Genomic DNA, 72,089 nt, shown 5'->3' on the forward strand with positions numbered 1-72,089 from the left:
AATCTGGGGCGTTAATTTGGTATTCGAGCCGACCTCTCCTTGTATGGTGTGGTTCGGGGACGAACCAAGCGAAAGCTGGTGGTAAAGTGAGGCCTGGAGTCGAAGAGGGCGGGGAGTGATCGTCGGTGCCATGAGGTTGCACGGACAATGACCGGCTCCTGGCAGAATTCTAGGTGGAGAGAACATGAATGAAACAATCTTACACCAGAAGGAGAGGTATTCCGAAACTGTTCAGGTGTGAGACTGTGCAGTTGAGAAGGGCTTAAAAAGATTTGATATGTACTACTTATATCAAGAAGGTGCGTTTTCTTTCGGTAGCTCATCATATAAGAACTCCATAGTTAAGCGTGCTTGACTTGGGGCAATTCTGAGATGGGTGATCCCCTGAGAAGTTTCCTAGGATGCATGTGAGTGAGGACATAAGCATGCTGGAAAGATTTGTCTTCGTACAGTGGGGACAAACGTCGAATCTAGGAGGTTACAAATTACCTTAACCACTTTCTACTCGATCAATTCCCTCACGTGCTTGCTATTGATCCTAACCTTCGAACAATGGGCATACTTAGCCTAATTTCTCCATGGTCATGTTTCTCACGTTCATCTCCGGCGGGGACTTCTCATTCCTTAGTTGAGGACTTGATGACTCTAAGTTGGTTCTCATACTTATTCTCCTACCTACCATCTCTACGTCTAAACTCAACTTTTCCCACAAGTGACGCCATGTGTTCTTTTTCGATCAAGTCAGAGCCAAAAAATATGAATAGGGTAGCTATGGAGACCCATAAAATGAAAGTAGTAATTCCAAATGAAATGAGCAAACCCGATATTTATCTATACTATTTTATTAAGTTTGAGACACTTAGAGTAACTAACTTTGGTGTCATGGTCTGTTTTAATAATTATATATATTAATAAAATGTTAAAATTTTAATGTAAGTAATATATAGTTCATCAGATAGAGTTATTGTTTCTTGAGGTTTAGGTTAGAGGTTCAATTCTTATTGAGGTCATTTTTTATTCTTTTATTTTTCAATTTATTTTTTAATTTATATATCAAAATTACAAAGTAGTCCTTCATTATTTCTTATAAATATATTTTGATCTTCATTTAAATATAAATCAAATAAATTATAAAAAAATATTATACAAGCACGCAACGCATGCGTCGGTGTACTAATATGAATAAATGTGGAGGACCGCGTGCGTGTAACTCACACGCTTCTCCTCAAATGGCTCTTTTTACTAGGGTAAGCACAAGCGTGCACTCACCCCTAGGGCGAGGCTCAGGCTAAGGGCTTGCTCCTTGAGGCTCGCCCTCTATGGGTGAGCTCCTCACCCATGCTCCTCATCTGCTTCCCACCTCCTCAACTCTCCTCGGTTCTTGAGCAGATACTCGGTTGCCTAACTCCTAAGCTTATCTTTAACTCTTTAGTACATCATTGATTCCCCACCTCCTTTCCCGCCACACCTCATAGCTCGTCTCATTACTTGCCACACATCCTATCTCACTTCCACCCCTGACACACCTCATAGCTTATCTTCACCCTTGTCATCTTCATTGGCTATAATTGGCACAACCAACTTCGACTACTTTTACTCACCCTCCACGCCCTAACTCACGAGGACACATCTTAGACCATCTTCACCTTTGTCACCTCCATTAGCTATAATTGGCACAACTCTAATTCCAACTCCAACCTGCCTCGCCTCCACCACCTACCCTCATGAGCCTATCATACCTCATAGATCTAGACCCAAGCCTTGGTTCTTGGCTCTGGACTCGAAATGAGCCCACATGTGGGGTATCACAGTCAAAATAGTCGGCATTAGTTTCTTTTTAATGTAAAACTCTGTATTTAAACATGTTTTTAGACCATTCTCCATGCATAATACTGACTCCAAATAATGAAAACATTTTGTTGGGTGCAATAATTGTTCCTGTTTGGTAGAGCGATCGAACCGTGGTGCTTGAGCTGTTGTGCGGTTTAAAAGATTTGAGTTGCACATTACTACTAGCTATAGCTTTGGTAAAGCGGAAGCACTCGGTCCTACAATTGGTATCAGAGGCAAGGTCACGGGTTCGATTCCCATTTATTGGAAGGAGTGCAATTATTGGGAGTGAGATTGTTGGGTATAATAATTGTCCCTGCTTGGTAGAGCGATCGAACCATGGTGCTTGAGCTGTTGTGCGGTTTAAAATATTTGAGTTGCACCATTACTACTAGCTATAGCTTTTGGTAAAGCGAAAGCACTCGATCCTACAATTAATGTAAGTGACTGTTCAAATTATTGAACACGTGTCAGTCCAGGAAAATTTGAATTAAAAACGTGTGTACGTGTGATAAAAACGTGTATAGACTATGAATGGATTATGTGGGTCCACGTTTCAAAATACTATTCATTTGAAAGACATTAATTAATGCTTCGACAAACAGTCACATCAATTAATATAGAATATTATTCGATTTATTAGTTAACTTATCGGAGAAGATCAGTTAGATCAGCAACTGAAATGACTAGTTGAGAACTTAGTCAGTTCAGTTGAAGACCAACTGACTATTGTCTTCTCAGTTAACTTTTTGTTCGATATTCCCCCTCAATAAATGCAAATAAATAAGGGTAAGAGAAACTTAGTCTGAATCAGTTAAGGCGAGATGACTCTTTGTCTTCCTCCTGTCTCCTTAACATTATCTATAAATTGAGATCATTGTTATTTGGTAATGACATCTGAACTCCAATGGATTGTGAAAGCAGCACACATGTCCCTCATCCTTCATGGGCGCCTCAACGTATTCAGAGGTTTAAAAGAGATGCTGAGTAATACGTCTTTACAAAGGTTATGTCCGTTTGGACTACTGCTCACTACATCCAATCAATCAATCAACTGCTTTTGCTCAGCAGAGATCATTTGCAAGGAAGCTTAAAAGGCTTGCTCAAGTCGATCATATATCTGATCTAGTCAAGGATGATGTGCTAATCCACATGATGCAGTTGGGAATGGCACTTGCTTCAGAGAATTGAAAATGCCGAAGCCTTCAAGAATATTAGAAGTCATGACTTGAATAATTGGTTGATGTTATGGCAAGATGCCGTAGGAAGTGGACTAAATGATGTTGTATGGTATCGATTTTATTCTTAATAAAATCTTGATTTGTATCATTGTTGTTGTCTCTTTGTCTTTCTGCAAAACTTAACTTTCATCAGTTGATAAATAGTTAACAAACTGAACATTATAACTGATAAATGGCTAACTGACATCAGTTGACAAGCATTCTGAATACAATAACTGACAAATGACTAACTGACATCAGTTGACAAACAGTTAACGAACTGAATATAGTAACTGATAAATGGCTAACTAACATCAATTGACAAGCATTTAAATAACAAATGACAAACTGAATGAACAGTTATAGACAAAGAAACAATAAAATTGATATAATTAAGATAAATCAATTAAACCAAGTATATTGCGAAAATGAGAAAACTTAGTCTCTGGCAATGGTTTGGTGAAGATATCAGCAGCTTGTTGTTCAGTTGACACATAATATGGGAAATTATTTAGCATCAACTCCATAATCTTTCAGTTGTTGCTGAATCCAAAGCAGTTGGGCACAGCAGCTTCCAGCATCAAGGTATTCTGCTTCAGTTGTGGAAGTAGCTATGGATGTTTGCTTCTTGCTGAACCATGAGATCAGTCTGTCTCCTAGAAACTGACAAGATCCACTAGTGCTTTTACGATCTAGCTTATATCCTGCATAATCTGCATCTGAATATCTAACTAAATTGAAAGAAGAGTCTTTAGCGTACCATAATCCCACATTTTGAGTGCCTTTTAGATATTTTAAAATTCTTTTGGCAACTATAAAATGCGATTGCTTAGGATTTGCTTGAAATCTAGCACACATGCAAATAGTAAATACAATATCAGGACGACTAGCAGTTAGGTACAAAAATGAACCTATTAAACCTCTGTAGATTGTCGTCTCAACTGATATTCCCCCTTGATCATTGTCCAGTTTGACTGATGAATTCATGGGAGTGCTTGCAGCTGAACATGTTTCCATGCCAAATTTTTGAGCAATTCCTTCGTGTATTTGGTCTGACTGATAAAGATACCAGTTTCCAGTTGCTTCACTTTTAGTCCAAGAAAGAATGTCAGTTCACCCATCATACTCATCTCAAATTTGTCCTGCATTACCTTGGCAAATTTCTCACATAATTTGGGGTTAGTTGACCAAAATATAATATCATCAACATATATTTGCACAAGTAAAATGTGATCATTCTTAGAAAATTTGAACAAAGTCTTGTCAACTGATCCAACAGTAAAATAATGATCAGTTAAGAATTTTGAAAGTGTCTCATACCAAGCTCTTGGAGCTTGTTTAAGACCATATAAAGCTTTGTTCAAATGATAGACATGATCAGGAAAAGAGTGATTGATAAAACCTGGAGGTTGTTCAACATAAACTTCTTCTTGCAACTGACCATTCAGAAATGCACTTTTTACATCCATTTGATAAACTTTGAAGTTTTTGAATGATTCATAGGCAAGGAACATTCTGATTGCTTCCAGTCTTGCAACTGGTGCATACGTTTCATCATAGTCAATTCCTTCTTCCTGCCTATATCCTTGTGCAACAAGTCTTTCTTTATTGCGTGCAACTGAACCATATTCGTTCAGTTTATTTCTGAATACCCATTTTTTACCTATAATTGTTTTGCAAACTGGTCTTGGAACTAAGTTCCAAACATTGTTATGGGTAAACTTATTTAGCTCTTCTTGCATTGCATTTATCTAGTTAGGATCAGCAAGAGCTTCATCAGTTTTCTTTGGTTTTAGTTGTTAGACAAAAGCAGAATGAATGAACAAATAAAGCATTTGATTTCTTGTTCTTACTGGGTCAGATGGATTACCTATCACCAATTCTGGTGGATGTGATTTCTTGCATCTGAGTTCAGCATTAGTTGTTTCCATATCATCAATTGCTTCTGTTGGCAAATGAATGTTTTCAGTTTCAGTTGGCAACTGAATATCATCTGTTTGCTCTACCAACTGATTATCAGGAACAGGTTCCTGTTCAACTGATTGATCTAGAATTTCTGGTTCAGGTGTTTGAAGGATATTTCTATTGATATGATTTTCTTCTTTACTTTTATCCTCCAAACTGATTTCTATAAATCGATCAACTAGATCAATTGGATCAGTTGGCTTATCAGTTAGTACAGTTTCATCAAAAACAACATGAATAGAATCTTCAACATTTAAAGAACTTTTATTAAAAACTCTATATGATTTGCTAACTGAAGAATATCCAAGAAATATTCCCTCTGCAGATTTAACATCAAATGACTTTTAAATTATTTTTACCATTATCAAGAATAAAACATTTGCAGCCAAATATCTTGAAATAAGAAACCACACTTTTTCTTCCATGCAAGATCTCATATGGTGTTTTCACATTATTCTTATTAATCATTGATCTGTTATGAGTATAACATGCAAGTGTTTACTGCTTCAACCCAAAATCTTTGAGAAATACCAGAATCAGCAAGCATTGTTCTAGCAGCTTCTTTAAGGGTCCTATTTCTTCTCTCAGCTACACCATTTTGCTGAGGTAATCTAGCTAGCTGAGAGCTCATGCTTGATTCCAGTATTTTCTAAAAAAGTTGAAAGATTTTGATTGATGAATTCAGTCCCTCTGTCAGACCTTATTCGATCAATTTCAACTGATTTTTCATTTAAAAGTCTTTTGAAGAGCTTAATCATTTGTGCAGCAGTTTGATATTTGGATTTGAGAAAAATAACCCAAGTAAATCTTGAAAAGCCATCCACAACTACTAGGGTATATTTCATTCCCCCTAAACTCATGATTGATATTGGACCAAAAAGATCCATATGTAACAGTTCTAAGCATCGGGAAGATGATTTACAACCTCTGTTTTTGAATGAAGATCTTACTTGTTTACCAAACTGACATGCTGAACAAACTTTATCTTTTGAAAAATCTATTTTGGGCAAACCAGTTACAAGATCATGGTTACTCAGATAGGCAATAGATTTAAAGTTTAAGTGGTTCAACCTCTTATGCCACAACCAATTTTTAGAAGATTTGGAAGCAATGAAAGTGGTGCATAAGTTTGTTTAGTCCAACTGACTTTGTAAGTATTTATAGAACGATTTTCAGTTAGAATGACCTCATCAGTTGAGTCTCTAACTGAACAAAAGTGTCTGTCAAACTGAACTGAGAAATTATTATCGCATAACTGACTGATGCTTATCAAGTTATACTTCAAATTCTCAACTAGCAAAACATCTTTAATTGTAAAGTTACCATGAATAAGCTTACCCTTACCCACAGTTTTACCTTTGGAGTTGTCTCCAAAACTGATGTTTGGTCTAGTATATTTGATCAGTTCAGATAGCAAATTTGCATCTTCTGTCATATGTTGCGAACAACCACTGTCTAGATACCAAGTTGATTCTTTGTTTGTACCTGTTACCTGCAATCACATAGTATATATAATTTAGGTACTCATATTCATTTGGGTCCTAAACTGATTAGTCCTTTAGGAAACCAGACTTGGATTAGTCTAACTGACTTCCCAGTCACTGTGTTCCAAATGGTTTTTCTCGAATTCTTGGCAATATGTGTGTGATGTGAGGATGGAACAGTATGATCTGTATCCTTTTTCAACCGACTATTATTTTGATATCGTTTCTGAAATGGCTTACAGTTGTAGTAATTGTAATAGCAATTCCTTGAGTACTGATTTTTGTGACTGAATCGTTTAGGTGACCAGTTTCTTGTATTAGTTGAACTCTCAGAGCTATATCCAATTCCATAATGTTTGCCTTTGTTCTTACTTTCAGTCAATTGAATAGTTGGTTTACTAGGTTCTGAGAATTCATTTACCAGTGGTTGATTTTACAAAGGTAATGTACTTTCCTTTATTTTCATTCAATCTTGGTTGTGTAACACTTGCATAATTTTCAACATGATTGTAAAAGCCTAAACCAGTTTTATCATCAACTAATTTTTGTTAATTCTGCATTTCAGTCAGTGCAACTGAAGACTTGTTCCAAGCTTGAATCAGTTCAATATGTTTTGAAAATTCTGTTTTTAATTGACATATCAAAGCTTGATTTTCAATCATTTCAGCTTTTTGCTGTGCAATCTCCCTTTTTAGACTCAACAGTTCAACTGACTCATCAGTTTCTGTTTTGTTGTCATTGGGATCAGTTTGCTCAGTTCTAACCTTCTGAAATGATCGAGCAAGTTTGTGATACTCATCTACCATGTCATGCAATGTGGTAATGAGTTCCTCACGAGTGAAATCAGAAGAGCTGAAGTCAAATACCTGATCACTTGCTGACTCCAGTTCAGCATCATCTGCCATTAAGCACTTGACTTCCTTTTCATCTTCACTTGAACTTATTGGGCTTTCTGATTCTGACTCATCACTGTCAGTTTCAGCCCACTTAGATTTGCTCTCTTCACCAAAAGCACTTCATGTTTCTTTTTGAATGATTTCTGTCATCCTTGGTCTCTCACGACTGTCCTTATTTGGCTTAGGACAGTCTGCTATGAAATGACCAGATTTGTCACAGTTGTAGCAAGCATATGATTCTTCTTTGGACTGATTTTTCTGATACTGCTTCTGGAAGTTTCCTTGATTCCTCCTCATAAACCTTCCAAATTCCTTTACAAACAATGACATAGCATCATTACTCAGTTGATCAGTAGATTTGTCAACTGAACCAGTTGGTTCCAGTCTGACAGCATTTAAAGCAGTTGTGGCAGCAGGTGTAGAAGGTTCTCCTTCTCTGATTTGTAGTTCAAACTTGTAAGTCTTTAGATTAGCAAACAAGTCATGAAGTTCGACCTTGTTAAGGTCCTTTGACTCTCTCATTGCCATGGTCTTAACATCCAACTCTTTGGGAAGACCTCTGACCACCTTCTGTGCCACTTCTTTGTTCGAATACACTTTTCCAAGTGCATTCAGCTCATTGATAATACCACTGATCCTCTCATCATATTCGTGCAAGGATTCTCCAGCTTTCATCTTGATGTTATCAAATTTCTGAACAGCAACTGATAGCTTGTTCTCTTTTGTTTACTCGTTTCCTTCACACAGCTGGATCAGTTTCTCTCATATTTCTTTGTCAATTTTGCACATCTTGATTTTGCTGAAAGTGACTTTATCCAGCGTTTTATATAAGATATCCTTAGCCACATTGTCTAAGTTGAATTTCCTTTTATCTTCAGTTGTCCATTCATCTCTGGGCTTTTCTATGCGATGAGATGCCCCACCAGTAATGGCAAATGCTGTATTTGCTTTTAGGATCTTCATGGGACCATCAGTAATGATATACCACATATCGTCATCTTGTGAAGCTAAATGAGTCTGCATTCTGATTCTCCACTCGTCAAAATCTTCTCTTGAAAACATCGTTATTTTATTGAATGAAGACATGTTGATCAGTTTTGTGAATAAGAGTATTATGAGACAAGATTCAACTGCTCTGATACCACTTGTTAGGATCGGTTGATAGGTTGAGATGTGTTTAGAAGGGGGGGTTGAATAAACACTCATGATTTTTGAATCTTTTCGAATGAAGTGTCAGTTCTGTGACAAATTGAAACTAGTAATCTTGTCAGTAAATGACAATCAGTTGGTTTAACTGATAACAGTTGCGGAAATAAACTGACTGAAATATAGAATAAATAACTGAAGTAATAACACAAAGATTTATGGATGTTCGAAGATTGAAATAACTCCTACGTCACCCCTTCTATCAAAAAGATAGGATATGCACTAAAAGACTTTGATCAATACAAAAATTGTACAGACCCACTTCAGTTTGGACTTAACACTGCCAAAACTGAAACTCTTAGTTTACTAAATATCTCACAGTTCTTCGACTGAACTTAGCACAACTGATCTAGTTAAGATCAAATAAACAATAAAACGATTTGTGCTTGTAAGCTCGAAAGCTAGCCTCAAATGCTACAAATAAATCAGATAAGTGTGAGCTTTTTGATTCTCGAATAAGAGCTATAAATTCAGCAGGGTAACAGCAAGCTTGAGAATAGATAGATCGATTGGTTGCTTGCTCAACTGCTCTTCTCACCTATTTATAGGCTTCTCTTCAACTGGTAATATCGAATATAATTTGAATCAATATATTCGTTGATTGCCACGTCAATATTCTTTTGACATTCGTACACTGTAAGCTCTGAAATGCGTCGTTCCACTACGAGTTGCAGTCTGCTTTGTACTAGTTGTCGGTTGAATGTCATTTTCAACTGATGACGTGTACAGCTGAATGATCAGCTGATAAGCTCACAACTGAATATGTCAACTGATCAGTTTTCTACTGATTAGTCAGTTGTCTTCGTAAGTTCAGTTCAGCTGGTTTCAGTTGCCTTCGATAAACTGCGCATTAATATTCAGTTAGGCAACTGTCAGTTGATTTGTGTAGTTCAGTTACTACAAGTTACTTGATCAGTTAGTCCAATTAATTATTTAGTTTGTCAAACAACTGAAATTAAGCTTCTTACACATTTTGATGGAGCAAAATTAAATTTTATAGTAATATTGTTTAAATAAAATTATTATATAACACATGTGGATTTTTTAAAAATATGTTTTCATTTATAAAAGCTTTTATTATCACCCTTCCACTGTAACCGATATTAAAATATTTGAAATTTATATAAATAAATAATAATTATGAGCAAAGCAAATATGACCTTGTGATAAGGTGAGAAACAATGAAGAACCTTAGTAATATCGTACCTAGGCACGTATACTTGACCAATTAAATTATAAGGGATCAAAATTACACAATCACGCGAAGTATAATATAAAAAATGACCTTTCTCACTATAGTTTTAAAATAGCATACAAATTACTCATATACACGTGCTCCCACGTCATTGTATTTTTTTGTAGAATTAATAAATAATAAAAAAATCCACATAAACATGTGTCCGGAAAATTAAGTGTTGATTTTGCATATTTAGATATAAATTTTTAAATTAAAACTTGCTCAAATACTAATGCATGGACTTTTACTACCCTTTGACAAAGTTTAACTTCAAATCAAGAATCTCGATACAAACATTCTATTTCTATATATATATAGATAAAAATCTTTACGAGAATGTAATGAAGTGTGTGCTTATATTAGAAAATATGTTTGCAAAATGTGATTTGGTTTCGATCGCGATTTCGCTTTCTTTAAAGAAATATTACTGTACATAATTTTCATAAGTTTTTTTCTATATTTTTTCTATTTAATTACACTTCATATTTAATCTATATTATCATAATTTTCATTAAATTATAAATTTGAAAAATCGATATCACAAATAATTTTTTTTTTAATGAAACATAAAACATGTACATCACATAATTATGATTCTCACACCTAATTCTCACACACCACCCACGGATTTCCCCTCTCCCCTCACGCGCCACGCACACTCGACGAAGGCCATATCAATCCGACGACGTGGACATTTTCGCCACGTCATCCGCCTCGAGTTACACCCGCCACGTGTCCAACTATAAATTGCACCCCATTTATCCCATCGCCATTTCGACTCCAAATTCCCAAAGACAGAGAGAGAAATTCCCACGCTTCTCTGTGGTGATTGTATGGTATAAATACATGGCCGCGCCTGGGATTCAGAACGGCAGCGTCTCCGTGATGGCAGTGGCGCAGGCGCCGGCTCCTGTGGAACAGAACGGGAACTCCTCGGCGGAGCTGGAAGCTTCGTCGCCGATTCGGATTTTCCTGTTCTTCCACAAAGCGATTCGGATGGAGCTCGATGGCTTGCACCGAGCTGCGATGGCCCTGGCGACGAATAGGAACGGCGGAGACATCAGGCAGCTGGTTGAGAAGTGTCATTTCCTGAGGTCGATTTACAAGCACCATTGCAATGCGGAAGACGAGGTTTGTGCCTGTCGTTATCATTGTTATTTGTCTTTTGTGCTAGAATTGGTTGGTGTTTGTGGTTTATCGTGCTTCAATTAGCTGAGTTTGTTGTGTTGGATGGATAGTGTTAGCTGGTTGTCGTGCTTGACTGAGCTGTGTTTGTAGAATGTTCGGTAAGACCAACTTGAAGAATTCTAAGCATTATTGAAGATAATTTTAGCGTTGGAGTGTAGGTATTGTTTTGATTGATCATTGATGCTACGGTACTACATTTCTAGAAGAAGAAGTTGATGAATTTGAGATAATTGAATCAATAACTTGATGTTTGGTACACCAATTGGTACTAATTGATAACACCATCTGTAGGATCTGTGAGTTGGAAAGCTAAATTATTACGGAAGTTAAATGCATGTTTGAATTACCATAAATATTTCCTTGTTAAAACTCAAATTAGGGAATTCAATCTGTACGAGTCTCATTTTGTCGCGGTCCTTTATTGCGCACTTTATTTCGAGAAGCAAGGCGGTTATAAAAAAACGTATGGGAAATCCTTTTTTTAATCGAAAGTTTTTATGAATGTATGCATTAAGCCACTTCCATGTTGGACAATATGTTTGTCACTGTCTCACGTGCATGAATTTCTAATCGAAGTATCTCCTGTTTATAAAAAATTACTGATTGCATATGTCAAGAAATTACTGATTGCATATGTCAAGGTAATGTTTCATGCATACATTAATTTTTCAAATATCTTATTCTATCTGCTATTCTCTCATCATTTTGATGATTCTTCGGGATGATTTGGTATTAAGATTCTACTTCAATTAGTAGGGGTTATTGAACTTCTATGAGTTTTGATTACTGTGAAGCTGTCGAAGTAAGTTGGGCGAGATCAAGTGTTGGTCAAACAAACAAATGCTAAGTGACTAAGTCACCAATTTCTTAACAAACTACTTTTAAAGGCATTGTTTTGCACTTTTGCTTATATTTTGTAACCGGTCCTCCATCTGTTAAGTTGAAAAACTTTATACTAGTTGGCGTATTTTTTGTCGACTATGGTTATTTTGCATTTCATATTCAGTCATTGTTTCATGTCATCCTCTAGACTTTCTGCTTATCAAGTTTACATTAAAATAAATATTTTCCTCTCTATTTGTTATCTTCTTTGAAATACCACAAGCATCTTATCTGTAAGTTAGGCGAGATCATAAGAATGGATTTTAAAATATAATCATTGTAAACTGGCCACACTGAGTATCATCCTAGTCTTCTTATTTTCTTAGTAGTAAGCATAATATCATAGGTCAGCATGAATGGTTATAGCTTTCTTAGTTCTCCTAGTATTAGGAAAAATGTTATGAGTTAGCAGGAATCTCATTTGCATCCCTCTGTGTAATGTTTGCCACAACATGTGTAATGAAACACCCACCATGTGGGTGAAGATATAGGCTGAGACAATCATCAGCCACACCTTAAATACCAAATTTTTGAAAGCAAAGTGTTTTCAACGTGTTAGTAATTCATTTTTGCTTAAAAATTAATTAATATTTGTTTTATCATTGGTCTATTTTTTATGTAAGAACCAGTAGTTGGCATGTTAGCGCGTCTCTCTTTGAGAAGTTGTGTGCCTAGCGATGAGGCATGCACCATATTAACTATAAAATATTCATTCGAATGGGTGGTGGCAGGTTATCTTTCCTGCACTTGATATCCGTGTGAAGAATGTGGCAAGAACTTATTCCCTTGAGCATGAAGGGGAAAGTGTACTTTTTGATCAGTTGTTCACGTTGCTTGAGAATGAAGCCGACAATGAAGAAAGTTACAAGAGAGAGTTGGCTTCTTGTACTGGAGCCCTTCAGACATCGATTAATCAGCACATGTCCAAGGAAGAGGAACAGGTTTTTATTCTGAATTTTTTCGAGTCTTATGCATACTCATAGTAAAAGAGTTTATTCAGAAAATCTCAGCAAGCTCTAAAAATATCTGTCTATAATTTATGTATGCAGCTGCTGCCTTTCTTCGAGATGAAATATTTTCATCCGCACATTTAGTTGCTAATTAAAACTCTGATAGAAAACCTACCAAAGAGTTTCATTTTATCCCTGGAAAAGCAGGCCACAATTCTTAATAAGAGGAGGAAAATTAAACATTTTGGAACTAATGGCCTTATTATCTTTTATGATTATATATCTTGCAAATACACACACTTGTCTACTTGGACTGCATGTGACTAGACTAATTGGCTGGTTGTTTGCCTGCATTATCATTGTCTTAAAATCAATCATCGGCCTTTCATGTTTGCCCTTCTTATTCTATGCTGGAACAGATTGTTTCATAGGAAATTACTTTGATTAATTGGAAATTACTTTGTTTCTTGTGATGGGGCAGGTCTTCCCTTTGCTTAATGAAAAATTCTCATTCAAAGAGCAGGCATCACTAGTGTGGCAATTTTTGTGCAGCATTCCTGTGAATATGATGGCAGAATTTTTGCCATGGCTTTCATCATCAATTTCACCTGACGAGAGACAGGATATGCGCAAGTGCTTGCACAAAATAATACCTGATGAAAAGTTGCTTCAACAGGTAGGCACTTTGAGTGGATTCATAGCTTAAAAAGTTTTTAATGCTGCTCTGACTTGTCGAGTTTTTTCTTTATGAAGATTATATTTAATTGGATGGATGGGTTAAAGCTTAGCAGCAAGCGTAAACGCTGTGAAGAAGATTATAGACATTCTATGTCAACTGGCACTCCGACAAAGGATAAGCACTGCAATTGTGAATCTTCCCACACTTCTGAAAGATATAATCTGCTGTCGGAGTCTCTCTATCATCCGATAGATGACATATTGCAGTGGCACAAGGCTATCCAAAATGAGTTGAATGACATCGCTGAAGCAGCTAGGAGTATAAAGTTAACTGGAGATTTTTCTGATCCATATTCCTTCAACCGAAGGCTCCAATTTATAGCTGAAGTCTGCATTTTTCATAGGTTATCTTCAGTTTTGTTGCTTGCAATTCGTTTTAAGTTCTTTTTTTATATATAGATGTGGGAAGCAGTGGCAACGCATTTTCATTAGCTAAATTTCTTAATTCTATTGCTCTTAAGTCACAATCTTCTCAGTGGGCTATTTTGTTTAATGATCTAGCAATCACATTAATGCTTCTAATTTTCTCTCTCTGCTTTTTTTTGGAGTTGGCTCTTTCAGTCGACTTATCAACCGTGGATGGAGGAACCAAAAATGATCTTAATCAAAAAAATTTGTAGTCTAGCCTTCCTTCTAATATGCTTGCCAATTTTGCCGTATACAGCTATTGCTTAACATTGATCTGCATGCTCTTTACTTTTTGTGCAGCATTGCTGAGGACAAAGTTATTTTCCCTGCGTTAGATGCAGAACTATCTTTTGTCCAGGAGCATGCAGAAGAAGAGAGCGAATTTGACAAATTTAGATCCTTGATCGAAAATGTTGAAAGCGCTGGAGCCAACTCATCTGCTGAATTTTATTCCAGACTATGCTCGCAAGCTGATCATATTATGGAGACAATAAAGAAACATTTTCACAATGAGGAAACTCAGGTGAGTGATGAAGCATGTCATGAGCCTGTCCTTGTTCATTTCCATATTCTGCAGTGTTGTATCCACACTGTATTTAACCAGTCAGCATGCATCGTCAAGGAAATTAATTGTATCAAATGATAGGAAAGCATGTTGAAAGATCCAACATCTGGTGTGCTATTCCTGTATCACCTGATGTATTTGATCTTTTTAACGTTCCAACTTAAATCGATGCAGTCACAAGCTGAAATAAGCAAACATTAAATGTCCTTTGTATGGATATGTACTCTACTCATCTTGTTATTTTATAGGTTCTTCCACTTGCGCGGAAGTATTTCAGCTCTGAAAGGCAGCGAGAGTTATTATATCAGAGTATTTGTGTAATGCCACTGAGATTACTTGAATGTGTCTTACCATGGCTGATCAGATCTCTGAGTGAAGAAGAAGCTCGTTGTTTCCTTTACAACATGCACATGGCAGGTTTAGTGTCAGCTTCCTCATCTATCTTGTGAATTCTTTATTGGTTAAGCACTGGTGTAAATCAAAAGTGATGCATAGAGTTGACCTAATTGTTATTGCAGCTCCAGCATCAGATACTGCATTGATTACTCTGTTCTCTGGTTGGGCGTGTAAAGGTTACCCAAGAGGCATCTGTCTCTCTTCTTGGGCAACTGGTTGTTATTCAAAGGATTTTAAAGAAAGCCAAGAGGATGCAATCAAATCTTGTTGCCAGTGTGCTTTTTCAAGAATGTGTAATGAAACCACACCTTTTGATCAAGCAATCAAGTGTGAAATGGCCTCAAAGCCTGAAAATGTAAATTTTCTGCTAGAAAGTAACGGTTGTAATCTTTCAGGAACAAGATCCCAAAAGGTTTCTCTTGCTAACCAGTCTTGTTGCGTTCCTGGCCTTGGTGTCGATAACAATAGTCTAGGAATGAATTCCCTTGCCTCGGCAAAGTCTATGCGCTCTTTATCTATGGGTCCTAGTGCTCCTTCTCTCAACTCCAGTCTTTTTAACTGGGAAACTGAAACTAGTTCCTCTGAAGGTGGGCTTACAACAAGACCTATTGATAACATTTTTAAATTCCACAAGGCCATTCGAAAAGATTTGGAATTTCTGGATATAGAATCTGGGAAACTTAGCAACTGCGATGAAACTTATCTTAGACAATTTAGTGGTAGATTTCGTCTTTTATGGGGTTTATACAGAGCTCATAGTAATGCAGAGGATGATATTGTGTTCCCTGCCTTGGAGTCAAGAGAAACTCTACATAATGTTAGCCACTCGTACACGCTGGACCACAAGCAGGAAGAAGAATTGTTCGAGGATATTTCATCCGCGCTAGATGAGCTTTCTCAACTTCATGACCTTTTAAATGCTAAAAATTTGGCTGATGATTTGTGTGAGAGATTCTCCGATTCTTCTTCTCTAGCTGATACCTTGAGAAAATATAATGATCTGGCAACAAAGATTCAAGGCATGTGCAAATCCATTAGAGTCACTTTAGACCATCATGTTATCCGTGAAGAGCTTGAGCTTTGGCCGTTATTTGACAAGCATTTTTCTGTGGAGGAGCAGGACAAACTTGTTGGGCGGATAATTGGCACAACAGGTGCAGAAGTGCTTCAGTCAATGTTGCCATGGGTAACATCTGCTCTTACTCATGAGGAACAAAATAGGATGATGGATACATTGAGGCATGCGACCAAAAACACTATGTTTAGTGAGTGGCTTAATGAATGGTGGGAAGGGACTCCAGCTGCATCTTCACAGTTATCCACATCAGAGATTAGTAACTCGAAAGGTAATTGTGCTGCATTTATCAGCCCACTCATGTGAACTTTCATTTTTGGTTTACAATTTTGTTTGTGCTAGTGAGATGCACATTTCAACCGCTAACAATGATTTTACCTCACAAGCTTGAATTTCGTGTCTCAGAATATGAGATGCATGAATCCATGGACCACAGTGATTATAATTTTAAGCCTGGGTGGAAAGATATATTCCGGATGAATCAAAATGAGCTCGAATCAGAGATCAGGAAAGTCTCTCGGGATTCATCTCTTGATCCAAGAAGAAAAGACTATCTTATTCAAAATTTACTGACCAGGTTTTGGTTTCTTGCACTTTTGACTTCTGTTTTGTTTTCTTGATACGATAGCATGTGTTACTTACTCCAATCACAATAACCTTTTTTAGTCGGTGGATCGCATCTCAGCAAAAAAATTCGCAATCAAGAAGTAGTGAAGCTGAAGATAATGATGACTCTCTTGGATGTTCACCGTCATTTCGTGATCCAGATAAACATATTTTCGGGTGTGAGCATTACAAAAGAAACTGCAAGCTTCGTGCTGCTTGCTGTGGAAAGTTATTTGCGTGCAGATTTTGCCATGACAAAGTCAGTGACCATTCAATGGATAGGTAACTCTTGGAAATTGGTTAAATAATGAGCAAAATATATTTTTGTTCCTGAACATAGATTGATGTATTGTTATCTTTCAGGAAGGCCACATCTGAAATGATGTGTATGAATTGTTTAACAATTCAGCCAGTTGGACCAATCTGTACAACGCCATCTTGTCATGGGCTATCCATGGCAAAGTACTACTGCAGTAGCTGCAGGTTCTTTGATGATGAAAGGTTAACTTTTATAAGAATCCTATTCTACTTGTGGTGTAGTATCACTGTTTAGGTTCTTTCATATGGAAGTATGTCATGGCTTTATCATGGGTAGCTAAAATTCTTTTAACGATGCTGCTATTGAGAAAGGGGGGTTCCGATTATAGTAGATTGAGTTCTCGCTTAATTATCTCAGGATATCTTGGCTTTAGAATGTTAGAAGCTTTCATTAATACTTGTTTTGTCCAGAACCTTACAAATATGAATATGTGTACTATAGAAATTCAGTATGACATTGAAATAGTTAATGGCAATATGATGCTAATGTTTTAGATTGAAACAGTTATTATTAATTTCATTCTTTTTGCAGGGATGTGTATCATTGTCCTTCGTGCAATTTATGCCGCGTCGGGAAAGGACTTGGTATAGACTTCTTTCATTGCATGACCTGTAATTGTTGCCTTGGCATGAAGGTATTGGACCACAAGTGTTGGGAGAAAAGTCTCGAAACTAACTGTCCCATATGCTGTGATTTTTTGTTCACATCAAGCGCGACAGTGAGGGCTCTTCCCTGTGGTCATTATATGCATTCTGCTTGTTTCCAGGTCTTGCCTAATCTTCTTTACTTGCTTACCTTGGGTTCATTCTTGGCATTTGTATACCATTACAGTAACGCTCTCACTTGTATTCACATTCCAGGCATATGCTTGTACACATTACATCTGTCCCATCTGCAGCAAGTCTATGGGAGACATGTTGGTAAGAATGAGTTATTTCTTCAATTGATTCGTTGTAGGGTCGTAGTATGAGTGGATAGGATACTGGCCGAAAATCATGTCATTTTGAATGTTGTCTCTGACGAGTAGTTTTTCTGAGACACGATCCGTCGCCGTATGATGCATGTTACTTGTTGCATGCGTATTGATTCCTCAAACTTTGTTCTTGATGTAGATGTGAGTTTGAATTGGTGGTGATCATTTTTATTCAACCGCATACTGGTGAAAACATTTAGATGTTCGACCTTCATTATTTTGGCTTTTTTGCTGAGGGGGTGGGGTTGGAAGGTGAGAGTGGAAACCATTTTGTTTGGGGTCGGCAGGAAACTGTACTAGAAGGTTTTGATGAATAGAAAGTCGTAAGTAACCTCTTATATTATAGGTTTACTAATTTGATATCATTAATTTAGTCGAGAGCCAGTGGCATATTCATCCTCAAGTATCACGAGTCATGCTAATTGTCTCTTTCATTTCATATGAGTAAAGAAAACATCGCTCTTGTGAGAAAGGCTTATCAGTATTGAGCCATCTCATTTTATGCTCCATGTTTTCATCTTTTCTTTTTGCACACCCCGTTTCAACTCTCTTTCCGAGATAACCTTTATTTACGCATTTACTTCGGGTTAAGAGTGTAAACAGATCGATTTTTTCGAGTCAACTCGAAAGATATTTGATTCGTATTCAAAATTATTGAATTCGAGTTGAAACCGAACATGTTTGAACTTTTTTTAGCCAAAATCGAGCTCAATTTATTTTATTCGAAAGTTCATAATAGTTCTTGAGATGTTCGCTAACTTAATATTAGTAATTATTAACATAAATAATTATGTATTAAATAATTATATGTCGAGATTTTTGAGTTTTATTTTTCAGCTACGGTTCAAATAGTTCGCAAAGATGTTCAAATTTTTCGAGCCGAATTCGAGTGAAATTTTAAACTATTCTAACATGAGCACGAACATATCTATGTCGAGACTTAAAATTTTCTTCATATCTGGTTCGATGCGATTCAATTACAACCCTAATTTTTTATGAAACGAACTCACAATTAAGTTCATCATTCACCGTTGGTTCTGGTTCATGATATTTTCTGAGGTACATAAAGAATTGATTTACAGAGTGAGAGCTGTTTCATCTATGCAGGTCTATTTTGGCATGCTTGATGCTTTAATGGCTTCTGAGGTCCTCCCAGAAGAATTCAGGGATCGGTGTCAAGTGAGCATCGAACTTCACCTAAAGAACTCTTTATTTATCAACCATTTTCTTGATAAACAATCAAGTAAATCGATATCCATGTTGCAGGATATATTATGCAACGACTGCGACAGAAAGGGATCAGCGCCCTTTCATTGGCTGTATCACAAGTGTGGCTTCTGCGGATCTTACAATACAAGGGTAATCAAGGTTGAACCATCACCTACTTGTTCATCATAGTTGACACTGAAACAATTCACTTGTGTACAAATCGGTTGGTGCCTGGTGGTATCACGCCCGTCCAAGCAGGCGATCATACTTCTTGATGAGTTTGTTTGTCCATTTTCTCTGATTCTCGAAACCCGAAGTAAAACATGCTTCAATCTGTTTGAGATCTTTCTCGTGTTTAAAATTTTTTTTTGCCGATATTCCTTCCACGCATATAGAAGAAAGTAAGTCGAGGACTACTACTATGTAAAAAAAGAAGAGTTGCACTATCAATTGAATTTTGACTTATATATTGCTTTGTCGATACAACATTATAACTGTACTGTATTTTACCAGGTACTGATTGTTATCTGAGTACCATTTTAGGTAGTTTCTTTTCACTGGTGCAGAACACTTTGGTTTATGCATGTCTGATTCTTTAACCCGATCCTTTTTCTAATGCATGTTGTTCGAATCTCGTATTTTTTTGGCATTTCAATTAATAATATGTGCAATTAATGTGTTTCCACAAATGTTTCGAGGATATGTAAAATAAGGGATCCACGTGTTTGGTTGAGAAAATAATTAAAAGTGGTCGATCCGTTTTGTATTTCAAGAGAACTGGCCATGAAGGTGAGACTTGTCGTTGTCACTTCATAGGTGGCCATGAGGCTAACGCCAGGCAAAATTATTTAAAGGGTTCTTTCTACTTACTCCTCCAATCTATTCTTGATTATCGTTTGGTCCCCACTGTCCTATGTTATCAATTGCATTCTTTGTCTCTTGTAGTGATAGGAACCATTTTTAAAACGTTTAAATACGATTAAATATATTAACAACATGCGCCTCTATAACTTATCTCTTACATGGGATTGTGCGAAGAATTGTAGATGATCTATCAGAACTTTTAGATTCACATTTTCTGTTTCTTTCATGCGTTAAAGAATTCTTCGTTTGGTCACCATCTATGGGGAATTTTATTGTTTAATATTTTCTTTTGATATCTTCAATATTGAACTTTATGAAAATTTCGGTAAAGTTGACTAGATGAGAATTTGGGTTGATTTAATTTGGAATTATGAAACCACAAAAAAAATAAGAAAATTTAAGTAATAAACGGATAATTTTTTTATTTCTTTCATTTGATATAACGATTATAAAAATCTATATTGGTGAAATTTTACCCACTAGTATGGTCGGATTTGGCCGGGTTTCTCGGCTTAGGATTTTTTTCCGGTCAAATACCTAAAACGGGCTAGTTTCTTACTATCCAAATGTGGGGAAAAAAATTAACTACCGACTTTCGCTACTCGAAAAATTCGGAGAGAGTGAGATATAAGGCAGAGAAACAACCCAAAAAAAATAGATTCCTCCATTTTACTGGTGAATGGTATTTGGAGTTTGCAAGTAAGGTCCCATGTTAAAGAATTTTTTTAAAAGATTTGGCCTATTTAATCATTAACTCGGGTACCATGATTTTTAAAAAAGTCGGATCGGGAAACCAAAAAAATGGGCACCAAATTGAATACAAGAATTTTTTAAAATTAAGACGAGCTCAGGTTGGGTACGATACTGAACAAAAACGCCCAATGCTGCCCGATAAGAGTCTTAGAGAATAAAGTGTAGAGTTGTGTTTGGATTGATGAATTTCAAATATTTCAAATCCATATATATCAAATGTATTCAAAATATTTTAATTGTTTAGAGAATTAAGACTGTAAATTTCAGATTCACCACTTATGTGTTTAATAATATTTCATATTAATTGGAATGAATTTCATATTCACTCAATTATTGTGTCATTTGAAATTCATTCTACTATGTATTAATAATGTGTAAATAAGTAATATATAAATTTAGATTTGATCTATTGTTTCGTTATAAACAATAAAATTATAACCAAATCTATTAATTTCAAATCAATCTCCCCAAACATAACCTAAATAATTTAAAGCGCCACACTGTTAATTACGAGATGGTTTGACTTATGTCACACTGTAGCTTCTGGAAAATAATATTGGATATAATTTAGACAAAAATATCATAAACTCCTTTCATGTAACCAACTACTAAAGACAAATGGATGCAAAATCACATGGATTCCTTGATCAATGGATGGCGCATGTGCTTATCTCCATTTCTCTAAATTTAACATTTTTGTGTACTATAAAATATTGAGGAAATTTGCTTGAGTTAAATATGCAAGTGAAGATAATACTCTTAGCAGCTCTATGCCCTTGTGGAATGTACCACACAACAGTTTGGGGTTGTAGGAACGAGTGTTCGTCACTTTACTAACTGATGATAATGGTGCAAGTTAATTCTTTTAAATCGTATAGCAACACAAACGTCACATTTCGATTACTCTAACAAGCATATATAATTATTGGACCCCAACATAAGTGAAATTTTCTGGGAGTGACAGAGAAATCCATTCGAAATTATACAAGTGTTGGAGAAAACCCACATAAACCACAGAATTCATAATGCTAAATCATTAAAAAAATTGACTGAAATCTGAAGCGGAAGCGTACTTGAAGCCATTATTCTGAATTCTTTAAAATGTATCTTGATCTCTCAAATCTTCACGTTCTTTTCTTTGAAAGAATCTAGGCGATATGAAGAACATAACCTATATATAGATAATGTTTATAATTTTATATTCTGATATTTTTGTTTTAACTCATCATAAAAACAGAAATTGAACTTATATCTCTACACGTTAAATGTCAACAACCTATTGATACATTAAAGTCTAATAACCCGAAACATTAGTTGATCATTTTATTTTGGGATTAACTTAATCGACAGCCCACAATACATAATTATTCACAAATAAGCCCAGATACATAATATTTATCTAATAATCTCCCACTTGGGCTATATGTGTAACCTTGTGAAAATAACTTTATGAACTCAAAAATTTTGTCATTCTGAAATGTATATATAACCAATTCGATCCATCAATCATATCAACATATGATCAAAGCAATCTTCGCTACAATCAAGGTAACCAAACGCATCAATAGTCACATATACCAACACAACTAAATGACATGGATTATGAAATGGATGTGTAGCATGAAAATTCTATGCAATGTAATCATACATGTTTATTTCCAACTGGTCCTCTCTAAACCATATTAAGATCAAACTTTAAACCATAATCAGAATGTTAACTTAACTTGATATTATTTCTGAAGAAAATAAAATTTATGTAACCATAACCGAATTATTGAACATGTCTATAAAATATTAAAATTGCAAATCATACTTAAACTGAATAATTTAATTGTCCAAACACTCATACAAGTAATGTGCACAAAAACATTTTGAGTGGTGGTCCCTTAATAATTGAATCCACAATTATAGATTTTGTACCGAAGTGATTTATAGACAACTATCCACTCTGAACTATTACTTTTACAACCAAAAACTTGATTGGATGCAATATAACAAGCTATAAAATCTACTGTCATGATAAAAGAGGCTATAATAAAAAATATTTTAGCACTCTTTCATGACACAACACCTTATGCTAGCAAATAAATATAGCCCAACGTAGTTTTTCATATTATCTTGAAATCCCGTAAAATCAGTGCTAGTATGCCAAATGATCTCAAACTGATCTAACCTTCGATATATGAACATGTAATTTTTTGTTTTTTGTAAATATCTTTTGACTGCTTTTCAAACAATATAGCCCATTTACTCTAATGACAATAATGATCAAATAATAATGGTTTGACTTAAAGCTGTAGCGGAAAAAGGTTTAAAATACTTTAAAACGGACCTCAGGGCCTAAAAAAATTCGGCATGACCTCCTTGTAAGTAGGATATCCCGAAAAATCAAACAACAGTTTATATCAAAATATACTCCAACTAGAGTCATTAAATCAAAAACCGAAGTTAAACAACATATAGCCGCACTGGCCAGGACTAAGCAGAAATTAAAACTTACCAATTACTCACCAGATCAAAAGAATCTCATAGACGACTCAAAACATCACAAAACATCACAAAACCACCAAATACCACTACAGATACACGGGGCATCTCCCCGGCAAATAAACTATAATACAAGACTAAACAAACTCAAGACATACATATAGACTAACTGGGAGACTCCACTGAACAGAACCAAGCAATCCAATCTCAATCCCGAGCTCCACTGCCGAAATCTCGGCCTGATGCTGCAAAACGACTCTGGAGATCTACCATGGTGTCCAATAGCAACCACAGCAGCCCCCCAGTAAACAACTGAGGTTAGGATTCTGGTATGAAACAGTTCAATAATAACAACAATAACATAAATCATGCATAATCATATAATAAAATGTAATATGCAATGCATGAAAGGCTCAACGAATAACCGGGATAACAGGAGCCAACAAACGGTACGATAACAACTGGAATAATGCTCGAGCAACAACACAGGGGAGCTACATCGTCATGGAGCTAAACCGCCCTGCCAAGTATGCGAGGTATGCCAAGCTGTGCTGAATAACACCCCTGACTCGGCCTCCATACAGCTGATACAATATAACAGGATGGCACAACAGAACGAACTAGATGACACAATCCCAGCGCTCACCTCAAAAGGCTGCACTAACCACGGGATTGTTCAATCACATCTACGGTCTCATGTTTATAGGCCTATCAGCCACACAATGATCCCGAGATAAACAACAGTGCCAGATAACAACGAATATCAACAATGGGCTAACAAGAATGATAGGGCTCAACATGAATGTCATAACTGTATGCCCGATGCTAAATGACAATAATATATCATAATAATAAACATAGATCACAACGAAGGCATTTAACAATTTACAACAGTCAACAAGTCATAAACACAATCAATGCACCACAGAATGACAATTAAACATAATTTATGTTTTACCGTCGTATGTTACCGAGCTATAACATATCTATACCAACTTGAAAATCCAATAACAACTTCACTTCAAGACACGCGGCCTAAACAAAGCAACAATAAGCCGATAATGAAAACTACATTCCACACCAATGTCCAATTTGGCACAAAAGGGCATAAAATTCGTATATAGCTCAATATTAACTCAAATCAATATCCGCTAATTGAAAATGAAAGATAACTTGAATATCTAACTTTTTCTAGAAGAAACCATCTTTCAAATCTCAGTAGATTAATCCCAGAATTATCAAGAACACACTGCCACTCAACAAATTTTCGGACATAATTTTCCTACTGAGCAGTTTCAGAAAAACCACCATTACTTGCTCTATTCTTACTGAAATTTAACGAATGTTATATCATTACGAAGACAACACATAGCTCTACAACTTTCATTTTAACCAAAAACCCAGAATCTGAGTGCATATATGCCATAAAACCAAATTACAGTAGGTGTTGTACACAGCTCCAACACAGAATTCCATTTTGACACGTTTTGGTAGAAAAATCATATCAAATCCGTTTATTTTCCAAATTCAATGATTCTAGTGGCTATAGAAAGTTAACAAACAGATCTACAAGTTTTATTTGAACCACAAGTCGAGATTCGTAACGCACAATACACAAAACTTCGAATTTCAGAAGCACAAGAACTGAACTCACCAAAATATTGCACAGAAACAGGGCTCACGAAATGGAGCTTCTATCTGCTCGCTTCCTCGCTCAAAATTTGTGATTTCTGACTCAAAACAAAGGTACTGATGTAGGGAAGACAACCTCTCAAACCGATCGAAATTTCAACGCCGGACGAAGGAGATATCGCGATTTTTCCGCAGCTGCTCCAAGGGTTGCGGGAATTTGGGTTTTCTTCTTTCTTTTTCCCTTTTCTGCCGCCTTCTCTCACTTCTTTTCTCTTTTCAATGAGATATGTGTGTATGTATTTGTATATTTATATATTGTGTATTTGGTTACTCAAATAGTAACTCAAGCCCATTTATCTCGGTCTGTATTTATTTTGCTCTCGTGTCTTATTTAAACTCTATATGTATTGTATATCGTTAAATTCTCCGATATTCTAAAATATATATTTTTAGCACACTTCTTGAATTTATTTGACATAAATAATTATTTTAATTTACAACTCAATAATTATTCTAATTATGTCAAATTACCAGATAATTAATTATAAGGCCTTACACTTCTCCACCGCTTAAAATAAATTTCGTCCTCGAAATTTCTGTTTATACACATACATCTTACACACGATACGAAACCTACAATACATTACTAATAATCAAACAGATATGGATAAGATGCTCTTATCTTCTCTTCTGTTTCCCACGTTGATTATTTTACACCATGCCTCGACACTGAACACGTACAAGTGTATAACTTTATTGCGTAAAACTTTATCTTTATGATCCAAGATACAAACAGGATACTCAGTATACGATAGAGAAGGGTCGAGTTCAACCTCATCAGGCTGAATCACATGGGGCTCATACTTACGCAACATAGAAACATGGAAAACATCGTGGATGCCAGACAATGACTAGGGCAAATCCAAACGATAAGCGCAAGTCCCAATACGCTCAACAATCTCGTAGGGGCCAACGAAACGAGGTGACAACTTACCCCTCATGCCAAAACGAACAACACCTCTAAATGGAGAGATCATCAAAAATACAAAATATCCAACTTGAAATTCTAGAGGTCGACGACGTCTGTTAGCATAACTAGCTTGCTGATCTTGGGCAGCTTTCATTCTCTGACGAATCAACTGGACTTTATCATGCATTTCCTGAACAATGTCAGGTCCAGTCAACTGCTTCTCACCAAATTCATCCCAACAAAGAGGTGATCGACATCGTCTGCCGTACAAAGCTTCAAAAGGAGCCATACCAATAGTCACCTGAAAACTGTTGTTATATGAAAATTCTACCAGTGGTAAAGCTTCCTGCCAACTGTCTTTAAAGTCAATGACTACAGCTCGAAGCAGATCTTCGAGTGTCTGGATTGTACGCTCTGTCTGACCATCTGTCTGAGGATGGTAAGCAGTACTCATCGCAAGACGTGTACCCATTTTTTTTTGGAAACTAGTCCAAAATTTTGATGTGAATCTAGGGTCACGATCTGAGACTATTGCAACTGGAACTCCATGAAGTCTCACAACATTTTCAATATACAGATGAGCCATTTTCTTGTACGAATACGTCCTCTCATACGGAATAAAGTGTGCTGACTTAGATAATCTGTCGACAATCACCCAAATGGCATCGAAATGACGAGAAGTACGTGGAAAATGCCTGACAAAATCCATAGCCACGTGCTCCCAGTTTCACCGAGGAACCTCAAGACTATGCAGTAATCCTCCAGGTCTCATTGGTTCTGCTTTGACTTGCTGACAGATCATACAACGAGACACAAACTCAGCCACATCCTTTTTCATATTCTTCCACCAAAACTGAGGCCGTAGAATATGATACATTTTCCTTCCTCCTGGGTGGATACTATATCGAGTACAATGATCTTTTTTAAGGATGGCTGTACGCACTTCAGGAATATCTGGGACAACCAATCTACCATTCAACCGAAGAGAATCATCTGAGTGAATTGAGAAACAAGATTGGTGTCATTGAGATACTAACTCATAAGATTTCAGAACTCGATCATCAGTTTTCTGAGCTGACTTTATAATCTGAATCAACTCTGGCTCAATAGAAATCTGAGACACACAAACAGCATTACCTTGGATTTGAAAATTCAACCCAGAGGTGCAAATATCCTCTCGTAACTTAGAAACACGAATCGAGGATAAATTAACATCAACAACCTTACGACTCAAAGCATCGGCAATGACATTCACTTTTCCCGGATGATACTGGATCTCACAATTATAATCTTTCAAAAGATCCATCCAACGTCTCTGTCTCATATTCAGATATGACTGAGAGAACAGATAATTCAAACTTTTGTGATCAGAATAGATTACATATTGCTCCCCAAACAAATAATGCCTCCAAATCTTGAGAGCAAAAACAATAGCAGCCAATTCCAAGTCATGAACAGGATACTTAGACTCATCCGGTTTCAACTGACGAGAACCATAGGCCACAACTCTGCCATGCTGCATCAGTACACAACCTAATCCTCGATTTGATGCATCGGTACAAACAACGAATCCTCCAGAACCACTTGGGATGGTAAGAACTGGTGCAGAAGTCAATCTCTTCTTCAACTCGACAAAACTTAGCTCACATTCATCAAACCAAATGAATCTTTGATTTTTCTGAGTCAGTTGAGTGATAGGTTTAGCAATCTTTGAGAAATTTTCGATAAATCTCCGGTAATAACCAGCTAAACCCATGAAACTACGAATCTCTGGAACATTGGTCGGTCGTGCCTAGTTCAGAACTGCTTCCACTTTACTTGGATCGACAGAAATACCATGTTGAGATATGACATGGCCCAGAAACACAACTCTATCTAATCAAAACTCACACTTGGATAGCTTGGCGTACAATTGCTTCTTTTGAAGAATTCGAAGAACTATCCTCAAGTGTTTGGCATGCTCTTCCTCGGACCTGGAATAAACAAGAATATCATCGATGAATACAATCACAAAACGATCGAGATATTTACGAAATACTCGATTCATCAAGTCCATAAACATAGCAGGAGCGTTGGTCAAACCAAAAAGCATAACCAAAAATTCAAAGTGTCCGTATCTCGTGCGAAAAGCTGTTTTCGGCACATCTTCTTGTCTAACTCGCACTTGATGGTACCCAGAACGGAGATCAATCTTACAATACACTGAAGTACCTTGCAACTGATCAAATAAGTCATCAATCCTAGGGAGTGGATATTTATTTTTGACAGTAAACTTATTCAGTTGCCGATAATCAATACACAACCTCATCGTTCCATCGTTCTTCTTGACAAATAGAATCGGTGCACCCCACGGTGAAGAACTTGGACGAATATAACCTTTACTCAACAAATCTTATAATTGTTATTTCAGTTCTTTTAGCTCAACATGAGCTAAACGATATGGTGCTCGAGATATGGGTTCAGTTCCTGGCATTAATTCGATATTGAACTCAACTTCTCGTTCTGGTGGAAAACCAGGAATCTCTTCTGGAAACACATCAGGAAACTCACAGACTACAGGAATATCAGAAATCCGTTCCTCATCTTGCGATAGATCAACAGCATAAACAAGAAAACCTTCATGACCAGAATCTAACAATCGATTCATCTCAATGGCAGAAACTAGAGGAATCTTGGCTTGAGAACCACAGCCATAGAAATTCCATTTAGGAGCAAAACTAGGCCTGAAACGAACTATTCCTCTATAACAGTCAACAGTGGCACGATTTGCAGTCAAAACATCCATACCAACGATGCAATCAAAGTCATACATAGGTAGAACTATGAGATTCAGATACAGAACATTTTCATCGTGAAACAAAACCGCATTGAACACCACATTATCAGTGATAATCATTTTGCCCATCGGAGTAGCAATAGATAGATTGAAATTCATACTAGTTGTGCGAAGATCATGCGAAACGACGAATGCATGAGAAACAAAGGAATGAGATGCTCCAGTATCAAATAACACTCGTGCTATAAAACCACATATAGTACAATTACCGGTAATGACAGTACCTGGAGCTGCCTGAACCTCATCCTCAGTCAAGGCAAATACACGAACATGTGATTGATTCTGTTGACCATCTTGCCCTCTGGACTGATGTGAAGGGCGACTAGGTTGGTGGGAAGACTGGGACGCTGCTGGAATTCTATTACTTTGAGCTCCACTACCTGCCTGGGCTGATTTCCCCATCTTACTAGGACAGACTCTAGCAAAATGACCCGACCGACCACAATTATTACAAACCTCTTGAACTCCAACACACTGATTACTGGAATGCTTGCCTCCACAGTGATCACAGTAAGGTCCACTATAACGATATCCACCATGGTTCCCTGAACTCGAAGAACTAGAACCGGGCTTCTTAAATTGCTTCCCACGTGGATGAAGAGATGCAGAACCAGATGAACTGAATTGTTGCCTCCCCGGCTGATGATGTTTGGTAGAAACTCGATTGTCACTCCTCTTAAGACTAGCTTTAGCCCTTTTTGCTATTTCCACTGCTTCAAGATAATTCAGTGGCTTACTGGTAGAAACAAAAAGGTGCAGATGATCGTTCAATCCTTCAATGAAACTTTCAACAACCGTAATCTGACTTGCAGCCACATGAGGAGCATATCTCAGCATAGCATAAAAAGAATCTGCATACTCCGCAACTGACATATCGCCTTGTTTCAGGTTATGAAACTCAGAAGCCTTAGAACTGTAAAATGATGGAGGACAATAACTCTTCTTAAACTTCAGCTTGAATATATCCCACGATGGAACAATCCTCTGAGCATCTAAAGTCATCAATGTAGTAGACCACCACATTTTGGCACGATCTTTCAAATGATGCACAGCTAATCTCAATCGACACTCTGGAGGATACTCAATCAAATCAAAAAATTCCTCAATCTCAGAAATCCATAACTCAGCTTTCTCAGCTCCCTCCGAACCACTGAATCGAGGAGGATGCATAGAATGGAAACGCGCAACTGACTCATCCATCCTAAGCTGCTCTAGCTGATCAGCAGCTTGCTCAACAAAAGTTTCATCAACAACACGGACACGAGGTCTACCACGTCCACGACCTCGACCACGACCTCGACCTCGAGCTAAAGGAATCTCATCAACAGGAATTTCTCCACTTCCCTCCATTCTATACGATAAAACACCAAAACAATTAGAATGGAAGTAAACAAAACATATAACCACATAAGTATGTTGTCAATTAGCATACACAGGCGCAACAACCATTTTAGTGCCAAGGCTCTAGTTCGAGCGTATCCCAATTTACGCTCTGATACCAAGATGTGAGGCCCATTTACTCTAATGACAATTAATGATCAAACAATAATGGTTTGACTTAAAGCTGCAGCGGAAAAAGGTTTAAAATACTTTAAAACGGACCTCAGGGCCTAAAAAAAATTCGGCATGACCTCCCCGTAAGTAGGACATCCCGAAAAATTTAACAGCAGTTTATATCAAAATATACTCCAACTAGAGTCATTAAATCAAAAACCGAAGTTAAACAACCTATAGCCGCACTGGTCAGGACTAAGCAGAAATTAAAACTTACCAATTACTCACCAGATCAAAAGAATCTCAGAGACGACTCAAAACATCACAAAACCACCAAATACCACTACAGATACACGGGGCATCTCCCCGGCAAATAAACTACAATACAAGACTGAACAAACTCAAGACATACATATAGACTAACTGGGAGACTCCACAGAACAGAACCAAGCAATCCAACCTCAATCCCGAGCTCCACTGCCGGAACCTCGGCCTGATGCTGCAAAACGACTCGGGAGATCTACCATGGTGCCTAATAGCAACCACAGCAGCTCCCCCAGTAAAAAACTGAGGTTAGGATTCTGGTATGAAACAGTTCAACTATAACAACAATAACATAAATAATGCTTAATCATATAATAAAATGTAATATGCAATGCATGAAAGGCTCAACGAATAACTGGGATAACAGGAGCCAACAAACGGTACGATAACAACTGGAATGATGCTCGAGCAACAACACAGGGGAGCTACATCGTCATGCAGCTAAACCGCCCTGCCAAGTATGCGAGGTATGCCAAGCTGTGCTGAATAACACCCCTGACTCGGCCTCCATACAGCTGATACGATATAACAAGATGGCACAACAGAACGAACTAGATGACACAATCCCAGCGCTCACCTCAAAAGGCTGCACTAACCACGGGATTGTTCAATCACATCTACAATCTCATGTTTATAGGCCTATCAGTCACACAATGATCCCGAGATAAACAACAGTACCGGATAACAACGGATATCAACAATGGGCTAACAAGAACGATAGGGCTCAACATGAATGTCATAACTGTATGCCCGATGCTAAATGCCAATAATATATCATAATAATAAACATAGATCACAACGAAGGCATTTAACAATTTACAACAGTCAACAAGTCATAAACACAATCAATGCACCACAGAATGACAATTAAACATAATTTATGTTTTACCGTCGTATGTTACCGAGCTATAACATACCTATACCAACTTGAAAATCCAATAACAATTTCACTTCAAGACACGCGGCCTAAACAAAGCAACAATAAGCCGATAATGAAAACTACATTCCACACCAATGTCCAATTTGGCACAAAAGGGCATAAAATTCGTATATCGCTCAATATTAACTCAAATCAATATCCGCTAATTGAAAATGAAAGATAACTTGAATATCTAACTTTTTCTAGAAGAAACCATCTTTCAAATCTCAGTAGATTAATCCCAGAATTATCAAGAACACACCGCCACTCAACAAATTTTCGGACATAATTTTCCTACTGAGCAGTTTCAGAAAAACCACCATTACTTGCTCAATTCTTACTGAAATTTAACGAATCTTATATCATTACGAAGACAACACATAGCTCTACAACTTTCATTTTAACCAAAAACCCAGAATCTGAGTGCATATATGCCATAAAACCAAATTACAGTAGGTGTTGTACACAGCTCCAACACAGAATTCCATTTTGACACGTTTTGGTAGAAAAATCATATCAAATCCGTTTATTTTCCAAATTCAATGATTCTAGTGGCTATAGAAAGTTAACAAACAGATCTACAAGTTTTATTTGAACCACAAGTCGAGATTCGTAACGCACAATACACAAAACTTCGAATTTCAGAAGCACAAGAACTGAACTCACCAAAATATTGCACAGAAACAGGGCTCACGAAATGGAGCTTCTATCTGCTCGCTTCCTTGCTCAAAATTCGTGATTTATGACTCAAAACGAAGGTACTGATGTAAGGAAGACAACCTCTCAAACCGATCGAAATTTTGATGCCGGATGAAGGAGATATCGCGATTTTTCCGCAGCTGCTCCAAGAGTTGCGGGAATTTGGGTTTTCTTCTTTCTTTTTCCCTTTTCTTCTTTCTCTCACTTCTTTTCTCTTTTCAATGAGATATGTGTGTATGTATATGTATATTTATATATTGTGTATTTGGTTATTCAAATAGTAACTCAAGCCCATTTATCCCGGTCTGTATTTATTTTGCTCTCGTGTCTTATTTAAACTCTATATGTATTTTATATCGTTAAATTCTCCGATATTCTAAAATACATATTTTTAACACATTTCTTGAATTTATATGACATAAATAATTATTCTAATTATGCCAAATTACCGGATAATTAATTATAGGGCTTTACATTTCAATACCTTACTCCTGAATTATTTAGATATCTCCCCAACATTCTCGTCACATACGCAATATCTTGAAGTTTACAAACCTGAGCATATATTATACTTTCCACTACAGATGCATAGAGAATCTTCTGCATTTATTTTTTCTCAAAATCATTCTTGAGGCATTGTTTGAGACTAAATTTGTCTCCCTTATCCACAGGGGTATCCATTGGTTTACAGTCTTTCATTCCATATCGCTTAAGAATTTTCTCGATGTAGTCTTTCTGAAATAATCCAAGAATACATCGAGAATTATCCTGATGTATCTGGATACCTAGTACAAAAGATGCATCACCAAAATATTTTATCTCAAATTCTTACCTTGTCAAGATGTCTGCTTGAGCCCACAGAAGATTTTATTTAATTACAAACCATATTATTTGTGTCTTTGGACACAAATTTTATCTTTTCACCATATAAATTTTTTCATGAATGTCACTATTTGGAAACACAGTCTTTATGTCCATCTGATGAATCTCAAGATCGAAATGCGTCACCTAATCCATTATAATCCTTAAAGAGTCTTTCGGAAAAATCAAAGAGAAATTATCTTTATAATCAATATGTTCTTTCTATGTAAAGCCTTTAGCAACAAGACAAACCTTATACATTTCCACATTATCTTTAAAATCCCTCTTTATTTTAAATATCAATTTGCAACCAATAGGTTTCACACATTTAGGAATGGGACAAGATCCCATAATTCACTGTCATTCATAGACTTTATCTCCTCATTCATGGCATCATTCCACTTTTGAGAGTTAGAACTTTCCATGCTTGACGGAAAATGATAGGATCATCCTCCATTGTTCTAATGTTTGTCTCATGTTATTGAAGAAATACAATATAATCATCTTTCATTGCATTTCTCTACTCCCTAGTGGATCTCCTTAGTGATATAAGTCTGGAGGTGCTTGAGTTTGTTCATCTAGAATAAGAGGATCTCTAACATCATCTTCCTATATTGTGTCTCGGTCAAAGTGACGAATATAATCCTAATTAGTGCCCAAGACACATACGGTTAGATCTGACACTTTTAATCTTTAAGACAAGTTGATTTTAACTTCAACTTTATAATTTTTGAACACATCCAATAATTGTATCTTTTCATGAATGTGATAAATGAAATCATATCTTGAAAAATTGTTTGTGAACGTTATAAAATATTTTCGATCATTCCAAGAAGCCGAAGAGAATGGTTCACAAATATCGTTATGTACAAGTTCTAAGTCGCCTGAATTCCTATTGGCTTCAAATATCTTTTGTTGGTTTTTTACTCTTTATACAATTAACACAATTATTATAATCTGTGTAATATAAAGGTTCGAGAATTTCATCTGACATAAATCTTCTTATTCTCTTTTCAGATATATGACTCAACCTATTGTGATGTAACACAACTGAATTCTCATTAATTAATTTTTTTTAGTGTCTCTACTTGTTCACAGGGATTCATTAAATGAAGTAATAACATCCAAAGAATTAAGATTATTGTATATTGATAAAGAACCAGAATCAACCAGCTTTGAATCATAAAATAAACTTAATTTTCAATTTCCAGAAGAACAAGAGCAACCAAATTTGTCCAATGCAAAAATAAAAATCAAATTGAGTCTAAAAGACGGTTCACGAAGTGTTTCAAAAAGATCCAAATATATTACAGTCTTTAAAAATAATCTAAATTTCTCTATTGCCTCAACTTCAACTGTGATGCCCGGTCTAGGAATTCATAATTATTCCTTACAATGTGCCACATTTTCCACAATATTTATTTATTGAACTGCTATCTTTATTTTTATTATTATTAAAAAATATTGTGGAAAAAATTTAAATATTTTCTACTATCATTAAAAGATTATACACAAATATTTACATTCTTATTTCAAATATGTATAATTATTTTACAGCGGAAGTTTAACATTTATTTATAAACAGATCATCATGACTTTCAAATGCTCTTATTTCAGCTTCAGTTATCTTCCTCCTGTTCCAATTCTGGGGTTCCTGTGTCTGGAAATTACAATAGACGAAGAGAAACAGAGGGTTAAGTCTTTGAGGACTTAGTGAGTTTAAATTAATATATATCTTTTAAATAAGTTAAAATAGCGCTTCAACATAATTATGCATGAAGTAATAAGCATAACAAATTAGATGTTATGAATGCTATGAAATTACTACGAATAATAGATAAATGCAATTATTTCATAAATTAACATTGGTGACTCTAATTGAGCACTTATAAGATCCTTTTACGAGCCGGGTGAACCATTCTCCGGACCGAAATACTCGGTGCGCGTTGTTCAGATGAACCATATACCTGGGACTTTTGACCCGTTGTTCATTGAACTCAATTTCCGGGCCGAAGCCACGTTGTCCAGTGGATTCAATTTTCGGACCGAAATCCGTTGTCCATGAATCCATTCATTAATGGTATATCAATCCATTCATAAATATGCAAGAAAATATATCAGTAATCGAAATGAATTGTAGATGATATTTGAACATTAAATAAATGCTATTGAAATTTCAAGGCCAAATGCCAAAGGCTTTAATAGAAGAATGAATAGTAATTTCCTCACCTGATAACTTACAGTTTAGGCTTGATTAGTAATCCGAATTGTTGAAGCAAGTCCTAAAAATATATTATGAATGATATTTATATGTCAGAGTTTTAAATAATAGTTGATCATTTCCATATTATTTTTTGTTCAAAATTTAACCCGGTTGATTTTACTTAAGTTTGTAAAATTCATATTAATTAGAAGATATCTCTAAACATTACGAAAGTTGGCCAAAAAGTCGTAAATATCACCAGGAAGGTTCGGCCACCGGAATTCCAGCGATACGGCGGCGCGTGTGGGTTCCGGCGTGTGACTGGCCTTCCGGCGGCCACGCGCGGCCGGTTTTTTTCAGCATATGTAACTTTGCAAGATCTTTAATTCTTATGTTGAAACTATTTTCAAATTCCTAGCCGATCAATACCAGATTTAAATATCGTCTTATGGAGAACTAAGGTACTCCGGCATTCCGAAAATGTTAGTTCCGGCAATATTTTGGGACGACGGATGGTATGTACCTTATCTATGTAACAAGAGGTACAACTTTTGTGTTCAAGTCAACCTCTAGTTTGGTGTGTAGCTATAAAAAAGATAAGCGTAGATTACCTTGCTTGAAATGGGATTCCGTTGCCGTTTCTCGGAATATCTTTGTTTGATTTTCTTGCTTTTTGATCGATCCTTTTTCGTCACCTCCAGTGCTATATTGTTTTACGATATGAGATGAATAGTTGGTGATTTATTGAAATGTTTCGGAAAGGTTTATGGATTTTCTTCTATTTTTTTCTTCCTCTTCTTCCCTTTCCTCCTTTCTTCTTTCGTTTCCCTCTCTCTCTCTCGGATTGTTTCTTCGGTTGGTTTGGATTGAAAATGAAAAGTTTTCAGTTATATATATATAGCCGAGAATCCAAGAATCCAAGCTTATCCTTATTAATTTTATTTTTTTTATTAATAGAAAAGATTATGTTTATCTAAACTTAATATCATTATATTCTTGTATCTAATTATTATATTATATTAAACCTATGTATTGAACCTAATTATAATTTTGTCTTTAAATATTGTACTTAATTACTTAACATATATGTTGAGCTTAATTATAATATTTTATTATATTTTGAGTATTTGGTTTTGGAATGGGAACCTCATAGTACTTGATGAATTTTTAAGTGTATTGTGATGTATTTTAATGTATTTCTAGATACTTTGGACAAATAAAATTTGTACCGAAAAATAATATGGTAAAATAATAAAATGAAAATAATAAAATTTAGTTATACTAATAAAATTTAAAATGCATTTATGCACCTTTGTGTTTAGGGTGTCATAATAGCCCCTTCTTTTAAAAATCTGGTCCCCAGATTTAAGAGTTATTGGAATAAATGCGGATATTGACATCTCATATCTTTCTCTGTTTCCCATGTTGCTTCTTCAATGTTGTGGTTTCTCCATAAGACTTTTATCAACTGAATTGGTCGACCACGAAGTTCCTTTATTCTTTGGTCCAAAACTCGTTCTTCATATGTTAGATTTTCTTCCAGATCTATCTGTTTGTGGTCAATCAATTGGGCTGAGTCTATTTTGCATTTCCTTAATTGTGATACGTGGAATACGTTATGTATATCAGAGATATTTTCGGGTAGAGATAGACGATAAGCCACAGTGCCTATTCGTTCTCACTTTAAAGGGTCCCACAAATCGAGGATGCAACTTTCCCTTCTTTCCAGTACGCTTGATTCCTTTTCTTGGTGATACTTTTAGTAATACGTAATCTCCGACTTCAAATTTTAAATCTTTCCGCCTCTTATCTGCATAACTCGTTCTGTCGACTTTGAGCTGTTTGTATTCGTTGCCTGATAAGTTGTATTTTCTCGATAGCTTCTTGTATAATGTCAGACCTGATTGCTCGTTCTTGTCCATTCTTTGTGCCTCTCCATTCATCCATATCCCAGTTAAGAGGAGAGCGACATTTTCTTTCCATATAATGCTTCATATGGTGCCATTTGTATTGAGGATTGATAACTATTGTTATATGAAAATTCAACTAGAGGCAAATGTTTTCTCCAGTTTGCCCCAAAATCCAGCACACATGCGCGAAGCATGTCTTCCATTATTTGAATGGTTCGTTCAGACTGACCATCAGTTTGCGGATGTGCTGCTGTGCTAAAATTTAATTTGGTACCAAGGCATTCCTGAAGTTTTTTCCATAATCTTGACGTAAACTTCGGATCTCTATCAGATACTATGGTAGTGGGGATACCATGTAACCGTATAATTTCCTTCTGATAGAGTTCAGCCAGTTTTTCCACCCCATATTTGTGACTTATGGGTATGAAATGTGCTGACTTGGTTAAGCGATCAACGATAACCCATATGCTATTAAAACCTCCTGGGAGTTGGGGTAATTCAGTCACAAAGTCCATAGTTATTTGATCCCATTTCCATTCTGGTATAGGTAGTGGTTGCAAAAGACCTGCTGGTCTTTGATGTTCAGTCTTTATCATTTGGCAAGATAGGCATTGCGAAATGAAATCTGCAATATCTCGTTTCATTCCTTTCCACCAGAAGTGTTTTTTAATCTCTTGATACATCTTAGATCCTCCTGGATGAATGCTGATCCGAGACTGATGTGATTTTTCTATTATTTCCTTTTTCATTGAGCTAGGCACACAAATACGGTCATGATAGAATAGTATTCCTTGTGAATTGGTGACGAAATTTGAATCAGTGCGGAGTTTGGAAACTTCTTGGTCCAATTCTTGATTTTGCTTAATTCTGGTATGAAATTCAGGTTCGATTCTTAATCCGGCCAAGTGCCCACGTGAATGGATGTGTACCCATTCTCTTACTTCTTTCATTTCCAAACAAGCCATGCTAATCTTTCTACTTAAAGCATCAGCTACTACATTAGCTTTACCTGATTGATAAAGAATGGAACAATCGTAATCTTCCAAAAATTCAATCCATCTTCTTTGCCTCATGTTCAGCTCTTTTTGAGTAAATAAATACTTCAGGCTTTTGTGGTCTGTATAAATATCAAAAGTGGAACCGTACAAATAGTGTCTCCATTTTGCTAATGCAAACACTATTGCTCCTAATTCCAGATCATGAGTGGGATAATTTAACTCGTGATTCTTTAATTTTCTAGATGCATATACAATAACTTTATCATTTTGCATCAATACACATCCAAAGCCTTCTTTTGAGGCATCTGTGCCACAAATCCTTCTGTCCCTTTTGGTAAAGCTAGTACATGTGCACTGGTAAGCATTTCTTTTAATTTGCAAAAACTTTTCTCACACTCATCATTCCACAAGAAAGGGTTGTCTTTGCGAGTTAGCTGTGTCAGGGGAACATCAATTTTCGCAAAATCTTTAATGAATCTTCGGTAGTATCCTGCTAGGCCGAGAAAACTTCTAATTTCTGTGATGTTGATTGGTTGTTTCCAATGAGATATGGCTTCTATTTTTGCAGGATCTACTTCCAGTCATTTCTTAGAGATAAAGTGGCCAAGAAATGACATTTTTTCTAACCAAAATTCACACTTACTGAATTTGGCATACAATTGATGTTCTTTTAAAGTTTTGAGAATCAATCGTAGATGTTGAGCATGTTCCTCATGATTTTTTGAAAATATCAAAATGTCATCTATGAATATGACAACGAATTTGTCCAAGAATGGTTGAAATATTCGATGCATCATATCCATGAAAGCTGCAGGAGCGTTGGTTAATCCGAATGGCATTACCACAAACTCATAGTGTCCATAACGGGTATTAAAAGCCGTTTTGGAGATGTCATCCTTGTCGCAAATCAAGTTTTGAATATACTTGAGACCCTTGCAAGACATCAAACAATTCTTCTATATGCGGTAGATGATATTTGTTTTTGATGGTAACATTGTTAAATTCTCGATAATCAATGCACATCCTTAGAGTTCCATCTTTCTTTTTGACAAATAATACAGGAGCACCCCATGGCGATGTACTAGGCCGGACGTATTTCTTGTCCATGAGCTCTTGTAATTGAAGTTTTAATTCTTTTAACTCTGAAGGTGCCATTCGGTATGGAGTTTTAGATCTGGGTTGTGCTCCAGGTATTAGATCAATGGAAAATTCTTCGTCTCTCTGAGGAGGTAAAGTATTGATCTCTTCAGGAAAAACCTCTGGAAATTCTTGTACAACTGAGATTTCTGAGATCTTGAGTTGATACTTTGGCTTATTTATCAAATAAGCTAGAAATCCTTGTCCGTTGTCTCTTAGTATAGCCCTAGATTCTGCTTTTGATACTATTCCCAGGGTATGGTTAGCTTTGGAAATGATTGGATGAGAAGTTTGAAGATAAACTTCTTTTGTGTGGCAGTTGAGCTGGACTTGATGTCTAAATAACCAGTCCATTACAAGAATAATATCATAGTTCTTGATAGGTACTTCAATCAAATCTGCTAGATATTCTTTTTCTTGGAATTTTAAGGGACAGTTTTTGTAAATGATGTCAGTAATCATCGTTGTCCCTAAAGGTGAGCTAATTTCGAAGCTATATGGTAGCTGTTCCGATGATAGTTGTAATTTATGTACAAAAACTTTTGAGATAAAAGAATGAGTAGCTCCTGGATCAAATAAAGTTTTTGCAGAACTGGATAATATGGTAATGGTATCTTCTACGACTGCAGTGGGGTCAACTTCCTCCTCTTTGTTTCCTAAGAGGGCATAGGCTCGAGCAGGTATCTTTGACTTTGTTGTGGGTTGAGTCTTTTGCGTTCTTTTTGGAAAATCTTGAATACGGTGTTGCTCACTTCCGCAAATAAGACATTTCCCACCTTTTCTCCAGCACTTTTCTTCTTCATGATTTGGTAATCCGCAATATCCACACTTTTTATTGTTGTTTCTTGGAACTTTTCCTTTGACAGCTTCTCCTTTGCCTGACTGATTGTGTTCTTTTTTCAAATTTTCTTTTCCGATTGTTATCTTTAAAAAGGTTGGGCTTCCTGATTTTCTTTTCTTCTTCCTCTTTTTTAAGAAGTACCTTAATGTCTTCTTCTACTCGTAGAGCTTGATTGACAGCAGAAACATAACTGGCAACTTCTGTGGCCAATGTTGCCCAACGGATATCTATATTTAATCCTTGAACAAATTTTTATCTTTTTCTTACCTCATCTTCCATGTAGTGTGGTGCATAATGTATAAAACGGTGGAATTCTGCCTCATATTGAGCTACGGTCATGTCACCTTGGACTAAACCCATAAACTCACGTTCTCGGGTATTTAATATAACTTGAGTTATATATTTACCTTCGAATTCTTGCAGAAAATTGTCCCACGTTTTTGGGGTGTGATTCTTTGTCCACTTATGTTCCACCGTACGCCACCAGTTATGAGCGGCTTCTTCAAATAAGTAAGTGGAAAAATTCACCTTTTGTTCTTCAGAATAATTGAGAATAGAGAATATTTTGTTGATTTTGTTTAGCCAATATTCTGCTTGATACGCATCTGGTTCGCCTTCAAACTTTGGCGGTTTGAATCTCAAAAATCTCTCAAGAGCTCGATCATTTGCCTCAATGTGATGTTCTTGAGCTTGATCATGAGATTGTGGTTGATTTTGCTGACAAAACTGCACAAATTGATGCATTATTTCAAACATATTTTGTATTTTTTGTTTCTTGGGGGGGATTGTGTTGAGCGCTTCTGGAATTTCCACCAGTTGACGAGTTGTGGTCATCTTGAGAGGGAATATCTTGTCTGATTCTGGCTCGAGTACTATTTTGTGAAGAAGTCATTCTAAACACATAAATATAAAATATGAACATATCTTGCACTATATATATGTCATAAATGTACATAGTTATGTCAGAGGGTAAACAGACAGTTTTATTTATAAATAGGACATGTTTCAAATATTTACAATACCCAAGCATAATACAAACAGAACTAGCAAACTGGGTCATCATGCCTACAAAAAGTGATGACCTTGATAATCATCATACCTACAAAAGATGATGATTATTAATACTAGTTATATACTAGTGTCAAATAGTCATTGTCTTCATTCGTTGTCTGAGAGATCTATAAAAGTTGTGTGGCTCGAGCCTTCATTTGTGCCAGTGGTTTCCATGGTAACATTTTGATCCGTATTTGGCAGTGATGTATATGGTTCAACTGGATCCAGTTCATAACTAAGCTCATTAACATTTTCACTTTCGGGTATGATAGTCATTGGAACAAGTTCATCTACTCCAAATACAAAGTTTTCCCCCGTGAATTCAGGAAGAAATTCAAATTCAGGTGACTGCAATAGATAATCTTCTATCATAAAAGGTTTTTGATCTAGTGTTGTGTTCATGACTCCAGGATATTCTACAAAAGGGGTTGGTACATACTGTGGAATATTTTTAGTCAAGCTACTACCTCCGGTTTCAAATGTGTTAGTGATGGGAGGAGCTGTGGTCTGATTAGCTTGATTTGTGTAAGATGGACCGATAACACCAGGTTCCATTCCATGGATAGATTGAAAAACAAGTTCACGCCCATGCATGATTAAGTGGTCAATGTGGATTGAAGGGTGTGATACTCCTTTTAAGAAACTAATCAAACCTCGGTCATAGAATTCATGCATGTCTAGTAAATATATAAGAGTGCGGTCTCTTTCATATAGTACATGACCCAAATCTCCCTGATAGGCTAGATTATCAGTCCTCATCCGTTCTTCAATAAATCCATGAAAAGTTTCAGTTGTTCCAAAGGTTTCAAAATGCTCCCGATACATATTCACTAGGCATTTCAAATCCGAGTTTTCTTTGCTTAATTTTGCTATTTCTTCCTCCATTTGTTTGATGATTATAGTTTGTTTTTTCCTTGATGTCCTACTAGACTCCGTCATCCTAAAAGGAGACATTTCAATTATGAGGAAAACATAAAGAATAACGTATGACATTATAATAAACCTTAGACTCCTGTCTCTAGAATCTAAGAAACCTGGCTCTGAATACCACATCAGTGACGCCCGGTTTAAGAATTCATAATTGTTCCTTACTGAGTGCCACATTTTCTACAATATTTATTTGTTGAACTGCTATCTTTATTTTTACCATTATTAAAAAATATTGTAGATAAAATTTAAATATTTTCTACTATCATTAAAAGATTATACACAAATATTTACATTCTTATTTCAAATATGTACAATTATTTTACAGCGGAAGTTTAACATTTATTTATATACAGATCATCATAACTTTCAAATGCTCTTATTTCAGCTTCAGTTATTTTCCTCATGTTCCAATTCTGGGGTTCCTGTGTCTGGAAAATTACAATAGACGAAGAGAAACAGAGGGTTAAGTCTTTGAGGACTTAGTGAGTTTAAATTAATATATATCTTTTAAATAAGTTAAAATAGCGCTTCAACATAATTATGCATGAAGTAATAAGCATAACAAATTAGATGTTATGAATGCTATGAAATTACTACGAATAATAGATAAATGCAATTATTTCATAAATTAACATTGGTGACTCTAATTGAGCACTTATAAGATCCTTTTACGAGCCGGGTGAACCATTCTCCGGACCGAAATACTCGGTGCGCGTTGTTCAGATGAACCATATACCCGGGACTTTTGACCCGTTGTTCATTGGACTCAATTTTCGGGCCGAAGCCACGTTGTCCAGTGGACTCAATTTCTGGACCGAAATACGTTGTCCATGACTCCATTCATTATTGGTATATCAATCCATTCATAAATATGCAAGAAAATATATCAGTAATCGAAATGAATTGTAGATGATATTTGAACATTAAATAAATGCTATTGAAATTTCAAGGCCAAATGCCAAAAGCTTTAATAGAAGAATGAATAGTAATTTCCTCACCTGATAACTTACAGTTTAGGCTTGATTAGTAATCCGAATTGTTGAAGCAAGTCCTAAAAATATATTATGAATGATATTTTATATGTCAGAGTTTTAAAAATTTCTGAAGATTTTTTTATAAAAAAAACCGAACCGTAATTGGAAATTATAAACCTCAATCCATGAAAAATTTGTGTTGGAACATTTCATGTTCGCAATCTTGATTTTGATGTTAACAAAACTTGTTATTTTGTTTCAAATGAATTTATCTAAGTGCGCAGCAAGCTGAAACTGACCAGGCTTCGAACTTATCAGTTTTCGAGTCAGAACTGAAGCAATCGAAATGCAAACTGAAAGCACCAACTGATTGCTCAAACTCAACCAGTTCAACTGAAATATAAAAGATCAGTTCAACTGATTGTCCAGCTGATAGGTGGTTCGGCAGAAAACCTTCAGAAGCCCGGCCAGCTGACGAAGAGTTCAACTGATAAAGAGCCCAGCTGATCAGTTCAACTGAAGCAGTGAAATCAGTTCAGCTGAAGAGCCAACTGATTTCATCAAACCAGTTCAAGACCAGTTCAACTGATCAGTTCAGAACATCGGTTAGGAGCCGATCAGTTTACAGACCATGACAAGCTTATCTAAGTATAATCCAGCTGTGCACATAAAAGACAATAATGGACGTTGCAGCAGGACGTAAAGCCAAAACTTTCCAGAATGGCTGTTGGAAAGTACAAGACAAATATCGAGGAACAGATTCAAATTGAAAGCAAACATATTTGATGAGTCTTGGTGTATGGTCACATTGCTCCTATATATAGAAGATCAAGACCATCAAAAAACATAGACAGAGATATAGAATTGTGTGGAAAATACAGATGTGTGCGGAAAAACATGTGAGAAGAAGAAGGGCACGATCAACTCATATTTGCTTACAGAAGCAATCAGCCCAGATTTGAGAGAACACTTCAAAGTGTCATCAGCTCAGTTTAGGAGCATTTTTTTCTCAGTGTGTGAGAACACTTCGTGTTGTAATCATGTCATTTCTCAAACACACGCACACACAATCACTTACATATACAGAGAGTAGAGCTTATTGAATAGCTGAGTGAGTCTTGCACAAAGACAATAAACTTGTGTATGTAGTCTTTAACACATAGACGTTAAACAAGTGTTGTCTGGAAGGTGTTGCCTTCAGTCTAGGCTAGGAGTTCAGTTAGGCAGTAGGGTAAGTTTTATGCTGAGTGGGTTTGTACAAAGCTTTATATAAATCAAAGTCTTCTAGTGGATCCTACCCGATGTGGTAGAAGGGGTGACGTAGGAGCAGTTGAAGTCTCCGAACATCCATAAATATATATTGTGTAATTAACTGTTTAACTATTGTTTTCAAACTGATTTGATCAGTTCGAGCTGTTATCAGTTCAGTTCTCACCATAACTGAACTGATATACGCAAGAACGATCCCCTTTATTTCAGTTATTCAGTTCACACAAGTTTAAAAGCTTTAAACTAATCAGCTTTCTTAATAAAAGATTACTTCGATTATTTTCCGCTTGGTATAAAACCAAACTCGATCTAATTCCGGTGTATACATTTTTAGAACACGAGCTATTGAAGATCATTGAGAATATTGTGTTTGAATCACCCTCGCAGGTGCCCCGAACCGATCCATCAATTTGTTTTCGACCAAAATATATTCCTGATTTGAAGCCATATAAAAAAGTTTCAAACAACATTTTCTTTCCCAGATCTGGAGCCAAATAATATCTAAAAATTTAAACAAATCTCATTTATTCAAGCAATGAGTGGCTTTGATAACACTTGTTGGTGAAAATACACATAAAATACGAAATTCATTATGCCAAATCATTAAGAATTTGATAGAAAACGTAAATGGCAATGTACTTGAAGCTACAATCCTGAATTATTTGGAACGTATCTTGAGCTTCCAGATTTACGTGATATTTTTCTTGAGAGAATCCTTTAGTTTTCTCTTCTGAACTATTTTATTATTGAGAGAGAAAGAGGACCCATATATAGATAATGTTTATCATTATCTTATGATATTTCTATTTTAATTCAACATAAAACAGAAATTATACTTATGTCTCTATACATTAAAAGCACATAACCTATTAGATATATTAAAACTCAATAACCCAAAATATTAATTAATCACTTTATTTGGTCTTAACTTAATCGAAAACTCACAATACACAAATATTCAAGCCTTTATAAATATAATTGATCCAACATGTAAATATCTACAAGAAATGGTAGTTTAGAAATCGTAGATAAATATTTCGGATATGTAGTAAAACTTAACATCAAGGTAATAATGTCATAATTGGAAACTTCTTAAATTTTATGAAATGTAACGATTCTCCCCGACGCTCCTTAAATCCGCACATATTTAAGTGTTCCCACGTGGAATTCACATTTGTCCATCAATTCTATCGTTTCTCACTCCACGCATATGAACATACTTCATGGGAACATTATTGACAAGAACAAATTAGGGGTGGGCATAAAACCCGAAAAACCGATAAAACCGACCGAACCGAATAATTCGGTTTAAATGGTTCGGTTTTATCGGTTTTTCGGTCGGTTATGGTTTTAAAATTTATGAAGTTCGGTTTTTCGGTTCGGTTTTCGGTTTTAATCCCCATAAAAACCGAAAAACCGAACCGGCCATATTATTGTTAAATATAAGGTTTTTATGTATAATGGGCCATATTATTGGTAAGTATAAGATTTTTTATGTATAACGGACCTATTCAGATTTAGGAATTTAGTATCATTAACCCTCAATTTTTCAATCTGATCGTTTTCTCTTTTTCTTACCACTCATCAGTCGACGTTTTCTCTTTTTTCTATATATATTTCTTTAATATTTTCGTAAGATTATTTGTGTTCCATTCAAGCTGGTTGACACCTTGTTACCATTCTTATTACTGAATATTCCGTTGGATTCATGCATTTTCCGTGTTTACGTGATTAATTAGTTATATATTGTTATTATATTCGTATGACATGTTTGTACACAACACATGTTATATATATATATATATATATATATATATATAAGATTAAGTCTCAGAAATTAAATATTTGAAAAATACTATGATTTAGATTTTAATGGCATAAAGTGACATATAATTTTATTTCTCAACAAATTTTAGCCAACCGTATATAACCGACCGTATAAACCGAACCTTATTACAAAAAAACCGAACCGAACCATAATAAAATGGTTTGGTTTTGGACTAGAGATATTCAAAACCGAAAACCGAAAAACCGAACCGTTGTAGAGTAAAACCGGACCAAACCGACCGTTGCCCACCCCTAGAACAAATATTGTTGGGTCAAGTGCATACGAGTGACAGTATTGAGATGAGTGACATCTTGAGAAGTTCTTGGGCTTTAAGCTTCGTACGCTTGATTTATTGACTAGGTGAACTATAAAAGAGTGACGTTAAATCTTAACGGATAATATTGTCTCTGTTGGAGATAGAGTCATCAATAGGAAAATGCTTAAGACTGATATCTAAGGGATAAGAGACAACACCAGCAGATAGACATGCATCTCCCGAACTCATTGGCCTAACAGTTTTGTCCATTAGCACTCAAGTAGGTTCACTCTACAATAGTCATTAATATAAAAAAATAAAGTTGTGCATTAACATTATAATTTTAGGTATAATGATATGCAATTGATCTAACAAATATATACAATGCTAGCCTTGAAATATGTGTACTCGTTACCAATGTCGATGATATATTTTCTCAGAATTCAAGGAAACATTTTATTCATATACCTAATAATACCTTGGAAATTTGTGTGACCGGGACTTTATAATCAGATAAAATTTTTGAATAATGTTTGCAGGTAGCAAAATATAAAATTTTATTATTTTTAAATTTTTACTATAAAAAAATCAGGTAAAATTTTATGTCGAGCAGATAGTAGTTATTCTATGTGTATATATGCATATTTCTAATCCATTAATAGTGATATACTCAATATACGATGCTCCATGTAGTATTCAAGCAACTGTTATTTTGGACGATATTTAAAAATTATATTCATGTTTAAATGTGAATATGGACACGATCAATTTTGTGAGACATATATTATATTTGAGTCACATGAAAAAATATTATTTTTTATTGTAAATATGTGTAAGGTTGATTCGTCTCGCGAATAAAAATTCATAAAGCCATCTCACAAGAGATCTACTACCAATAAAAAATTGGGAGAATTCAATGCGAGAATAACAATTTCCTTAAAAACTCAGTGCATTGGTTACCATTTTTAATTTGAGAAGGCATAAAAATAAACTTTAAAATTAGATATTAAATTATTTATTAGTGGAACGAGCCCCAATGAGGTATCGTGAAGCCCATGTCTTGATTGCCCGACTCGTTCATTCACATAACCTAGTTCAGTTCATGTTACCTCTCTATCTTTCTGTGCAGCCTTTCTTTTATTTGATTAATTGTTTGGCACACACTTACATGGAATCACAGATGGATCGATGTAAGGTGCTCATTTTAAATTAAAAAAACAAACAAACAAATAAATAGTGCCCCACAATTGAGGATCTTAGCATATAATAACAATTTCATAAGAAATCAAGGGTGCATTCATTTGACTCATTTACATATAGGAGAAATTATATATCATGTAATTTGTCAGTTTTTCATTTCTCATTATGGTGTAGGTCAATTTACAGTATTGGTCAATTAATCTACATTTTGTTTTTCAATTTTCGTCGGAGTGCTGACGTGACGTCTAATATATCAGCAATGTCCACGTGATTAATTTTAAGTGTTGATGAAGCAAAAAAATGATATTACCCGATTGCAAAAGAGTCGGGTAGTTTGTAAATATTTGAGTGACCAGTTAATACTCGATAGTCCAAAGAACGACCTTTTTCGGATGTTGTCTATATAAAAAAGAAAAGTGAGTGGCGTCTCGTGGTTTCAAGCGAAGATATTCCGATACTCAAGTCTGTAGTTGGTCGATAAAAGTCCCAAAGAACTAGTGACTTGGACTAAAAATAGAGTTTATCTTGAAAATTAGGTGGCATGAGCTATTTATAGATTTTTGGAGAGTTTTGCGAGCTTTAGCTTCTATGAACCTAGTTGAATTTATGGGTCTTGATAGATTACATTAATAAATAATTGAAAAGAAATTGAACTCGATTTGATGAGCTCAATTTAGTAGGCTAAATAATAATAGGTCATAACCCTTAAAGTGTCATATCATTTATTCGTTTAATGTTATCAATATTTAGTGTTACGTAATTATTTCTATGAAAAATGATTAAAATTGAAAAATATAAACGCAAATTAGTGTATTACTATCAGTTGACTGATAACATAATAAGAATAAAAAAAAATTCCTAAAAAAGTATAATTTTTTATTTCTCTAATTAGTCACAAGCAGACCTTAACTCTGTCCTATTGACATTGGATATGTGGAAGCCCTTACTGAAACCCTAATACTATATAAATACCCACACAGAGCAGCAACTTTCTCGAGTCACCCCCACCAAAATTCTTGATTCTTTCTTCTCTCTTCTTTCAATATACATTTAACTTGAATGTATAGCATGTCAAAACTGGAGTATCGAAATCCGAAACCACACAACATTACAAGCAATGCCCGCTTAAAACTTTTCGGATTCAACGTAACGGAAGATCTAGAAGAAGTAGATTCCACAAAAACTCCATCAAGGTCACCGGATTCCGGTGGTTTACCACCTTCATTGTCCCGGAAATACGAGTGTCAGTACTGCTCCCGTGAGTTCCCAAACTCACAAGCTTTGGGTGGACACCAAAACGCTCACAAGAAAGAGAGACAACAGCTGAAGCGTGCACAACTGCAGGCCACTCGAAACTCCGCCTTTTCCTGCATGCGAAACACGACGTTTCACTGCTTCATTCCACCGGAGAATCTCCTCCCCTCCGTCGATGTCCCACTTCCGGCGGTGGCGCAGCCTTCCCCGTCGTGGGTTCATGCTCCACGGGATGCACGGTCTTTGAATGTGTCGCGTCGCTGTGAAGTTTCAACTCCGGCAATTGATGGGCCTCAACAGCCCTTTAAAGCCCAAAAGGGTTTTGATGGCCCGATTTTTGATTACGCATTTGGGCTGGATTTGCATCTGAGCCTGGCTCCAGCCGCACCATAAGTTCTACTTTTCGATTCGGTTTCGGTTTCGGTTTTTTTTTTTCAAAGCAAATGAAGAAGAATCACCAATGAAGTGTTTTCGCATGTATTTATAAAAATGTATGACCTTTTCATGATTAAAAAATAAAAAATACAACAATGTGCAACTTAATAAAGATATGTGAAGAAACAAATTGAATGGGTTCAATTCTGAAAAAGATAATGACAATTTAGGCAAAAGGGATTTGCCAAGCATTATTATTTAAAAAATAATCGTGAAAAATGAATAAGTTGAGCAGCCGTTTTATTATATTTTTGAATCCACCTTTAGTATAACAATTGTCAGAATGTTCCATGAATCGAGCCTTTACTTTGGTAATTGTGAAATTTCTGTCGTCATGAGTATGGTTAAGGTGAACATTTTGCTGGGAGAAATAATTTTTTTCAAGTTTATAATATATAAAAATATAAATAATACATATTAATTATATAAATTTTAAAAAATTAAAATTTTCGGATCAATCTGAACCCTATTAATTTTTCGGGTCAAATATCAGATCCAACCCGATTTGACTCGAAACCGAAAACTTCAAACCCAAACATGATTTTTTTCCGGTCGAACCAGTTTAGGTTAATGGGTCGGGTCCTATTTTGACACCCCTAGTTTTTAATAGGGATGTAAATGAACCGAGTTGGTTCGTAAATTTTTCAAGCTGAATAAAAAATATTTGATTCATATTCGAATATACCGAACTCAAACATGTTAGAACTTTTTTCGAGCCCAAATTATATTATTTGCTAGTTTGAAAGCTGCTCGCGAGACATAATATTTTAATAATATAATATAAATATAATAAAATAAATATATTTCGAGTCTTTCACGTATTTATTTTCGAGCAATATTTAGAATATATCCCAAACACGTTCTCATCTTTAGAGTCGAACTATAACCCAAGCTTTGATTCGAATCAAACTCGAACAAAAAAATTTAAATTTTATCGAATATATCAATTTCAAGCCGAATTTGAGCCTTCAATTTTGAATATATTATGCTCGATTGGGTTCGTTTACATCCCTATTATTTTAGACTTCTAGTCATATATCATTTAATGTTTTGCAATTTTAGTCTTTTTCCATTGAAAGTGTTGATGCGACATCATCCACACGAAGTCACATCAGTTTCAGATCAATATCATGTCATCGTCTCATTAGCTCAACATCGGAAAAATGACTAAAATTGCAAATAAAATATACAAAACAAATATATCGAACTAAAACTTCAATCTAACAACATAGACATCTCAAATCGCAAATATGTTGGTCCCACGTGCGGAATTTGAGATAATAAATCCGAAAATAAAGAATAAATTGGACACCGAGATTTACGTGGAAAACCCTTAAAAATTATTATGGTAAAAACCACGGGTAAGATGAAAGGAATTCCACTATAATATTTTGTGGTGTACAACTCACTCACTGTGTTTCAAAAGAGAACACACACTCTCTTAATACAGGAGAACAAAACACCTCACAAATATTATAAAACTAAGCAATCAAATGCTTATAAGATGAGAAAAAACTCGAAGAAAGGATGATTTCAGAATGAAAGGGGGGGCTCTATTTATAGAGCTTCCTGTTAGTGTGAATACGCGTTAAAAACGCGTATTCTTATTTTCAATCAAACGCAACGCGTTCCACCAATCGAAAATGAACTTTCCCAACATGCATTAATTGCACACAATTTCCGACATGCATTAATTGAACACAATTGCCGACATTTCTCCCACTTGAAGATTTGATTGAAATCAAACATATCTCCACACATCCTTTCAATCTTGCCATTCTCTGCTGCTTACGTTTCCGCTAGACCACTTGAGGATCTACACCACTCAAACTTTTAATGTTCACTGACTTGGTCAGAACATCAGCTATGTTGTCCTTCGTATGGATCTTCTGCATATCCACGCTTCTTTCTTCTACTAATTCTCGCACAAAGTGAAATTGAACTCCAATGTATTTCGTCCTGGAATGAAAGGCTGGATTCCTTGCCATGTACAAGGCACTCTGACTGTCACAAAATAAAGGAACATTATCTTGTTTGTGTCCGATTTTCTCCAATAACCTTTTAATCCATATTGCCTCCTTGCAAGATTGAGTAGCTGCTATGTATTCTGCCTCCGTCGTAGATAACGCCAAAACTGTTTGCAGTTTTGAAACCCAGCCTACTGCTCTCCCTACAAGTGTAAACACATAACCAGTAGTAGATTTTCTCTTATCAAGATCACCTGCATAATCTGAATCGACATATCCCCTGAGTGTAAAATCCGATCCTCCATAACATAATGCAGCATTCGAGGTACCCTTAATGTATCTAAGGATCCTCTTAACAGTAATCCAATGCTCTCGTCCAGGATTCGTCATATACCGACTAACTGCTCCCACTGCTTGAGCAATGTCCGGTCTTGTACAGATCATGGCGAACATCAAACTTTCCACTGCCGATGCATACGGTATTCGAGACATCTGCATCCTCTCTGCTTCACTGCTAGGACACATCTTGGAGGATAACTTGAAGTTAACAGGAAGAGGGGTCGATATTGGCTTACTGTCTTGCATGTTGAAACGTTGCAAGACTTTCTTCAAATAATTTTTCAGGGGAAGCCAAATCTTTCTGTTATTTCTGTCTCGGTGAACTTGCATCCCTAGAATCTTGTTTGCTGGTCCCAAGTCCTTCACATCAAATTCCCTAGCCAACTGTGCCTTCAATCCTTGGACCCGATCTTTGTTGGGGCCTGCTACCAACATGTCGTCAATATACAACAGCAAAATAATATAATCATCACCAGACATCTTGAAATACGTACAAGGGTCTGCACTCAGTCTGTTGTATCCAAGGCTCATGATATAGGAATCAAATCTCTTGTACCAACATCTCGGCGCCTGTTTGAGACCGTACAGAGATTTGTTCAACCTGCAAACCAAGTTCTCTTTGCCTTTTTTCGCAAAACCTTCTGGCTGGAGAATATAGATTTTTTCTTCAAGATATCCATGAAGAAACGCCGTTTTCACATCTAGCTGTTCTTGATGTAGGTCAAACACCGCACATAATGCCAACACTACTCTGACTGTTGTAAGCCGAACCACAGGAGAAAATATCTCATTGAAGTCAATGCATTCTTTCTGAGCATACCCTTTTACCACCAATCTAGCACGATACCACTCCACTTGGTTATTGTCATCACGCTTGATCTTATAGACCCATCTGTTACCACTGGCTTTCCTTCCTTGTTGTAGTGTAACAAGATCCCAAGTTTTATTCCTGTCTAACCTCCAACTCTTCTTGCATTGCTATCATCCATAAGGATACATCCGAGCTTTGAGTAGCCTCGTGGAAACTCGATGGCTCACCATCCTCTGATAATAGACAATATGCAATGTTACTTTCAGTGACATAATCTGAAAGCCAAACTGGTGTTCTTCTGTCTCGAGTTGACTGCCTCACATTGGAAACTTTAGACTCAACATGTTCTTGTTCTTCGTGCTCTGGTACTGCTTCACAAGAAACTTGACCTTTGTCCGTCTTATTTTCCACCTGAAAAATAGTAGTTTCTGAATTCGGTGTGCCTTTATCTCCTTTTACTTTATCTTCCTCGAAAATAACATCCCTGCTGATTACAAGCTTGTGAACAGTAGGATCCCACAAGCGAAACCCCTTTACTCCATCAGCATAACCCAAGAAGATACATTTTCTAGATTTCGAATCCAACTTTGATCTTTGTTGCTCATTGTACAGAATGTACACAGGACTTCCAAATGTATGCAAATGAGAATAATCTGTCGGCTTCCCGGTCCACATCTCCATCGGAGTCTTCAGATCAATCGTCACTGAAGGAGAACGATTGATAATATAACAAGCGGTTTTGACTGCTTCTGCCCAATATGACTTTTCTAGACCTGCAGTCCTCACATAACTCTTGTTCTGTCTAACAAGATTCTATTCATCCGCTCCGCCACTCCATTCTGTTGAGGTGTGTAAGCCGCCGTGAATTGTCTCTTGATGCCCTCATGTTGACAATATGCATCAAATTCATCACTGGTATATTCTCCTCCATTGTTAGTCCTCAAACACTTGATTTTCTTTTCAGAATCAAGTTCAACCCGTGCTTTGAAATCTTTGAAGATATGGAAAACATCTGATTTCTTCTTGATTGGATACACCCAACATCTCCTAGAGAAATCATCAATGAACGAGACAAAGTATCTCGCTCCTCCTAGGGATACAACCGGTGCTTGCCAAACATCTGAATGAATCAGCTCCAATATAATTTTGCTCCTGGCAGTAGAAGTGCCAAACTTTAATCTGTGTTTTTTACTGGTAACACAATGCTCACAAAAGGGTAATGACACTTTTGTAAGTCCCGACAGCAGCTTTCGTTTTGAGAGAATTTTCAACCCTCGTTCTGACATATGCCCGAGCTTTCTATGCCATAACACCGTTAATTCTTCTCCTGAACCAATTGATGCAACATCTAGTTCTACCTCTTTGTGTGTTTCTCCAAAAAGTACATACAGATTTGCAGCAACCTTTTCCTCCTTCATAACCACAAGCGCGCTCTTCACAATTTTCATGATCCCGTTCTCGATACGAGTTTTGCACCCGATGTCATACAATTGCCCCAAGGACAAAAGATTTTTCGTCAGTCCTTTCACGTGCCGTACCTTCTGTATGGTGCGAATGGTGCCATCAAACATTTTAATTTTGACAGTACCAACCCCAGCGATTTTCAAGGCATGATCATTTCGCATGAATACAGATCCTCCTGAGACTGGTTCATAATGATCAAACCATTCTCTCCGAGACGTCATATGCCACGTCGCTCCTGAATCCATAATCCATGTGTCACAAAATTTGTGCCTGCCTTCTGCAACAGTTGCTGCTTCGCTGAATAATATTTCACCACTGCCTGAATTACTAGCCACATTTCCTTGAGAACTTTTATCGATACTCGTACACTCTTTCTTGAGGTGCCCTTTACCGCCACATTTAAAGCAGTAAATATTTTTCTTCTTACATCTTGACTTTGATCTACCTCGTCTTTGGCTCCCACTGGAGTCACGGTCCATAAATCTTCCTCTTATCATCGGTAAAGCCTCTGCTTGCTTCGATGTTACCAACCTATTTTCCTTATTCTTGCGCCGGCTTTCTTCTCCGAGAACTGCAGTTAAGACATCGTCGAATCTTAGAAAGCCCATAAGAATATTGTTGTTATTGTTGATGATAAGTTGATCATATGAATCTGGTAGACTTTGAAGTAGAAGCTCCGCACGCTCATTTTCTCCTATTTTATGCCCCATCGAAGTGGGTTGGGCAAATAGAGTATTTAGTGTATTGATATGGTCGGTCATCGATAAAGATTTCGCCATCCGAAGAGTATAAAGCCTTCTCTTTAGGAAAATCATGTTGTGTATCGACTTGACCTCGTACATCTTTGTCAGAGTATCCCAGATAACTTTGGCTGTTTTTATCTCAGAAAGACTTGACAAAAATTCGTCTGCTATAGTCAAGTGTAAATTGGCAACATCATTGTCATTCATCTCATTCTACTTTCCATCATACGCAATCTCCACCGGTCTATCTCCAATAGCCGCCAAGTAATTCTCCTTTCTTAAAACTGCTTGTATCTTTATTTTCCACAGCATAAAATTGCTTCCGTTGAACTTTGCTATCTCGTACTTGCCCGCCATTATGTCTACAATAATTTAGTAGACCGGACAAAATTAATCCCGCCTTAATAAAAAATCTCAAAAAATCTTTCTGATGTGGAAGATCAGTCTAGGCTGCAACCACATAGCATGCTCAGAATTTTAAGAAATTTTAAACCAAGGCTCTGATACCACTTGTTGGTCCCACGTGCGGAATTTGAGATAATAAATCCGAAAATAAAGAATAAATTGGACACCGAGATTTACGTGAAAAACCCCTAAAAATTATTAGGGTAAAAACCACAGGCAAGATGAAAATAATTCCACTATAATATTTTGTGGTGTACAACTCACTCAATGTGTTTCCAAAGAGAACACACACTCTCTTAATACAGGAGAACAAAACACCTCACAAATATTATAGAACTAAGCACTCAAATCCTTATAAAATGAGAGAAAATTCGAAAAAAGGATGATTTCAGAATGAAAGGGGGAGCTCTATTTATAGAGCTTCCTGGCGTATTCTTATTTTCAATCAAACGCAACGCGTTCCACCAATCTAAAATGAACTTTTCCAACATGTATTAATTGCACACAATTGCCGACAAAATATGCATATTTACTAAACCAAAATTGCAATTTCCCTCATTTCCTTAATATATTTTGTTAAATATTTTCAAGAACAATAAAAATATTATAATGGCCAACTAGAAAATTTTGTGCAAGTTTCTGCACATTCATTTCTAAAATTCTGATTATGTCTCTTATCAAATACTGAGTGTGGTCAAGCCAGTCACATGCTTGTCCCCTAGATTCATATTTTCTAAATTCATGTACGCCATAAGTTAATATTTTCAAAGGTCAAATAGATTTATTTTTTGAGCAAATTTTGGCATCAACAATGGATCAAAGTGTTAGTAAGTAGTTCCCCATGTGAAGGATTCACTTCCATAATCATATATTTTTTACATTGATATATTTTTTAAACATATAATATTATATGTTACTGTATTATAATTAATAATAATAAAAAAGAAACGTGTAGATTATCCATCAATTAGTTTATATTTTATAATTCTAATCACAAAATGACAATACCACCCTTGATTCGTAACATTTTTCCAAACCACTATCAATTTTGAAAATAATTGAAATTACCGAACTTAAAAATTTCATTTTATTAAATTATCAACTTTTTTTATTTATTTATTAAAAGTTACCTTAAAATTGTTAATTTTAATAAAATCCCTAAATTTTTATGTAATTTTTTTTAACATCAATATTTTTTTATATATAAATTTTTATTATTATGCATAAAAAATTTATTTTACACTGGCAAAAACGTGTGAATGCTCATCAATATTTTACTATAAAGCTATCTTTTACTGGATTTGAGATAAGGTCGCCCCGTTATAAAATTGAACTATTTTTTTCATCGGAAAAACACTTTAGATTTTCTGCTTGTTAATGTTAAGAGTAGGTCTCTTATGAGACTGTCTAATGAATTTTTATCTGTGAGACGCTCAATCCTATCGATATTCACTCTTATGAGACTGTCTAATGAATCTTTATCTGTGAGACGCTCATTCCTACCGATATTCACAATAAAAAGTAATACGCTTAGCATAAAAAATAATAATTTTTCACGGATGACCAAATAACCGATATTCACAATAAAAAGTAATACTTTTAGCATAAAAAGTAATATTTTTTCATGGATGACCCAAATAAGAGACCCGTCTTACAAAATACGACCCGTGAGACCGTCTCACACAAGTTTTTGCCTAATGTTAAACTACATATCTTCATCAATATATATATTTATATTTCCATGACACTTTTGTGGTGTATTCGATATATTCCCTTGACTAAACTTAGTATATTTGTTTATTTTTTATTATCAAAAAAATTTGATGCATAGATAAAAAATTACTTTTGCTAATGAAAAGCAAGAATAGTTGTCACCGACAAACACGACTATAAAATGTACTTTTATATCAACTACTTCATATTTAATATTATTTCACGAAAATGGTTAATTCAAATTAATTTAAGAGTCTATTACAATCATTATCACTTTAAACTTTTATTTTCAATCAATGTGATACAAAATTGTCATTTTCAAATGACTGAAATCATATTTAAATTTATTGCCTTATTTTTGTATTTGCGTGTGTGTAGTCTATTTTTTTAATATAGTTTTCAAGATTCAATGATTTCATTAATTTGGATTTAACAAAATAAACAAATACAACTATATTGTAACAATTATATGAAAGTTGAAATCTTTTTTTTACACTTTTGACATTTCTTTATCTTGCGGTATGATCAAGCAAAATCAAATGAATAATTTCCAAGTAGTACTACTTCTTCTTTCTTTCCTCCTTTTTGCTAGGCCACCATTAAAAAAAAGATTTCGATCCGAAATTATTATTATTAAAATAAAAAATATCGAAAAAATCCAAAACGTAACCGATTAATCGAAAAACTAAATCAAATTTCTTCAACGTCGTTTAATTTTTTAAAATTACAATAAAGAAAAAATATTACTAAAAATAATTAAAAAATCAGCTTTAATGGGGGTTGATTCGATTTATGAGTTAATTAATTTTTACTCGAAACCCACGATTCCATTTTTTTCCGCTCAAATAAAACGATGGAGATAACCTAGTGGAAGAAAATGGGAAAAAAAATCCACATTAATCGAAATTATTTTTAATTATTTACAAAGGAGTAGTTTCTTTATTCAAAATTTAGTTATATATTTATAATAAGTATAATTAAGAATTATAATTTTACTCACACCCGAAGGAAATTCACAGCCATATATCAAAGACATACTTTATGCATGCCAAATTATCTTTCGACAAAAGTTACATTTCGATAATTGCTCGTACCTTTGCGGCCATGAAATTTCTCCAAGTTCAGACTAGAAAAGGATCGATTTCGTTCCAAATGATCCTTTGGTTCCAAATACATAGGATTCCTTCTCTTTTTTTATTATTCCAAACAATATATAGTCCAGTTTTCATATTTATTGTTATTATTTTTTAATTTTTTATTGTTATAACTTTGTTAATTTAGTCTTTGAAAACGTATAACCATTTTTTGAATGAATTGAATTTATGCAAAGTAAGAAGTTTGTTTTTCCAATGACTTTTTAACATATTTTAGGACCGAGTGCTTACCGCTTTACCAAAAGTTTTAGCTGGTGGTAATGGTGCAACTCAAATCTTTTAAACCGCACAACAACTCAAGCACCACGATTCGATCGCTCTACCAAATAGGGATAATTATTGCACCCAACAATCTCCCTCCCAATAATTGCACTCCTTGCAATCAATGGGAATCGAACTCGTGAACATGGCTCTGATACCAATTGTAGGACCGAGTGCTTACCGCTTTACCAAAAGCTATAGCTGGTGGTAATGGTGCAACTCAAATCTTTTAAACCGCACAACAGCTCAAGCACAACGGTTCGATCGCTCTACCAAACAGGGACAATTATTGCACCCAATACATATGTGAAAAAAGAAAATAATCCTATTTTTTGGGATAAATGGAATATAATTTTCGAAATAAGATTTTTTTTCCATATATTATTTACTTATTAATATGGCATAACAATTTAAAAATGTTAAATCTAGACTTCAAATAATGTAGGTTTTAAAAATTAGTAAAACAATTACAAGACTCCTACATTGATAATTTTCAATATCACTAATTATTTCAACAATTTTAAAACTTTAGTAGACATTATATTCTCTTCCACAAAATTATCTATATATCTTTTCGTTAAAAAATATTATAAAAATAATTCTTTTGTATATTTATGCATGTGCATCGTATGTGATTCTCTAGTTATTTGTCAAGATATATATAATAACTCTAATTCTCGATACCCCAAAAAAAAAAAAAACCTTTATAATAATTAACTTAACTTGGCATCTCAGTTTCCTTTGATAATTGATTTCTTTAATAAGAGATTAATTTCTAATAATAAAAGTATCAAACTGTTTCTCACGAAACTTATGGGATATGTCAGACACGTGATCGTGCCAAATATGAAATGATCTGACTTCTTTGTCAAAAGTTGTGTGATATGAATCTGACCAGGCATTACAGAACACTCCGGACCTGAGAGCTCCGCGCTACGACGGAAAAACTTCGCGCCCGAGTGGTAAAATATCGTTCTCGAGCGCCACAGTCACTGTCCAGACGTTGAATTCAGAACACTCCTCTCCCGAGCAGTAACATCTTACCGCCCAAGTGCGTCCAATCCAGAACATTTAGCACCCGAGCGGTAGAATCTCGCGCCCGAGCTCGCCCACCTGCAGAAAATTGTCTTATTCCTAGTTTAGAGTCCTAGTTAATTATGTAACTAGATTTTGATATCTTTTAGATTTGTAAACAATATATACACAAATTTTATTAATTGCAAACAATAAAATTGAGTTTTAATATACTGATTGAGTTTTTCTCTCAAATTCAAAGCTTGTCTTTGTATACACCTTTGTGTTTTTCTTAAATCAAACTTATCAAAGTTTAACACTTTGTGGCGTTTGTCGATTGTTCTTATCTCGGGTTGTCAAAGACGAGTTCTTTGAAAGTTCGTTTGCGATCGACTGTTACCTTCGTTAATATTTGTTGCTAAGTTCTTAGTAATTTAAAGGTGAATATTACAACAATTACTTGTTTAAAAAAAATAGGGACAACACGTCGTTCTTTGTTTCATTGAATCGAGGGCGTGACTCCGTTTTCGAATGCGCGCACTTTTCGTGATTGAAGAATCATATAATTTGGTATAAGAGCTTTAGGTTCCCTTTGATTCAAGTAAGTGAAGGATCGATTGCCGAGCACCTTGTGGTGCTTCAAACAAAATATTCTCCAAGAGCTGCAATAGCTCGTGTTCTAAAATGTTTACGCCGATGAATTAGATCGAGTAAAATTCAAGCGAAAAACACTCGAAATAATCATTCGTTAAGAAATACTGAAATGTTTTAAAGCTTTTAATCTCATGTAACTAATTAACTGAACAGAAGGGGGATCAGTTCTCGCATGTATCAGTTCAGTTATGGTGAGAACTGAACTGATAGATACTCGAACTGATCAAGTCAGTTTAAAGCAATGGGTTAACAGTTAAAGTACACAAGATATGTTTATGGATGTTCGGAGACTTCAACTACTCCTACGTCACCCCTTCTACCACCTCGGGTAGGATTCACTAGAAGACTTTGATCTATACAACACTTTGTACAAACCCACCCAGCTAGGACTTACACTACTGCCTAAACTTAACTCCTAGACTAGACTGAAGGCAACACCTTCCAGTTAACACTTCTTTAATGTCTATGTGGGAAAGACTACATACACAAGTTTAACGTCTTTGTGCAAGACTGTAATTGAGTGGTGATGGTGTGTGTGTGAGAACTGATCTCTGAATACTAACCGAAAGTGTTCTCACACACTAAGGGAAATATGCTTCTAATCTAAGCTGATAACACGTTGAAGTGTTCTCTCGACTGGGCCGAATGCTTCTCTCTTAAGCTGATATGACTTTGAAGCAGTGCCCTTCTCTTTTCTCTCTTGTGTTGTATATATTATGTTTCGTTGTGTCTTCATTGATCTTCACCTTCTATTTATAGGCGTGAAGTTTGATCGTACAGTGAGACTCAATTATTGTATCTGTTGCATTTTGAATCTGTTCCTCGAAATTTGTCTTATTCTTTCTGGAACACTTTTGTCTTTAAGCTCTGATGCAACGTCCATTATTGTTCTTTGACTGGACAAAAGTTATTGTACCTTTGCGCACATCTGTATTCCACTTAGTTCAGCTTGTCTTGATCTGCAACTAATTGCTCCTAACTGATGTTCTGAACTGGTCTTCAGTTGGGCTGATGAAATCAGTTGACTCGTCAGTTGAACTGATTTCACTTTTGTTCAGTTGAACTGATCTCAGTTGGGCTCTTCATCAGTTGAAGACTCTTTCAGCTGGCCGGGCTTCTGAGGTTCTCCTGCTGAATCTACCTATCAATTGAATATTCAGTTGAACTCAATTACGATACATCAGTTGAACTGGTCTAGTTTGGTTGATCAGTTGATGCTTTCAGTTGACGTCTTCGACAACTTCAGTTTTGGCTCGCAAACTGATTATTTCAGTTTCAGCTATCTGCGCACTAAAGTAGATTATTGAAACAAACAAAAAAGTTTTCTTAACACCAAAATTAAGATTGCGAACATGAAATGTTCCAACAGTAAGTTTATCCTTTTCATTATCAGATCTTTGTTTATCCTTCGTTTGTTTTCAGATATGTTTTGCTCTACCGTTCTTCGTCTTTCGTCAATCTTTGTTTCTCCAAATTTTTTAATTGTTTTTTTTTTTAATTTGCACAACTCTCCTTTGTGCAAATCCAAAAAAAAAAAAGAGAGTACAAAAATTCCAAAAATTCGCTATAAGTTTGTTTGGGTATTTTGTTCTACTCTCTTTTGTGAGTCATATTCAAGTAACTCTCACAATAAATTTTTTCCTTCAAATTTCTTGTTTTACGTAGTCCGTGTAAGTCAGTTTGTAAGCGTCGTGAAATTTGAATGTGAGTTTGATGCACATATGCTATAAAGCCGGAAAATGTACCCTACGAGAGAACTTTCAAAAATCGAGTGAAATATTGAGGGTGAGCATTTATGTCTTGGAGTGACGTGCGTGGTATTTGTTACGAGGACAAAAAAAATAGTCGAGTGAATTTTCGTTGGAGTTATTAGTGAGAATTTGTAGTGAGGAAACTTTATTCTTTAGTTTTTTTCTACTAACCATTTCTTGGAGGTATGATGTCTAACGATCGCCAATTTCAAACAATGTTAGGATGGTTGGATATAATGTGGAGAAGGAGTTCAAGCCTATACGTGAAAAGTATAGGAGGTGCGAAGAAGATGAGACGTATGATAGACAAGATGATGTGAATAAGCGAGGTAGTAGATTTGGAGGAAATAGAGCGTTGCACGTGGATCTTTATGATGACAGGAAATGTGAGGAGTATAATGGGTATAGAAGTCGACAAGGGTATAGATCGAGTGGCATGAAGATGACAGTTCTATATGTTGGAACATTTCATGTTCACAATCTTAATTTTGATGTTAATAAAACTTATTATTTTGTTTCTAATGATTTTACCTTAGTGCGCAGAAACTGGAACTGATCAGGATTCGAACTGATTAGTTATCGAGTCAAAACTGAAGCTATATCGAGCCAAAACTGAAGCTATCGAGACGCAAACTAAAAGCGTCAACTGATCGCCCAAACTGAATCAGTTCAACTAATATATCAAAGTCCAGTTCAACTTATTGTCCAGCTGATAGGCAGTTCAGCAGAAAACCTTCAGAAGCCTGACCAGCTGATGAAGAACTCAACTGATGAAGAGTCCAGCTGACCAGTTCAATTGAAGCAGTGAAATCAGTCCAGCTGACTGAGCCAAATGATTTCACCAAACCAGTTCAAGATCAGTTAAACTGACCAGTTCCGAACTTCAGTTAGCAATCAATCAGTTTGCATAACAAGACAAGGTTATTCAATGGAATCCAACTGTGCGCAGTGATGAAAAGCATTTGTCCAGTCAAAGGACAATAATAGACGTTGCAGCAGTGCTTAAAGCCAAAACGTTCCAGAATGGACTATTGGAAAGTACATACATATTTCGAGGAGCAGATTTAAAATGCAATGGATACAATAATCGAGTCTCACTGTACGATCAAACTTCGCGCCTATAAATAGAAGATTAATAAGAGTGTGTGAAGAAGAAGAGCACGCTAAAGTCTTATCAGCTTAAAAGAAGTAATCAGCCCAGTTGTGAGGGAATACTTCAACGTGCTATCAGCTTAGTATAGAAGCTCTTTTCCCTCAGTGTGTGAGAACACCTTCCCGGTGTATCTAGTTGTTCAGTTCTCACACACACTATCACTCACATATACAGAGAATTGAGCGCATTGATAAGTTGAGTAAGTCTTGCACAAAGACGTAAAACTTGTGTATGTAGTCTTTGACACATACACGTTAAACAAGTGTTGGCTGGAAGGTACTGTCTTAAATCTAAACTAGGGATTCAGTTAGGCAGTAGGATAAGTTCTGAGCTGAGTGGATTTGTAGAAGGTGTTGTATAAATCAAAGTCTTCTAGTGGATCCTACCCGAGGTGGTAGAAGGGGTGACGTAAGAGCAGTTGAAGTCTCTGAACATCCATAAACATATCTTGTGTTTTTCTGTTTAACTGGTTGTTTTTGTTCTTAACTGATTTGATAAGTTTAGCTGATATCAATTCAGTTTTGTCCACAATGAACTGATATAAGCCAGAACCGATCCCATGTAATTTTCAGTTATTCAGTTGCACAAGATATAGAACCGATTAGTTTTCTTAATGAATGATTATTTCGGGTATTTTCCGTTTAGTTTATAACCAAATTTGATCTAATTCATCGGTGTTTACATTCTTAGAGCACGAGCTATTGCAGCTCATTGAGAATATTGTGTTTGAAGCACATTCAAAGGTGCCCGAAACCGATCCATCACCATCTTTAAGTGGGGAAGCCGATCCAAAGGCGTACCTTGAGTGGGAGGATAAGATGAAGTGTATATTTGAGAACCGAGAGGATTATACCGAAGCAATGAAGGTGAGACAAGCTTCTAGTAATTTTACCGACTAAGTTACTACTTGGTGAGATAAGTTAGTACTTGGTAGGTGACAATGTGGGCATGACTCTATATTTACGTGAGATGAGATGAAAAAGGTGATGAGGAAGCAATTTATTTCAAATCACGATAATAGGAGAGGATTGAAACGTGCACTACTCGTTTTTTTAAACAATACTAGAATTTTTTTCATTAATCTCAGCCGAATTAAATTATACATATATATATATATATACTTTAAAATATAAGTTGTATCATTTTAAAAATAAAATCACCAACTATATTTGAAAATCAAATGAAATAGTTTAAGAACATAAAGTCGTCCAAAGTTTTCAACTCCTAACTTAGCAATATTGCTAAAATAACAATCTCTCAAAAACCACCCAAAAACATAATCAAAGTCGTAAAAATATCTTTAACATAAACTTAAAATCCTAAATCATAAACATGAGTGCGGAAAACTACTAGCGCTGGTCCTCGGGTTATGTGCACCTTCAGTCCACTCGGATCAACCATCAAGACCTCCATCATCATTATTACCATATTCACCTGCATCGATCACACTTAATGAGTCTAAAGACTCAACACACAATAATCTTCATAACAAATAATACATTTACAATCACATACAATAGTGAAAATATTTTTACATAAAATAACCTTTTCATAATCATGTTTACTTAAACATTTTCCATATCAACATAAACATATTCATATCATCATAAACATATTCATATTCATCATATACGTATATGTTGGAACTTTTCAAGTTCGCAATCTTAATTTTGATGTTAACTTGTTATTTTGTGTTATTAATGTTTTACCTTAGTGTGCAGAAGTTAGGATCAGTTACGACCTATTTACATCGCAAACTGAAGACCCAACTGATCGCACAAACTGAATTAATCGAACTAATACGTAAAATGAGTAGTTCAACTAATTATCCAGTTGATAGGTGATTCAGCAGGAGAACCTCAAAAGCCCGGCCAGCCGAAGGAGTGTTCAACTGATGAAGAAACCCAGCTGATCAGTTCAATTGAACGAGAGTGAAATCAGTTCAACTGACGAGTCACTGATTTCACCAGCCCAACTGAAGTTCAGTTCAGCTGACTAGTTCAGAGCGTCAGTTAAGAATCTTTCCGTTGTAGATGAAGACAAAATCATTCAGTGGATTTCAGCTATACACAAAGGTACAAAGCAATTGTCCAGTCAAAGGACAATAATGAACGTTGCATCAGAGCATTAAAGACAATCGTTTCAGAAGGACAGTCGAAAAGTCAAGAAACAGAGTCCAAGGAACGAATTCAAGATGCAACGGATACAATAATTGAGTCTCACTGTACGATCAGTTTCCCGCTTATATATAGAGAAGATCAGTGGAGACAAAAATGAGAGAGAACAAAATAGAACCAGAGAGAGAGTGTGGAAAACGAAAGGGCACGCTTATTTGCCTATCAGCTTTCAAGAAGCATTTAGCCCAGAGGGAACAATTCTCAGTCATATCAGTTTAGTTTAGAAGCTTACTTCCCTCAGTGTATGAGAACACCTTTCTAGTGTATTTATTGTTCAGTTCTCAAACACGAATTCTCACCACCACCCAAATACAGTCTTGCGCAAGGACGTTAAACTTTTGTATGCAGTCTTTCTCACATAGACGTTAATGAAGTGTTGGCTAAAAGGTGCTGACTTCAATCTAGACTAGGAGTTCAGTTAGGCACTGGGTAAGCCCTAAGTTTGGTGTGTTTGTACAAGTAGTTGTATAAATCAAAGTCTTCTAGTGGATCCTAACCGAGGTGGTAGAAGGAGTGATGTAGGACCAGTTGAAGTTTCTGAACATCCATAAACATACTTTATGTATTTAACTGATGAACAGCTGTTTTCAAACTGAGTTGATCAGTTAGAGTATCCGTCAGTTCAATTGTGCAGTTCTTGCCATAACTGAACTGATATATGCGACAAATGATCCCTTGCTTTTCAGTTATTCAGTTTACATAAGTTAAAATGTTTTCTAATTTAACAGTCTTCTTCACGAAAGATAACTTCGAGTTTCTTCCGATTGGTTTTTAACCAAACTCGATTTAATTCATCGGTGTTAACATTCTTAGAACACGAGCTATTGCAGCTCATTAGAGAACATTGTGTTTGAAATGCCTTCAAAGGCACCAGCACACGATCCTTCAGTATACGTATTCATTTTTCGTTGAATTCAGATCGTTAATTGTGACTTTCGTATTCGTGTTGGGGGCGATGAATCCATCTACATGTAACCACAGTACTAGGCGGCGGGATATCGGCAACACTTTCACCCGTCAACTGAGCCTTGGTCTTACGTATTAACATATCATCGTATTCATATTAATCATAATTACTTCACATCCTTCAACATTTCATATTCTCATCACTTTATAAAATCCATGCATATAAATATATATATTTTTTAAACCAAGCATGCAACATATTTTTTAACGTTAAAGTTTCATCATAAAATTCCATAAACATTTAAAATAATCATATTAAAATATAAAATAGTATTCAGAGCACTGCCATGACGTTTACTAATTTCTAGGTGTAAAATGACTCTTTTATCCCTAGACGTAAAATTTCATGATTTTGACTTTTTCTTATTTCCATTGAGACTCTAGACTATCCCAAATAATTATTTAAGATGAACATAATTTTCTCATATTTTTATTTAGCTTAAATTCGAGGCTTTCTAATTATTTCGTAATTATTAATTCGTAGTGTGTTATAATCCCGAATTAATTTCAGACTTTAATATAAAATTCCAAAATTTAAAACATGGACTTTTTATATTTAATTTACCCTCGTGAACCATGATTCGACCCCCGTGAACCACGTTCGAACCCTTAGCCATTTAAAACACAAAATCCAAACCCTAAGCCAAAAACCCTCGAGCTAACCCAGAGCCATCTTCTGACCAGACCTCCTTTGGACCCTCATAAACCCACTGGACCCCTAGAACCCAGCCCTGGCCCAGAAAAAGCAACCTGCACGAACAATTGCTGCAGCCGAGTAATCAACATGCACTAGGACTCTATGTTTTTCTAGCTACGACCCCAACCACCGAGCCAGCCCTTGACCCAGACCCTTGTGCACCCTCTCAGATCCCTAGAGACCTAGCCTAGCCCAGCCTTAAGCCCACTGGACGAGCCACAAATCCATGCGCACACTAGCTATCCCTCAACAGCCGCGGGTAAATTCCTAGCTTGCTAGAACTCCTTCCCAGCCACTGTGCTCGAGTCTTAGCGTGGCTAGGACTCCTTCCCTGACCCAAACATGACCCAGCCCAGCCCTAGTCGCGCCCAAGCCGAGCCATACACCATGGTTCCCCTCAACCAATCACCTTGACCCCAAAATACAATATTTCGGTTCCATCTTAGTTCCAGCTTACTCTAGCTTCGAGTGTAACATGTCTCCTGGATATTAAGACTCTATTCTTGTGTAAAAACAACCGATAAACAATTCCTAATCATGACAACCCCTTCTTGTAAATATAAATAATGTTTTGGATCAAAAATCAAGTTTTAAAACCCAAGTTGATGCATAAAACGAAAATAAATCAAAGGGGTACTTGTTTATCATGCGAAACATATTCAAATACTTATTTAGGGTGTGATGGATGAGTGAAGGAAAGGATTAAAAAGGGATCGGTTTAGGTGCCCGATTGCGCAACGAAAGTTTCAAAATCAAATTTTTACAAGCAAAAATCGAGCACCTCACTATGAAGTGTAGCAAATAATAATAAAACACATAATATCATACATAGAGTGTTTTAGAAATTTTTACCTATCAATTACAAAAGATTGATGATGGCTCCAACTAAGTTGTTAAACAACTTAGCTTTGCAATTGCTAGACAATCTACAAGCCTCCTTTGAGCATTTCTTGCTCAAAAATTAAGCCCACCACCAACAAGAAAGATCTCCTCTAATTTTGCACGAGAAAAATTAGAGGATTTTCTTTGAGAAGAGTATGCAATCTTCAACAATTGAAAAATAAAAAAATGAAGGAGAATGTGTTTATAATTTTCGGCCATTGCATGTAGAAAAGGGAGGAGAAATCTTTTTCTTGGTTGTGTAAAAAGTTGTGTTTAATTACAAAAGAATGCATGCCTTTAACTCAAAAAGTTGTCTCCAACCCTTCACCTCCCAAGCACGCAATTCTATTTGGGTTTGTAACAATTACAAAGCCCATTGACTTTAATTTAATTGTCTCAAATAAATTTGAGACCAACTATACCTTACTTGATTTTGCTCAAGCCCACTAGTTGAATAATTATTTCTATTGGGCTTTACAAGACCTAATTTGATTTAATTAATTCAACACTTGAATTAATTTAATTATTTGAGCTCTACTAGGCCCACTAGTGTTTAATTAATTCAACATTTGAATTAATTTAATTTAGTTCACAATAATGTTTATGAAAATCACAATTTTTCAAATACATTATTTATTTGAGCCATCTTTTAATTTAGAAACACTTCCATAAATTAAAAGTTACATTCCTCATAATTCTCTTATAGAAGTCATACTTCTATTTTTCTTTACGCTTATAAACTCTTTTATAAGCCGTTCAACACTATTGAACTATTTTACTTCTCAACGGGATCTAGAAAGTTAGCACTTGTGTGGCCCTCAATGGTTCATTGATACAACTAGTCGTGGGTTCACATCTTAATGTGATTCGGGACTAAACATGCCCTTATATGAGAATACCCCAATTGCTCCATTCTTAATTATCAACTCCTTGATAATAAGAACGTCAGAACTCAAGTCTGATAGTACCCCTCCAATCATGTTAAACGCCTAGCACCATCGCTTACATAATTCCCTAGGTATCAAATGATAGTGCCTACAAGAAATAATTCAATTATGGTTAGCGTACAATACGGTCCATTCATCTCATATATCCCGATTGATTCGACACCTATTGGTATATCGAGAGCTGTCAATGAATCGATACTATATGTCATGTCGTAGTTGCATCGATGATGTAATCTATAAAACCCCTTTCATAATTACCACCAAGACTCTGATCAGAGATTTCAAACTACATACACATGAGATCACATAGGATATCCATACCCGAAGGTAATTGGTGAATCCCCGACTACAATGCATCGACTCCTATATGTTTTGAAAAAACACCAAACCTTGCCACTTGATGACCCCATGAGAGCCGATAAACAAGTCAAAGTGCAATGCTAGCATATAGAGTCTCAATGTTGTCCCGGGTAATAAGGACTAATGGTGTACAACCATAAACTAGGACGTTTCCACTCGATAAGTGAGAACCACTTGGAAAGTCCTTTATTGAGGGTTGTTCAGTGCACTCTACAAGGAGCACCTATCTGCATGCTCGGACATCACAATGTCCCCTACCAATGAAACATGGTACTCACATCGCAGATACTAGTCTCAAACTCGAGCGGCCTATATTCTTCTTAGCAGCGGTTGAATCGACTAGGAATTATTTAGAATATACCGTATTCCAAATATGAGTTTCATGATACTCATCATATGAGCATCTCATATTCTTTCTACTATTTTTATATTCAAGGACTTTATCTATTCAACTAGCATGGGTATACAGATAAAGATGTGCCAAAAAAATAATTTCAAATACTATTAAAATAAAAATCGTTTGTACATAGAGTTTCAACATGAACCCTCGGCAAACACTTGGCTCAACGGGCACCTACTCTAAGAATCTCCCACTTGCACTAGAGCCAACTACCCATATGCTTGAAACCCATCGATTCGCGATGCTTCTCGAACAATGGTCCAGCTAAAGGCTTAGTTAGTGGATCAAAAACATTGTCTGCGGAGCCGACTTTGTCAATTGACACTTCTCCTCTTTCCACAATCTCTCGGAGGATGTGGTACTTTCTCAATACTTGTTTGGATTTCTGGTGAGACCTTGGCTTCTTCGCCTGAGCAATGGCTCCCATGTTTTCACAAAACACCGGGACTGGAGCAACTCCATTAGGAATGACGTCCAACTCTTGGACGAAATTCCTTAACCAAACAGCCTTCTTTACTGTAGCTGATGCAGCAACATATTCGGCCTCAGTGGTGGAATCCGCAAGTAATGTGTTGCATGGAACTCTTCCAACAGACAGCAGCACCATTGAGCATGAATACGAACCCAGATGTTGACTTTGAGTCATCGATATTGCTTCGGAAGCTAGAGTCGGTATAGCCTTCCAATTTCAATTTTCACCCCCATATACCAAGAACAACTTATTGGTACTTCTCAAATACTTGAGAATTTCTTTCACAGCTTTCCAATGTGGAAGATCAGGGTTCGATTGATATCTACTCACTACACTTAGTGCAAAAGCCACGTCAGGACGTGTAGATATCATCCCATACATGATGCTACCAATTGCGGATGCATACGGAATGCGTGTCATCGTCGCTATCTCTGCATCAGTTTTGGAAGACATAGACTTGGATAGGGACAAGCCATGACACATTGGTAGATGTCCTCTCTTGGACTCATCCATTGAAAACCGCTTAACGATGGTATCAATGTATGTGGACTGGGTGAGACCAAGCAATTTTCTCGATCTCTCTATAGATCTGTATTCCCTATACAAAAGATGATTCACCCAAGTCCTGCATCGATAAATTACTCGCTAACCATATTTTAGTTGATTGTAACATCCCTACATCATTCCCAATGAGTAGAATGTCATCAACATAAAACACCAGGAATGTCACAGCACTCCCACTGACCTTCTTATACACACAGGGTTCCTTAGAATTATTAGTAAAAACAAACTCTTTGATTGTACTATCGTATCTAAGGTTCCAACTCCTAGATGCCTGCTTGAGACCATAAATAGATATCTGAAGTTTGCATATCATATGCTCACTTCCGACAGATGTAAACCCTTCAGGTTGAGACATGTAAATCTCTTCCTTAATATCCCCATTAAGAAAGGCTGTCTTGACATCCATCTGCCATATCTCATAGTCTTACCATGCATGCTATGACTAGCAATATCCTTATAAACTTGAACATTGCAACTGGAGAAAAGGTTTCCTCAAAGTCAACTCTTTGTCTTTGAGTATATCTTCTTGCTACCAATCGCGTCTTGAAGGTCAATACCTTCCCATCCGCCCCATGTTTTCTCTTGTAAATCCATTTACACCATATGGGAACAGTTCCCTCAGGTGGATCCACAAGATTCTACACTTGGTTCAAATGACATGGAATTCATCTCAGATTCCATTGCTTCAAGCCACTTGGATGAATCAGCATCAAATAACGCTTCCTTGAAGGTTAATGGATCAAATCCATGGTTAGGCTCATCATGGCCCTCTTCAAGAAGCAGACCATACCTCATAGGTGGTCTCGAGACTCTCTCGGATCTTCTAAGAGCTTGTATCTCCTCTCTTGGCTCTTCGGGTGTCGGTTTTTCAATTGTGGGTGTCTCTCGAACGTCTTCGAGTTCTATCATCTCTCCCTTTTCTATCCAATAGAAATTCCGTTTCCAAAAAGGTTGCATTCCTAGAAACAAACATCTTTGTTTCTTGGGGATGATAGAAATAATATCCAACTGAATTCCTTGGATATCCCACAAAATAACATAAAATGGATCGACTATCCAATTTATCTCCCACTGTCTGCTTCACATAAGCATGGCATCTCCATATTCTAAGATAAGAATATTTGGGAGGCTTACCCATCCATATCTCATATGTTGTCTTATCTACTGTCTTCGAATGGATATTGTTCAACACTAGTGCCACTGTCTCAAGTGCATATCCCCAAAAGTATGACGGCAACTTCATGAACCCCATCATAGACCGAATCATGTCCATAAAAGTCTGGTTACGACACTCCGAAACACCATTCAACTGTGGTGTAACAGGCAGAGTCCACTGCGAGAGAATCCCATTTTCCCTAAGATACTCTTGGAACTAGGCACTCAAGTACTCACCACCTCGATCCGATCGAAGTGACTTGATGCTTCGTCCCAACTGTTTCTCTACTTCACTTCTGAATTCTTTGAACCTTTCAAAGGCTTTAGATTTGTATTTCATCAAATACACATACACATACCTCGAAAAGTCATCGGTAAAGGTGATGAAGTAGGCAAGTCCATGCTTAGTGGTGATGCTAAGCGGACCGCACACATCGGTATGGATCAAATCCAATAACCCTTTGGCTCGCTCCACATGGCCCTTAAAGGGAATTTTGGTCATCTTTCCTTTTAAACATGATTCACAAGTTGGGAGAGAATTAATATCAGACATATCAAACATGCCCACTCCCACTAGCTTGTTCATCCTTCTTAAGAAAATATGTCCTAATCGAGCATGCCATAATTGTGCCGAATTAGGAGTATCTTGTTTTCGCTTGTTTGTTGTTGTTATTGCTTGGACATTTTTTAGTGGAATATCTTTCAATTTTAAGTTATAGAGATCGTTTTCAAGTTCTCCAGTACCAATTAAACATTCATTCTTGTA

The 72,089-nt window shown here is 36.0% G+C and overlaps 4 protein-coding genes across 4 annotated transcripts; 2 read left to right on the plus strand and 2 right to left on the minus strand.

Annotated features, from left to right (window-relative positions):
* The first annotated feature begins 10,601 nt into the window (after positions 1-10,601).
* On the plus strand, positions 10,602-19,582 carry LOC142521690 (zinc finger protein BRUTUS-like). The gene is made up of 14 exons (XM_075624820.1): positions 10,602-10,969; positions 12,640-12,849; positions 13,340-13,534; positions 13,612-13,940; positions 14,305-14,527; positions 14,818-14,986; positions 15,088-16,311; positions 16,446-16,617; positions 16,707-16,928; positions 17,010-17,147; positions 17,497-17,731; positions 17,826-17,885; positions 19,046-19,117; positions 19,205-19,582. The coding sequence occupies exons 1-14, from the start codon at positions 10,685-10,687 to the stop codon at positions 19,334-19,336; spliced, it is 3,666 nt and encodes a 1,221-aa protein (XP_075480935.1). The 5' UTR covers positions 10,602-10,684; the 3' UTR covers positions 19,337-19,582.
* A 7,292-nt stretch (positions 19,583-26,874) lies between these two features.
* On the minus strand, positions 26,875-37,111 carry LOC142521955 (uncharacterized). The gene is made up of 6 exons (XM_075625128.1): positions 36,872-37,111; positions 31,435-31,473; positions 30,596-30,750; positions 28,279-30,040; positions 27,764-27,826; positions 26,875-27,531 (listed from the first exon to the last, which is right to left on the minus strand). Exons 1-6 carry the CDS (start codon positions 37,109-37,111, stop codon positions 26,875-26,877), a joined length of 2,916 nt encoding a protein of 971 aa, XP_075481243.1.
* A 1,258-nt stretch (positions 37,112-38,369) lies between these two features.
* Positions 38,370-40,819, minus strand: LOC142521956 (uncharacterized). The gene is made up of 3 exons (XM_075625129.1): positions 40,343-40,819; positions 39,157-40,230; positions 38,370-38,531 (listed from the first exon to the last, which is right to left on the minus strand). Exons 1-3 carry the CDS (start codon positions 40,817-40,819, stop codon positions 38,370-38,372), a joined length of 1,713 nt encoding a protein of 570 aa, XP_075481244.1.
* Positions 40,820-48,526: 7,707 nt separating this feature from the next.
* LOC142522971 (zinc finger protein GIS3-like) lies at positions 48,527-49,282 on the plus strand. Its single transcript, XM_075626588.1, has one exon. The coding sequence runs from the start codon at positions 48,645-48,647 to the stop codon at positions 49,230-49,232; it is 588 nt and encodes a 195-aa protein (XP_075482703.1). The 5' UTR covers positions 48,527-48,644; the 3' UTR covers positions 49,233-49,282.
* The last annotated feature ends 22,807 nt before the right edge of the window (positions 49,283-72,089 follow it).

The sequence above is a fragment of the Primulina tabacum genome, chromosome 13 (assembly GCF_025594145.1).
Source record: "Primulina tabacum isolate GXHZ01 chromosome 13, ASM2559414v2, whole genome shotgun sequence".
Lineage (NCBI taxonomy): Eukaryota > Viridiplantae > Streptophyta > Magnoliopsida > Lamiales > Gesneriaceae > Primulina > Primulina tabacum.

Coding starts and splice junctions, on each gene's coding strand:
- LOC142521690 (XM_075624820.1), top strand. CDS start 10,685: ATGGCCGCGCCTGGGATTCAGAACGGCAGCGTCTCCGTGATGGCAGTG. Junction 17,732..17,825: donor TGCATTCTGCTTGTTTCCAG/GTCTTGCCTAAT, acceptor TTCACATTCCAG/GCATATGCTTGTACACATTA. Junction 19,118..19,204: donor AATTCAGGGATCGGTGTCAA/GTGAGCATCGAA, acceptor TCCATGTTGCAG/GATATATTATGCAACGACTG.
- LOC142521955 (XM_075625128.1), bottom strand. CDS start 37,111: ATGGACAAGAACGAGCAATCAGGTCTGACATTATACAAGAAGCTATCG. Junction 31,474..36,871: donor GATTTGTGGGACCCTTTAAA/GTGAGAACGAAT, acceptor TGCTTTGTTTAG/GCCGCGTGTCTTGAAGTGAA. Junction 30,751..31,434: donor AATTGTTATTGGATTTTCAA/GTTGGTATAGGT, acceptor TCCTAACCTCAG/TTTTTTACTGGGGGAGCTGC.
- LOC142521956 (XM_075625129.1), bottom strand. CDS start 40,819: ATGCATCAATTTGTGCAGTTTTGTCAGCAAAATCAACCACAATCTCAT. Junction 40,231..40,342: donor CACACTACATGGAAGATGAG/GTAAGAAAAAGA, acceptor CTCTACGAGTAG/AAGAAGACATTAAGGTACTT. Junction 38,532..39,156: donor CATCGCCATGGGGTGCTCCT/GTATTATTTGTC, acceptor CCCCTGACACAG/CTAACTCGCAAAGACAACCC.
- LOC142522971 (XM_075626588.1), top strand. CDS start 48,645: ATGTATAGCATGTCAAAACTGGAGTATCGAAATCCGAAACCACACAAC.